The following is a 72089-nucleotide window of genomic DNA, read 5'->3' on the forward strand; positions in this document are numbered from 1 at the left end:
CTTTCAACCCTTCCCTCTCTCAAACGGTCCCTCGGACCGAGTGAGCTTCTCTTCTCAAATCACTTGGGAATCAAACTTCCCGCAAGGACCACCACACAATTGGTGTCTCTTGCCTCAATTACAAGTGAGTGTTTGATCACAAGAAAGAATGCCAAAGAAAAGAAGCGATCCAAGTGCAAGAGCTCAAATGAACACTACAAATCACTCTCTCTAGTCACTAAAGCTTTGTGTGGAGTTGGGAGAGGATTTGATCTCTTTTGGTGTGCTTTGCAATGAATGCTAGCTCTTGTATAGTGGTTGGAAGCTGGAAAACTTGGATGCCATGAATGTGGGGGTGGTTGGGGTATTTATAGCCCCAACCACCAAACATGACCGTTGGTGGAGGCTGTCTGTCGTATGGTGCACCGGACATGTCCGGTGCGCCAGCCACGTCACCAATGCCGTTGGATTCCGACCGTTGAAGCTTCTGTCTTCTGGGCCCGCCTGGATGTCCGGTGCACACCGGACATGTACTGTTCAATGTCCGGTGCGCCAGTATGGGCGTGCCTGACTTCTGCGCGCTTCTGGCGCGCATTGAATGCGCCTGCAGGTGACCGTTGGCGCGAAGTAGCCGTTGCTCTGCTGGTTCACCGGACAGTCCGGTGTACACCGGACATGTCCGGTGAATTATAGCGGAGCAGCCGCTGCGTTTTCCCGAGGCAGGCGAGTTCCGGAGGCCGCTCTTCCTTGGAGCACCGGACACTGTCCGGTGAACACCGGACAGTCCGGTGAATTATAGCGGAGTGCCTCTGGAAATTCCCGAAGGTGGCAAGTTTGAGTTGGAGTCCTCTGGTGCACCGGACACTGTCCGGTGTACACGGACAGTCCGATGCCCCAGATCAGAGGTGCCTTCGGTTGTCGCTTTGCTCCTTTGTTGAATCCAATATTTGATCTTTTTATTGGCTAAGTGTGAACCTTTTACACCTGTATAACTTATACACTAGAGCAAACTAGTTAGTCCAATTATTTGTGTTGGGCAATTCAACCACCAAAATTATTTAGGAACTAGGTGTAAGCCTAATTCCCTTTCACTAGGGTTTCAGTTTTCTTCTTTTTTTTCTTTTCTTTTCTTTTCTACTTTAAAAAATATAAATAAATATATTTTTTAAAAAAAATCTAAAAGTCACAATAATTATACCAAAATTATTTATTACTAAAATATTTTTTTGACCAATATTTCTGTATTATTTATTTGGATTTTCAATATAAAAGAAATTCTATTTATCATCCAAAAATCAAATATGAGCAAACAAAATTATTCTAAATGTAAACAAAAATCAAACACTAGAAAGAAATTTTATTACCATAATTACCATTAATAAACTAAATGCTTTATTTTTAGTTGATGGTTTTGGTAGTGTTACAAACCTAGTACCCCCTTAAAAGAATCTTGTCCTCGAGATTAAGGAACTTCTTAGAATAATTGGGGGAATTCTACTATGAGTTCATCTTCTCTTTCCCAAGTGGCCTCATCTTCTAAATGATGACTCCACTGAACTTTACACATGTTGATAACTTTACTCCATGTAATTCTGCGAGATGTTTCCAAAAGTCTGATAGGGTATTCCGAATAAGTCAAATCTTCCTTAACATTGAGTTCTTCCATAGGTAATTGTTCTTCCAGTACTCTTAAGCATTTCTTAAGTTGTGAAACATGAAATACGTCATGCACATCTGACAAACTATCGGGTAGCTCTAACTGGTATGCTACTTCACCTTTTCTTTCCAAAATTTTGAACGAGCCAATATAGCGAGGAGATAATTTACCCTTAACCTTAAATCTTTTCATGCCTCTCATCAGTGAAACTTTAAGGTATACGAAGTCTCCTACTTCGAATATCAACTCTCTTCTTCTATTGTCAGCATAGCTTTTCTGTCTCGGTTGTGTTGTCTTCAAATCCTGCTGGTCTTTGATGTTCGGCTTTAACTCGCTGACATACGTCACATAGTGCAACATGAGTAGCCATATCTCTTTTCAAACCATACCACCAATACTTTTCCTTAAGATCCTGGTACATCTTAGTACTTCCAGGGTGAATAGAATAAGCTGAATCATGGGCTTCTCTTAAGATAAGTTGGCGTAGGTGCTCGATTTCTGGCACACAGATTCTCTTTTTAAACCATATCGTGCCTTGATCATCTTCTGTGAAATCTGGGCTTTTCCCAAACTAATTTGTGTCTTAATTTCTTTGATTTTCTTATCAGACTCTTGTCCTTTACGAATATCTTCTTCCAAAGTATATTCAACTTCCATGACTGTTGCTTCCATATTATTGGGCATTCCAAGATTGAGTTGTTCAATCTCCCAGCACAATTCGTGTGCCATCAAATGAGCAGTGATGGTGTTCACTTGACCTTTATGGCTCAAAGCATCTGCCACTACATTTGCTTTTCCTGGGTGATATTGTATTTCCAAATCATAGTCTTTGATTAACTCAAGCCATCTTCTCTGTCTTAGGTTGAGTTCTTTCTGCGTAAAGATATATTTCAAGCTTTTGTGATCCGTGAAGTTTTTACACTTGTCTCCAATCATGTAGTGCCTCCAAATCTTCAAAGCATGCACTACGGCAGCTAATTCCAAGTCATGTGTAGGATAATTCTTTTCATGCTTTCGTAACTGCCTTGAAGCATAGGCAACCACTTTCCCTTCTTGCATTAACACACATCCAAGTCCTAGATGTGATGCATCGCAATACACATCAAATCCTTTATGAATATCAGGCATAATTAACACTAGTGCAGTGGTTAGCCTTTCCTTTAATTCCTCGAAACATTTCTAACATGCTTCATCCCACTTGAACACCTTTCTCCAATAGTGAAGTAAGAGGTTTCACTATTTTGGAGAAGCCTTCGATAAATCTTCTGTAGTATCCTACTAATCCAAGAAAACTCCTAATCTTGGACACATCTGTGGGTTGTTTCCAATTTAGTATTTCACTTATTTTACTAGGGTCTACTTTGATTCCTCCATTGGTGATAATATGACCTAGGAAAGCAACTTCCTTCAGCCAAAAATCACACTTCGAAAATTTCACATACAACTGATTATCACGAAGCTTCTGTAGAACCAATCTGAGATGATCTTCATGTGCTTCTTCATTCTAAGAGTATACTAGTATGTCGTCAATGAATACCACTACAAACGGGTCAAGGTATTCCATGAATACTTTGTTCATCAAGTTCATAAAGTAAGCTGGTGCATTAGTTAGTCCAAAAGACATGACTAAAAACTCATATAGTCCATATCTTGTAGTGAAAGCTGTTTTAGGTATATCTTCAGTCTGAATCTTCAACTGATGATAGCCTGATCTTAGATCTATCTTTGAGAATACTGTAGCTCCTCTCATCTGATCAAATAGATCTTCAATCCGAGGTAACGGGTACTTATTCTTGATCGTTACTTCGTTCAAACTTCTATAGTCCACACACATTCTTCTTGAACCATCTTTCTTGTTTACGAATAGAACTGGGGCTCCCCATGGTGATGAACTAGGGCGAATAAAACCTTTTTTAATAATCTTCTATTTGTTTCTTTAGTTCAATTAAATCTTTGACATCCATTCGGTAAGCTCTTTTTGAAATGGGTGCGGTTTCGGGTAATAGTTCAATAGAAAACTCTATATCACGATCAAGTTGCATACCTGGTAATTCTTTCAGAAATACATCTGGGTATTCGCACACTATCCTGATGTGCTCCAAAGATTTCTCTTCCAACTGATTTACCATTGTCCCGGCTGTTGCTGGCATACTGACATTGACTTCAATTCTTTCTCCTTGTGGACTGGTTAATGTAACCATCCTCTTGGCACAAGATATCACTCCATCATACTTGGTCAAGTAGTCTATTCCAAATATCAGATCGATTCCACTTGATTCCAAAATTATCAGCTCTACTAGAAAACTTAGGCCTCTAATTTCAATCTTAGTCTGAGGGCATGAGTGAGTAGCTCTAAGTTCACCTCCTGGTGATCGGATTAATAGTTTCTTCTTCAAGGGATAGTTTGGTATATTACGTTTTTCCATGAATGACTTTTTTACGAAGGAATGAGATGCTCCAGAATCAAATAAAACTGATGCAGGTATGGAGTTAATAAGAAACATACCATACACCACGTCGGCATCCTCAGGAACTGATTCTGCTGTCACATGGTTGACTCTTCCTGTACTATGGTTCTGCGGAGTTTTGTTCTGTGCAGATCCACGAGCAGGGGTGTTTTGGTCATTCCTCTGGTTGTTGCTCTTCTGGGGTGTCTGTGGGTTACGCCTGGGGTAGTTGTTGGCATAGTGGCCAAGTTTGCCACACTTGAAACAACCATTCGGTTGAACTAGGGTAGTTGCATTGTTATTCTTGGCTGGTGTGTTCACTGTGCTTCCCTGATGATTCTGTTGTTGCCCACTAGACCTTTGGCTGGTCTGAGTATTGCTTCTCTGCTGGTTCTGGTATTGATTGTTCCTCTGGCTTTGTTGTCCAGAGCGCTGTGCTTGATAGTTGTTGTTTCCACTCTGATTTCCGGAGCGAAACTGAGAACCTTGGGAGTTGTTTTGCCGGGTGTTTCTGCTGGTCTGCCCTTGGTACTTCCTTTTGTGGTCGGACAGTTCTTTCCTTTTGTTTTTAAGGCCAATTGCCTTGTTCAGCAAAGTCTGGAAATTGGGGAAACTGTGGCTCTGTAGTTGGTAGTTCAAGGGTCCAATCAAGACTTCTAAGAAACGTTCTTGGCGCTTCTCGTCGGTGTCAACTTCCTCTGAGGCGTATCGTGAAAGCTGGGTGAAGCGATCACGATACTCACTGACGGTCATGTTCCCTTGAGTGAGGGAAAGGAACTCCTTCTTCAGCTTCATAATTCCCGAGGGAATATGATGAGTGTGGAAGTTCACTTGGAACTCCTGCCAAGTTATGGCATCAGCATTGGCGTGTGTCGTAGTGAAGGCATCCCACTAATCGGACGTGGCTCCTTCAAGTCTTCCTGAAGCATACAAGACCTTTTCTCGGTCATTGCACTAGGTGATGTCTAACTTCTTCCCAATGACCTTAAGCTAGTCATCGACATCCAAAGGGTCTACTGCGTGCGAGAAAGCGGGTGGGTGATGACTCATGAAGTCTCGATGCTTGTCTCTAGCCTGGGGTGCGTGTTGCTGTTGTTGTTGGTATTGTTGGTTTTGCTGATTCTGCTGAATCTGCTACACTGACGCTGTAAGTCCTTGCAGAAGTTGCATCTGCGCGGCGATGAACTGATCCATTGTGGGATTGGGTGGTGGTGGTGGCAACTGTTGACCACGCTGGTTCTGGTGATTATTGGGACCTGATCGAGTGTTCACCATCTGTTCGGTTAGAAAGTGCACTCCCGGGGTATGTGAGGAGTAGAGAAGGTTCTAAGGGGAATAGCTTATTATTAATGTTAAGTTTGTTGATATTTTCTTTTATATGCTCTTATGGCCATCATATAAGACCATCACACTCAAGCAAAAATCCAAATCAAACATTTTAAACAACACCATCACATGGTTGTTATTATTAATATTGTAATAATATAAAAGATGTTTTTCGTCTATCGCGGAAACTAACTTATTACAATATAAACGAAAAATCTAAAGCAGTCTGGTGATGGATCCTGGTTCTCCATAGCGGATCCTTTTGCGGGGAGGGGATAACGCCATAGCGGGGACTTGAACTTCTGGGGGATTCCTTCCATCAAGCTGAGCTTCCAGGGCTGCGATCCTTGCATGTGCATCCTCTAGCTCCAAGTGTACCCTAGAGAGGTCCAGGGTAGCACTATCCAGGTCGGTGTTAAGACCTGCCACCACACCAGCTAAGGTGTTGAGGCGATCTTCATTTGCTCCACCCAGAACAATGATGGTCTGGTTCTCTCCACGAATACACAGAGGAAGATGCTTGTACTTCATGTTGTGCAGCTGCTGCCGGTAGGTGTGGCTGAGAGACCACAGCGTTCGCCTAGCAGCGTCGCTGACCGAAGCAGCGTAGGTGGATAGCGGTGTCAGAGACTCATGTGCTGACAAAGTCCTGAACCCTCTATCACCTACATCCATTACCCTGACATGAATGCGAGTGATGTAGTAGCAAGCCCGAGGAGGCTCGTACACTCGCCTTGTCTCATACAGGGGTCGGACGTAGGTTCCCAACACGTGCAGAACATCCTGCAGCAGGTTAGGGAAGTGCCCTGTCTCGAACATTGAGGTGTAATGTTCAGTGACAGGCCATAACCACACGTAGTGGTCCTGTTGTTCTTCGTTGGCTTCCTCGTTGAGGTTTTCCCCCATCTTCTTCTTCTTCGTCGTCTTCATCATCGTCACTAGAGTCGTCTAGGTCGTCGCCTCCGGGAGCAGGGGCTTGGACTGCTGGAGCTGGTGGTGCTGAAGCTGACGATCCAGCTGCGAAGGCTAGTGATTCTGCCAATGGGGTGGGTGTAGGCAGAAACTCCTCCGAGCTGTCCTCCAAAATGACTCTGTGCTCCACCCGAATGCGAGGGAGATCCACAGGAATTTCCTCGACTACCACTAGGTAGACAAGAACTTGCCATGGTGGAGGGATGAAGTTGGTGTTGATCCGAGTGGTTTGAATGGTACGGACCATCTATAAGAGAAAATGTCAATTTAGTTGATGTTTAAAGAGGTAAGATTAACAAAATAATTTTGTAAGAACAAAATTAGCATATTTTGAACAGACTAGGCTTTCCATTTCTAACTAATCTAACAACCTAGAGTCAACATTGCTTTGATACCACTTCTGTCACACCCGGTTCTGGGGACAAAACCGAATGCATAGCATATGTGGGCCAGGATCCATTTCCCACACATATGTTGATGTCACAAGTGCAATATATCAAAAGACAATGCAATAAAGGCGTAAAGAGAGTAGAGTACTTTATTACATCATCTGAATCATTGTATCTTTAACAAGTATCAACATCAAAGTAGGGCGGAATTTAAATATGGGCACTCTTCCACAGGAAGGTAAACTCATCATCGTCATCAGCGAAGTCCTCAGCATCACCCTCTGATCAAAATATTAGCAAGGGTGAGCTCACTTATGGTCGGGGCTCAGCAAGTGGGGGAAAATTAATGCAAGTTAACAAGGTAGACTATGGATGAGCGGTAAGAATTTTAGTTGGTCAATATTTTATTAGCAACACCTGTCTTACTAATAAGTGTGTATCCCAAGTATCCCAATTAAATAAAGGTATAAGAGTATATCAAAAGCACTTAAGTGAAACCACTTAAGCAAACCATTGGTAGATCATCAGATCTCGATTTATTGTCCATCTTTAAGTTCAATTATCATGTGAGGGTCCAGGTTGCTCTTAACCGTGAGCATGGCTAACATATCAGTTTTACACTTTGTAGAGGTGGTACAACTTTACCCACAAGCCATGTATCCCATCTAGCCTGGGTTGATCGGACCCGTAAACACTGCCGAGGTGAATGGCTAGGGATCCATTATGAGGCTTTCACAAAATATCCTTAGAACAAAGCCACCCGCTAAGGTTTCCACGTCAGTATTGATGGCCATCTAGGTGAGGTAACTTAGCCAAGACTACCACCCCATGTTAACATGAGCTGCCACCAAACCACTGTCGCCCCCTCTTGCCCATCTTTCAGGTAGGGTTGCTAAGCACTAAGTCTATAGAGCTAATTACCAAAGCCAGAGCCATGATAGCACTTGTGGTCGCATTGTTATCCTGGGTGGTCACTCCATGTTCCATTTAACACAAAATGTTCTTGTTTAACCATCGGGTTAACAACATAATAAAACTTTTCCAAAACATAGTATCATCAAAGAGTGACATCATATTCATCAAGTTGAGCAATAGCAAAAATTGCTAAGCATAGCATTTGTTGGTCCTTGTTCTCGAATGCTATACATCAAGAACAAAGCAACACCATCGTTCACGATTAAAGACCTTCATCCTTCGACGCATTATCTCCTTTCGGATATAATGATCTTCAGACGAAGGTCGTGAAGGACATACCTTCATCATCTCAGTAAACAAATATAAATGAAAGTACATGAAATACCAGAGAATATAAATAACGATTATATATCAGTAAATCATTTATATTCTCATTTCATAAACATGAACAAATATGCACAATATTTATATTACTTTGATACCTTTGGCTTGCCAGAAGGTGAGAATGCGAGAGTGACGCAAGAGCTATTACAATCCAGCGTGAACAGTACGGTGTTACTGTTCATCTATTTATAGGCACGAGACGCAGCCCGGACAAAATTACATCCATGTCGCTGACATTTACTCTTAATCATAAAGCAAACTATCAAGGGCTAAGTAGTCTTTTCCCCTTTAGGTCAGTTTCGTCTTCCACCTTCGTCATCATATTAAGCCGAAGCTCCTTTAACCACAGCTTCAACGACCGTCCGTTCTGCCTTCGGGTTGTATCTTCATATCACACATGCTTTCACCAGAAAGAGAACCTTCATCCCAAAGTCAAAGCCTCTTGTAACAGTCTATGTTATACTGAAAACATGTGGTTAGTCACGTTTTTTAGGATCTTCGAAAAAGGAAGGCCCCCAACAGTAGCCCCTTGCAGTATTAATTTGTTTCTTTGTAACAAATTCAGACTGCGACGTGAACGAAGGCCTTTAGCCAAAGGTCCGAAAAAACACCTTCCCTTCGCTAGAATAGCGAAAGACACTGACAAGTAGGGCCTACCAAGTTGTGAGGCGCTGGGCATATAAATAGAGACTCGAATTGATAGCATTTGTTGCGTCATTTCAGTTGCTTGCGTTATTTTTGCATTCTGAATTTTCTTGCTCTACCGAGTTTTGATTAGATTGTAAGCTTCGGCAATTGTACAACCGTTGAGTAAATGGCTGAAGAGTAGAAGATTGTTGACCCTGCATTGGCCGGGTTTTTATGAAGCTATGGAGAACACAAATACAGAGAAGATCACTAATGAAATGTTGGCTGGGTTATCTGAGGATTCTGGCAATAGTGAAAGTTTTGACTTAGAAAGTGGAAACGAAGGTGCCGAAGATCGACCCTAGCGGCCGAGTCATACCATCTTTGGGAAATCGACCATCAAGCAGAGTCAGATTGATGCAATGAAAGGAAGATACTTCCACGATATTTCTATCGTGAGGGCTGGAGGAGATAGCAATGCCCCTATGCCCGAAGCTGACAAAGTGGTTGTATACAGAAGCTTCATGAAGGCAGGGCTTCGGTTTCCCTTGAGTAAATTCTTAGTCGAAGTTCTGAAGACTTTTGAAATTTACCTTCATCAAATTACCCCCGAAGCTATCATCAGAATAGGGATTTTCATTTGGGCCATGAGGAGCCAGGGTTTGGAGCCGAATGCAAGATGCTTCTGCAACATGCATGAACTATCATATGAGACAAAGGCTACTGGCAAAGAGCAGTATCATAATAATTTTGGTTGTTACGGCTTCGTGCCTCGCTCTGATGTGAGTTATCTCGTCCCAACATTTCAGAAGAGGTGGCCAGGAGCCTGGATACAAGAGTGGTTTTATGTGAAGAACAACTTAGTTGAAAGAGAATATATAGAGGGGATCATTCAACGCCCCATCTGGAATCGCTTCGGCATTAGGAGGTCAGCCACTGTCCTTGGAGATGATATTCAAGCATGCCAGACGGCTTTTAACACTGTATGTACTTATATTGGCACTAGGGACTTAGTCCAGGAGCATATTGCTTACAGAGTGTGGCCTCTTGGGAGTGGCTGAGAGATGCCAAAGGAAACTGTTGTCGTGTCCAGTCCAGGCAGTTTAGTTTATCTGAAATACACCTTCAGATACAGAGATCAGTTCGATGAGCTGAATGATGGCTGGTTGGATTGTATTGAAGCAACTAGTGATGAATTACTTGGGGTCTACACAAGGGCCGAAGATGATGCCATGACATTGGCCTTCGGAGGACGAGGCAAGAAGAGATTGAACAGGGTTTTTGATGTAATTGGCTTCGTATACCCAAACTATTGTTATCCCTCGCGAAAGCAGGGAAAGAAAAGAAAAGCTGCTACTTTGGCCATCTCTGCTACGCTAAAGGAGAGAAAGGTTAAAGTTTTGACACACCGGCCTAGGTACATTGAAACGGCCAAGGTGCCGAAGCTTGCCGAGGGGCCTTCTTCTGCTGCTGAGCCAGAGTTCCTCGCTCCTACTGAAGCCACAGCAGGATCAGCCGAAGAGCCAATTCCGAAGATAGCAGCGGAGCAGCCAAAAGCCAAAATAGCCGATGTGCCGAAGTGTCCTGCCGATCTAGGGCAAAAACGGTCGAAGAGCCAGAATTGAGGAAATCGGCACAGGTATCAAAAATTCCTGCAGTAACCCCAAAGAGGAGGAGAATGGCCAGCGTACTAGACGTTGTCATGGAGTCGACAAAGGTACCAACTCCTGCCTCTACAGAAGTGCCCAGTATGAGTGAGAAAAATATAAAGGAGACCACCGAAGCTGTTATACGGGTTGAGGCTGAAACTGGGCCCTCAGTTCCCACAAAAACAGGGCATGTGGAACTTGTTGAAAAGGATACTGAACAAGGGCCCTCGAATGCTGCAAAAGCTCCGTTACCGTTAGAAGAAGAGAGAACCAGCAAAGAATCTAAATTCTCTGCCACCGAAGCTTCTACTGGGGGATTGGAATTTATAGTGCATCACGCGGCAGGGAAAAAACTATCAGAGGAGCAGGTTGCCGAAGCTGTGCAATATGCTAAAGATCTGAAGTATCCCCTAGGATCCCTTGTGTTTAATGGCACTGACGAAGATGATTTTTTGTACTGCCTCCCGGACAACAAGGAAATATCTGTTTGCCAGGAGATGGCAGAAAATATAGTATTCCCAAAGCTAGAACTTGGTATGTCTGTAATGTTGAAGGACGACCTTGCAGACAGCCTTGCCTATAACAATCTGAAGGTGGAGATGTTTTAGCTTATAAGCAGATTACTTTTGTGTCTTTTCTTATTATTGTGTGCTGATCCTTTATTTTTGTAGGGCTTAATCCTAAGTAAGGCTTTAAGGGCACAAAAGAATGCAGAAGATGAAAGTTGCCAAATTGTCCTTGGGAACCTTCGGTCAGAGGTTATCACGCTAAGGAACAAGGCGCTTGAAAAAGTTAAAATACTGCTTTCCTTAGTAGATAGGCTAAAGAGCAACAAAGCAAATCTTAATGCACAATCCGAAGCTCATAAAGCCGAAGTTGAAGACCTTCGGAAAAAGCTTGTCGAAGCTAATGAAATTTTTGAACTCGCAAAGGCAAAGCAAGAGATAAGTGAATGGACAAGTGTGAGGCTAGAAAAGAATGTGAAGGAGCTTCGTGAGTCCAAGGATAGATGCTATGAGAAATCCTTGGATTGCGCCAAGAAACTGAAAGACAGCTTTGCCAAGGTGGGTGCATACTCATCGGAGCAAAAGTTTATTCGAGGCGATCCCGAAGGAGTCATTGAATGGATCGGCGAAGAGGGTGAAGCTTTTGAAGAAATTCTTAGAAACCGTGGGGATTTTTGTGCCTTTGCCGGTGCTCGAGGGGTTGCAGCGATTCTGGAGAAAACTGGTTGTGAACACATTAAAGATGCAACCCAGGCAGAAGTCGTCTTTTCCATAGACAACGTGAAGGAGCCTTCGGCCGAAGCTACTTTGATAGGTGGGAAATTTTATTCCGATGTTTGGATGAGGGGCGGCCGCAAGATTGCTGACGAAGCTATAAACAAAAATGAAAAAGAATCCCATGATGCCCGAGTAGAAGCCAAACGAGCCGAAGAGGCTGCTGAGCGCGCAAGGCGTATAGGTATTATTACTGAATCTTAGCTTCGGTGTTTGTTTTTGGCTTCGGATTAACAACTTGCTCTTTACTACGGCTGAACTTTCACCGCCACCTGAGCCATATGATCCCGAGGCCGATCCGGCCATGAAGGCAGCATTAGAAACGATAAGGATTGTCGAGGAAGCCATTGATGAAGCTGTCAACAAACTTCTGAATGAAGCTGCCGAGAAAATATTAAAAGAAGATTGAATTCTTGTGTACTAAGAAATGTAATATACAAAACGAACATCGAACATATGTATGTATATGAATGTAATATATTTCTTTGCGATGTATGAAATCTATGTACATACCTATTTTTGAGCCTTAGGCAAAAAAACACCTTCCGTTATTTTCATGCTTCGCAAAGAAAAAGTCACCCCTTCTTCTGTCGCAGCTATTATATAATATTGTTGTCGACAAAGATTCTCTTAACATGTAAAATAATAATTGTCGAAGGTACACTTCGTGCTTCAGCACATTGTTCCATTCATCGCATATTTTGAAAGAAGCATCTTTCCTTCTCCACAATTGTGTTGTTGATGCGACATGATATATGATGTAATGCTATGTGAAATGATGCGATGATATGATGCAGTATGATGTTTATGCCGAAGACACATACCCACATGAAAACACACCCAGGCTCTGCATTCCCTTAGGAACGACTTTTGAGTCTCTTCACCTTCTATTTCGGTGGCATTTAAGCTCTGCATCCCCTTAGGAACGACTTTTGAGCTTCTTCACCTTCTATTCGGTGGTATTTAAGCTCTGTATTCCCTTAGGAATGACTTTTGAGCTTCTTCACCTTTTATTTCGGTGGTATTTAAGCTCTGCATACCCTTAGGAACGACTTTTGAGCTTCGAAACTTACTCTGCGCTCCCTTAGGAACGACTTTGTAGCTTCGGAAGCATTGTTAAGGGAATGTGTTCCACACTCGATGGTGTGTCCACAATAATATTACATCAAATTGGAGATTAAACCTTCGTGAATTGTTTTTCATGCAAGAAAATAAAATGATAGACAAAACTAAGATACACCAGATTAGGATATTCCTTAATCGAGTCGCTGTGGCACCTTTAGTAGGTGTGCTTCGACTCAGGCACAGTGTTGTTGACTGTGCAAGCTTCGAACTCCTCCAGAAGGTCGCGCTGTTGCAGAGCGTGGTGATGCCCTTCTGACTGTTGACTGTGAACCAGGGCAGATGCTAGCGGTGGTGGTGGCGGCAACTGGGCCTAGGAAGCTTGAGAATGGCTTGCCGAAGCGACAGAGGCCACAGTCTGTTGATTGCCTACATACTCCGAGATATAGGGAGAGTAGCACGAAGCGGTATGCAGAACCTGCTTCAGCTGATTCTGCCATGCTTCAGCTCCGGCAATTTCTTTCTGCTTCTGAATCGTGACTTGGCACGTCCTTGTGGTATGCCCTTTGTCTTCGCCGCAGAACAAACAAAACAATTTCCTGGGCTGATCTCCATATCTTCCTCCGAAGCTTGTGCCCCCTCTGCCTCTTGGAGCTGGTGGTCTAAAAGAACTTTGTTGCACCCCTGATGATTGAGAGCTATGTTGTTGTGTTTGGGTATGATTCCCCCTGTTGTCATTTGTACTGGAATTATGAATCGACCTGACATGCCTAGGGTGGAATCTTCCTCCGAAGCCCCTGGCCAACTCAGTGTATCTGAAGGCTTCTTCCCTTCTTTGCTGAAAATCATTGTCGGCTCTGATGTACTCATCCATTTTCTAGAGAAGCTTCTCTAAGGTTTGCGGTGGCTTCCTTGTGAAGTATTGCGTCATAGGTCCTGGCCGGAGCCCCTTGATCATGGCCTCAGTGACGATCTCATTGGGCATTGTAGGTGCTTGAGCTCTCAGCCGCAAGAACCTTCGGACATATGCCTACAAGTACTCCTCCTGGTCCTACGTACACTGAAAGCTTCTGCCATGACGTAATTGTCCCTGGCCGAAGAGAGGAGTACCAAGTTTGAGCTACGCTTTTGACTGCCATGACGAAGGATTTTGCCATGACTGCAGTATTGCCCCCATATGAGGATATGGTTGCTTCGTAGCTCATTAGGAATTGCTTTGGGTCTGAGTGCCCGTCATACATGGGGAGCTGAGGTGGCTTGTATGACGGCGGCCATGGGGTAGCCTGCAATTCTGCTGCCAAAGGAGAAGCATCATCAAAAGCAAAATTGCCCCGATGAAAGTCACCGTACCATTCATCATCATTGAATAGGCTTTCTTGGCGAGGCTCCCTGCGTTGGGGCCTTCGGTCATGGTCATCCTGAGTGAGGTGACGCATTGCTTCAGCAGCTTCGTTGATCTTTTTCTGAAGGTCGGCGAGCCGAAACATCTTTTCCCTCTTCCTTTGCACCTATTCGTGGATAGCCTCCAAATCCCTGATCTCTTGATCTAGCTCCTCCTCCTGAGGTGTTGGGCTAGTAGCCTTCCTCTTCTGGCTCGTAGCTCCCCGCAGCGTCTCCTCACTAGTGTCCAGTGGCTGTAGGGCAGCTCCTGGCACTGTTGTCTTCTTCGGCGGCATTGCAAAAGTCGATGCTTGCCGAAGGTGGTCGATTGAGTTCACCGGAGGTGTGCGCCAATGTTAGTCCTTATTCTCGAATGCTATACATCAAGAACAAAGCAACACCATCGTTAACGATTAAAGACCTTTGTCCTTCGACGCATTATCTCCTTTCAGATATAATGATCTTCAGACGAAGGTCATGAAGGACATACCTTCATCATCTCAGTAAACAAATATAAACGAAAGTACATGAAATACCAAAGAATATAAATAACGATTATATATTAGTAAATCATTTATATTCTCATTTCATAAACATGAACAAATATCCACAATATTTATATTACTTTGATACCTTCGGCTTGCCAGAAGGTGAGAATGCGAGATTGACGTAACCGTGATTACAATCCAGCTATCTATTTATAGGCACGGGACGCAGCCTGGACAAAAATTACATCCATGTCCCTGACATTTACTCTTAATCATAAAGCATACTATCAAGGGCTAAGTAGTCTTTTCCCCTTTAGGTCAGTTTCGTCTTCCACCTTCGTCATCATATTAAGCCGAAGCTCCTTTAACCACAGCTTCAGCGTCCCTCTGTTCTGCCTTCGGGTTGTATCTTCATATCACACATGCTTTCACTAGAAAGAGAACCTTCATCCCAAAGCCAAAGCCTCCTGTAACAGTCTATGTTATACTGAAAACATGTGGTTAGTCACGTTTTTGAGGACCTTCAGAAAAGGAAGGCCCCCAACAGCATTTATCCCAGGGTAATTCAAGGAATAGGGTTGGTAATTCTAGGAAATCCTTATTTAGGCAAATCCCATCAAATTATGCAATATATATCCAAAAAGTAAACATTATTATATGCATTACTTGGGTACAAATAGAATATGCAGAGGGAGAATCCACTTGCCTTACTCAAAAGTGTCCAGTGGGTCGTCCTCGAACGAGTTTGGTTCGTCTACCTCACGGTCAACTTCTAGCATCGATTTGTGTATCGTACATACAAAAAGAATACGTACGCCAAATAAATAAACATACACCATTATAGGGATAATCATTTACCATTGCATACACATTCATACATCACACATTTATACTCATAAATACGTCTTAAAGTGTAAATACTTATTGATTCATTATGACTATTACTGCAAGTCATTATTGGTGAAATTATGAGTTAGTGATTATGACACTAGTTTTATCTAGCAAAATGTAGATAAACATATATTAACAATCTTTGCTAATTATTTTCTTTATTACTAATAATAGACTTTTTGAGTTTTATCCTATTATTTCTACATAGAAATTATACGTATAGCTAAAAATTGTTTATTTATAATTCCTCTAACATTAATATTCTAAGAATTAATGTACATTACTAATTGGACTTTTAATAACATAATCATGATTATTATGACATAAATAAGTGTTTTACCAATTCTAAGTAATTAAGTGCTATACTTATGAATACATTTATTCTGACTAATAAAAATCTATTTTTCATCTGATCGAAAATATGTGGTCTAGTATTTTCTTCTACTTCCTTATTTCGATAAAGTTATACTTAAAACACTACTAACAATTATTGTTCATGTGCTAAAGCGAAAGTAATCGTAAACGTCTATAAAAATCACCAAGTTAGTGATTAGTGACATAATTTTTTTTTGAAATATAAATTCATACACCTGTCAAAATATCGTTGTGAGGCTTGTTTACGATTACACGTATACATCGGAGTCTCTTTTCGATAATTTCTAAACTAAAAATCTCAGAATTGTTTTTATACAAAACCAGGGGCTAAAACGCAAAAAATGTTTCTTCTACCTTGGGCTAGAGCTTGTGCATAGGGGAGCTCTCGGCGAGCAGGGAGCAGGGCGCGGCCGGGACGGCGAGGTGCGGGCGGGATGCGAAGCGTGGCTCCTGCGAAGCTCCGGCGACGGCGGGCTCGACGAATGGCGAGAGAGAGAGAATGAGGGAAGGAGAGCGAGCTCGGGTGAAGGGAGAGAGGAGAGCTCATCCGGTTTTTACAGGGAGGGAGAGGGAGAGGGAGAGGCGCCGAGGGGAGGGTGAATGGGGCGTCGGCGGCCATTAATGGCGTCATTAAGGAGAACGTGGGGAGGGAGAGAGGGAAACGACCGGGCGGTTTCGGGCGCGCGAGGGAGAGGAGGGGACGCGGGGTCGGGCTCGACCGGGGGCGCTCGGCGTGGACGCAGAGGGGCGCGGGTCAGGACGGCGGCGCGGCGGCTTGGCCAGGCGCGAGCGGGTTTGGCGGCGTAGCCAGGGAGGAAGACGAGGGGGCCCTGACGGGTGGGCCCCACGCGTCATAGGGAGAGAGGGAGGAGGGGGATGGGGCGCGTCCGGTTGGGCCTATTGGGCCGAAATAGCCGGTTTGGCTAGGGTTTCGGTTTTCTTCTTTTTTTCTTTTCTTTTCTATTTTTAAAAAAGTATGAATAAATATATTTTTAAAAAATTCTAAAAATCATAATAATTATACCAAAATTATTTATAACTAAAATATTTATTTTTTGACTAATATTTCTATATTATTTAATTGGATTTTCAATATAAAAGAAATTTTATTAAACATCCAAAAATCAAATATGAGCAAACAAAATTATTCTAAATATAAATAAAAATCAAACACTAGAAAGAAAATTTATTACCATAATTACCATTAATAAACTAAATGCTTTATTTTTAGTTGATAGTTTTGGTAGTGTTACATCAACTCCATCCGATTTCACCCCAGCGCCTTCTGGTCTCCTCCACTTGTCATGCTAGGATGGACCATTCTTCCTTGGATCTTCTCATCGCGTCGGCCGCCTGATCAGCCTGGTTCTGTAGCCGCTGTTGCCCCGTCTCCACCGCCTCTAAACGCTGATCAACCCTCTCGAGCACCAGCATCATCTTCTCTATCCTCACCTCCAGCGTTTGTTCCCCGGTCGACATGACGTCCAGAAGGATGTGTGTCTGCACCGACGGCTTCACGGGTGGCGCTGTCTTGTTGCCGTCCAAAGATCGAAGGGTCTAATACCACTTGTCACGCATGTGGTCAACGGTGCTTCGCTGCCGGCGTGAGTAGTGACAGTGTTCGTCGGCATGAATTCGCAAGACACAGGTATGGGTGGAATTTTGTTTCTATTCTGTTCATAGAGAATCTCAGTTTGTTACAAGTTGGCTCATATATGCCCGCGCCACTTGCTCAACACATACACAGCCCATCATGCCTCACGGCCCATAACATCCCACCATTACAACTCATTTGAATTGAACAAAAAAAGAAACCCACACCCGCTCTACTCCTCACCACCCGACACAGCAACATCCACTACATCTTAGGGACTGGCATCACCTCACTTGTCCCTATCGCGTCAACCAGGCCGACGGCGCCTGAGAGCCCGAGCGTGACATGCACATGCGTCGATTCGCGGTCGTGCCTTTTGTGGTTGGTAATAGGGGTGGTCGTGGCGGTGAAATGCCCAGCTACGACAGCGACAGCGCGGGCATCCACATGGCAAACGTCGGTCACGACAACTTCGACGTGGCCGTGTCAGGAGAGTCAGCCTTGGCCTCGCGGTGTGCGGCGAGGGTCCTCGGCCACGGAACGGTTCTGCACACCGCAGCGGCTCACGGTCGCGCACGTCGTCCCGGCTCAGGTGCGTACCTCTGCCACCTCCTGTCTTGGGTTCCCGTCTCGCCTTCTTCACAAGTTGCGCCGCAGCTAGCGACAGCTATGTTATCGTGGCGACCATGGCCGACAGGGATAGGGCTGGAAAATAAGCTCGAGGCTCGTGAGCCGGCTCAAGCTCGGAGCAGCTCGCGAGCCTCGAGCGAGCCGAGCCTGTCTTTTGGGCTCGTTGTGGTAGCGAGCCGAGCCGAGCCGGCTCGTTCTGGCTCGCGAGCTTTGCCAAATTACTAAATATGTAGAATAATGATGGGTATTGACTAATTTTATAGATAGTCAGTTTGTTCCTCATCGTTTTATGATAGATATATGACAATTAATAATTTAGATTACTCATAATGATGAATGATATCTATATATTTTATATTTATATACTAATAATTCACTATATAATGCAATTATATATATCAGGGTGTGGCTCGCGACCCGGCTCGCGAGCCACCTTCGAGCCGAGCCGAGCCTGTCTCCCTAGCTCGTGAAATGGACGAGCCGAGCCAAGCTCGGTCAGCCACCGAGCTGCACCGAGCCGACCTCGGCTCGGTTCGGCTCGTTTCCAGCCCTAGACAGGACCACTAGAGGAACGCCCCGCTGGAGCCAAAGCTAAATCCCTCTCCCCCCCCCCCGTGGGGGCAGACGCCGGTGGTAGCCTCTGGCGTTCGCTGTAGGCAACATCCAGCCCTTCAGTTTTGGAGGACTGTCTCTCATCTTCTTCCTATTCATCCCGATCACCGGCATCCCTTGGAGAACTGCCTCTCATCTTCCTGTTCATCCCGATCACCTGCATCCCTTGAACGTGAACGCTGCCTGTCCAACATGGCAGTATACTACTCACTCCCCAAATTAAAATTTGTTCTAGGTAATTAAATGTATGTGTTTTAATAAATGTGTCTAGAATTATCATCTATTTAAATATAAACATTAAAATAAAGAGCTAAAACGATCAGTATTTTAGAACGGAGAAAGTATTATATTTGAATCACATGCCCGGTTCGAAGTAATCTACTCGCATCGATGACATAATGCTAGTGTATGTATGCACGCCAAAACAGCAGCCAATAATTCAAAAGATTGTATTCTCCTCTTCCTAGAGAGTAAAGAGCGCAGCTACGTTTCATTATTATATTACAAATGTAAACACCGAAGATGGGCAACAACTTCCTGGTCCTAGGTGAGGGGGGCAGCAGAACAAACTATTGGCTGGTCCAGGTTTCGCCTGCTCAAATTGGTAATGGAAAACACACACTTGAAACACAGCATCTTTACTGCTCCTGCTCCACAACATGCGCTAACTTCTCTGGCTTTGACACGGTTAAAATATTAAAAATCCTTCGACTTCAATCAGACAGATCAAAATCCAATTTGAACCCAGACGCCAAGTTTGGCTTAAGCAGCCTATCCTCAAAGTTTTCACACTTCCAAATGAATTTCGCAATAAATTGCAGCAATGGTGTTTACAGTAGGTGATACAACATGAAAATATAGCCTTAAGCATGGCGTGAATTCACACCGCATCAGCATTATGCCAACCTTTTGTGCATGGAGGTATCTCCATAAACTCATCAAATTCCTTGACATGAATATCACAGCATTTCCACTGCAAGAACAGACCTAGGATTTAGTGATGGCGGGAATAGTTATTTACAGAAGCAGAAACTAACATATAACTTTGATAGATACATACCCCTCTCATCCTGTCATGGAAAACGGCAGGACCTGGATGGTAGTCACATGCAGAATCATGGTTATCCTTCTCCTTGTAGGATTTACCACATCCTTTATTTTTACATGTCCTCAGTTCATTTATATCGATCCTTTTCTTGGGTGGCGGAACAGAAGATTCCTCAGCAGGTTCCTTGTTTGTAACTTCCATAGCAGCTTGTTTTTGTGGCTTGGGCTGTGATCCTGAAAACTTACGAGTGCCAGCTCCATTTAACAAATTTTTAATATAGGTAGTGCTCTTTATCAAATTACTGTAACATGTGTGGCCAAACATATGTGCTAATACTTATAAATAGGAATCAATCAGTTTTCCAAAACAAGATCCCTGCAAACACAAACTCACCATGATCAGAGCAAAAGAAACCTTGACGACACCTTGCACACGCATCAACTCCCACACCCTGCTTAGAAGACTGGATTGGTGTTGCCTTTGTACGGTTAGTTGAAACAGCTTTTGTGATTGGTTTTTCGGTTGTATGCTTCCCTGTTGTGCATCTAAACCAAAATAGAGCATGTGATAAGTTACTTCTCGCTCTGCTGATATAAGAAGGTGCCTGAATGATATTGGTCTATAATGATAAAACACCATGATCAAAACCTGAACGTTGACCAGCTTGAAAACACTTATTTCATAACGAATAATTCTACAAAGATATCATTTTTTTAATATTTATTCACGAGTTAAATGCATCGGTGACCCCTAAACTTGTCTAGGTCATTAGACTTGTTTAAGTGAGGTACCACACATCCCTAAACTTATAAAAATGGTGCATTGCAGGTTCATTTCTGGACCATACCCACCAGTGTAGTGTGCCAATTAACAAGTTCAAGGACCTAGAAATGTATTTTTAAACTTCGTGACATTGCTTGTCAAGTTCAGGGGCCGCTGTTATGAATCCTGTTGTGGTATGCAGGACGGGGAGGCGTACACCACGAAGGGTGGGCTAGTAGGGTGGATTGAGTGGAGGAGCGCAGGGAATAGGGCACACAGCGTGGCAGCTGAGGAACACGATCACCAAGGGGCGTGAGGGTCGCCACCGTGATCAAGGAGCCGCCCACGCAGGTGCAACTTCTTTGATAAAAAACCCTATTACAATCTGAGGCACCCTTATAGCTCCGGGGCCTAACAACTCAGGAGATTATTAAGGAGATAAGCTCCAGGGAACAACTCAGGAGATTATCAAGTGTTGGAAACTGTACCCATACCCTAAACAGGGTTGGGAGTGATATTAATAGAGTAGGTAACTGGGCCAGGCCCATTACACTGGGGGTATGACGGTCATTACATGGGGAATAACACAAACCCTAGACGGGTAGTCTAACACCCCCGCAGTCACAACTCTATCCTGTACAGATGTTGAGACTGGATCGAAAGTCTAAAAAGACACTCGACGGTAACCCCTTGGTGAAGATGTCGGCGAACTGAAGCGTGGTGGGGACGCTGAGAACACGGACGTCACCGGCAGCGACACGCTCGCGGACGAAGTGCAGGTCGATCTCCACATGCTTCGTGCGCTGATGCTGCACGGGGTTGGTGGAGAGGTAGACCACGCTGACGTTGTCGCAGTAGACGAGGGTGGCGCGCTGGAGGGGACTGTGGAGCTCGTGGAGGAGCTGGCGCAGCCAGGAGGCCTCGGCCACGCCGTTGGCCACGGCACAGTACTCGGCCTCAGCGCTGGAGCGAGAGACGACGGGCTGACGCTTAGCGGCCCAAGAGACTAGGTTGGCGCCCAGGAACACGGCGTAACCGGAGGTGGACCGGCGCGTGTCGGGACAGCCAGCCCAGTCAGCGTCGGTGTAGACCACGAGCTCCGACGTCGGGGACGGTCGGAGGAGGAGGCCGTAGTCGAGGGAGCCACGAAGGTAGCGCAGAATGCGCTTGAGCGCGGTGAGATGGGGCTCCCGCGGAGTGTGCATATGCAGGCACACCTGCTGGACGGCATATGCGATGTCGGGCCTGGAGAAGGTGAGGTACTGGAGTGCGCCGGTCAGGCTCCGGTAGGACGTCGCGTCGGCGACCGGAGGCCCGTCGTCCTCAGAGAGCTTTGCCTGAGTGTCGACAGGCGTGGAGCAGGGCTTGCAGTCAGACATGCCAGCCCGCTCCAGGATGTCGATGGCGTACTGGCGCTGGTGGAGGAAGAGACCCTGGGGCCGACGCTCGGCGGTGATGCCGAGGAAGTGGTGGAGGGGCCTCAGGTCCTTCATCGCGAACTCCCGCTGAAGGGCGACGATCGTGCGGTGTAGAAGGTCGGCGGTGGATGCCGTGAGCACAATGTCGTCGACGTAGAGCAGGAGGTAGACGGTGTCGTCGCCGCGCCGGTAGATGAACAGGGACGTGTCCGACTTGGCCTCAACGAAGCCGATGGAGGCCAGGTAGGAGGCAAAGCGACTGTACCAAGCCCGTGGCGCCTGCTTGAGGCCGTACAGGGACCTGTTCAGCCGGCAGACCAGATCCGGACGGTCGGCGTCAACGAAGCCGGTGGGCTGGCTGTAGTAGACAGTCTCTGTCAGAGTGCCATGGAGGAAGGCATTCTTGACATCGAGCTGATGAATCGCCCAGTCGCGGGAGAGGGCGAGGGAGAGGACGGCGCGAACAGTGGCGAACTTGACGACGGGGCTGAAGGTCTCGTCGTAGTCCACTCTGGGGCGTTGTGTGAAGCCCCGAAGGACCCAACGGGCCTTGTAGCGGTCGAGGGAGCCATCCGAGGTCAGCTTGTGGCGAAATAGCCACTTGCCGGTGACCACATTGGTGCCTGGTGGACGCGGCACCAGGTCCCAGGTGTGGTTGGCCAAGAGGGCCGCGTACTCCTCCTCCATAGCCCGACGCCAATGTGGGTCGGCGAGGGCAGTGCGAACGGAGGAGGGCACCGGGGAAGCGTCGGGGGGGTGCTGGACGTAGTAGCTGCCAGGATCAGTCGGTCGACGGGGCGGAGAACGCCAGCAGCGCGCCGAGTCACCATCGGGTGGACGTGCCCAGGGTCGCGGTGGATGGCGACCGGGTGGTAAACGGACGACTCGGATTGAACCGCCGGAACGTCGGGAGCGGCTGGTGGGGCCGGCTCGCGGCGGTGATAGACGACGGCGGGGTCGGCGAATCGGGCCGCGCTCGGCGACGGGTACGAGTCGGGGGGCGCCGAGGTAGTGGCGTGGCCGCGGCAATGGTAGACGAGGGCGGGGTTGGCGTATCGAGCCGGAGTCGACGGGGCCGCGCGTGGCGCAGGCGGGGTCGACGGGGCCGCGCGTGGCGCAGGCAGGGTCGACGGGGCCGCGCGTGGTGCAGGCAGGATCGACGGGGCCGCGCGTGGCGCAGGCGGGGTCGACGGGGCCGCGCGTGGCGCGGAAGAGGTCGTGGTGGCCGCACGAGGAGCAGGTAACGGCGCAAGACGGGGAGCCGACGGTGGGGGAGGAATCGGATCGGACTCGAGGAGGGAGTCAAGATCGGTGGGTGGGGTGGAGCCAGCAAGGGGAAACACATCTTCGTCAAAGATGACATGACGAGAGATGATGATGCGGTGGGAGGTGAGGTCCAGACACCGGTACCCCTTGTGGTCAGGGGAGTAGCCAAGGAATAGACAGCGGGTGGAGCGAGGAGAAAGCTTATGTGGAGCGGTGGCGGAAGTGTTGGGGTAGCAGGCACAGCCGAACACGCGAAGGTGGTCATAGGAAGGAGTTGTGCCGTATAGGGCGAAGTGAGGGGTAGGGTGGCGTACCGCCTTCGAGGGAAGACGGTTCAGGAGGTGGGTGGCAGTGTGCAGAGCCTCTGCCCAGTAACTGGCAGGGAGAGACGCCTGGAAGAGGAGGCAGCGGAGCATATTAGTGGTGGTGCGGATCATGCGTTCGGCTCGGCCGTTCTGTGCAGAGGTGTAGGGGCACGAGAGACGCAACTGGACGCCATGAGTGAGGAGGAAAGAGCGAGAGGCGTTGTTATCGAACTCGCGGCCATTGTCACACTGCAGAGCACGGACCGGGCGACGAAACTGAGTGGATACCCAGGTGAAGAAGTGTGTGAGGGTGGTGAATGTGTCCGACTTCAACCGAAGCGGGAAAGTCCAGAGAAAATGGGAAAAATCATCCAAAATCACCAAATAGTATTTATAGCCAGAAAGACTGAGTACAGGGGAGGTCCAAAGATCACAGTGAACCAGGTCAAAAGCCTGCTCAGCCCGAGAAGTAGTAAATGGGAGACGAGTATGTCGGCCTAACTGACAAGCATGACAGAGACCCTCAAAATGTCCCCTACTACATGAAGGATCTAGACTACTGGTGATCTTGGTCATGACGTCGGGTCCAGGGTGGCCGAGACGTCGATGCCATGTGGTGGAGGAGGTGGTGGAGACCAGGGCAGGAGGTGGAGACACGCCGGCGGTGGAGGGCTGGAGCGTGTAGAGTGGCCCCGAGCTGTCACAGCGGGCGAGAAGGGTCCTGGTGGCCAGATCCTTCACAGAAAAACCAGAGGGGTCAAACTCAATGGAACAGGAGTTGTCAGTGGTGAATCGACGAACAGAAAGAAGGTTGTGAGTGATGTGGGGAGCTACGAGAACATCGTTGAGGTAAAACGGCCCAGGGAGAACCGAGGCACCTACTGAGGTGACAGGCAGAGTGGAATCGTTTCCAACGACGATCGAGGATGGGTGAGAGGGGAGGGGGAATGAGAGCGAGAGAGCGTGCCTGCCGTGGGAGTGGTGTGGTACGAGGCACCGGAGTCGATCACCCAGTCGGAGGGGGGTGGGGTCATCGCCATGGTGCTGAATGCAGCAGCGAGGGAGGCGCTGTCCCAACCACTGGCCGGCGGGGACCAAGGCGTCGAGGTGTGGGTCCCCGGAGGCAGGAGCGCGGGCGAAGCCTGGGGCACGACGGGGACACCGTAAGGAGGTGCGCCGTAGTGAGGGGCAGTCAAGAGGGCTGGCGCCGGAGGACGGGAGGTACTCGGTGCCTGGCCCGGCCACATGGCGATGGTCCCGGTCCAGGGGTTGTAGAATGACGGCCACGCGTGGCCGCCACCCCGGCCGGAGGGACCACCACGAGAGGAGCCGCCGCTCCCACGGCCGCCCTTGCGGGAGCGACGACCCCCGTCGGTCGTGGAAGTCGGACGAGGGGCTGCCGGGACGGCAGGTGGAGGGCGGGTGGGAGCCCCGGTCGTCGGAGGACGGGCGGCCTGGCCCCCTGAAGGCGGCTGACCACTGGTAGGAGCGCTGTAGAGGGCCAAGGCAGGAGTGGATGCCTCATTCGCCATGGTGAGCTCCTCGAGGAGAAGCTCATTCCGCACGGCGTGGAAGGTGGGGAAGGGCACGCTCCTCTTGATGAGAGCCTTCAGGTGGCCGTAGCGGGGGCTGAGGCCACGCAGGAGGTTCAGCACCAGGGTACCATCGGCAACTGGCTCGCCGAGATCGTGGAGAGAGTCAGCCAGACCCTTCATCTGGCGGCAGTATTCTCCCACGGAGAGGTCCCCCTGAGAGAACAGGTGGAACTGGGCGTCGAGGTGGAGCGCCCGCGCATCCCGATTCCCGAGGAACTGGTCCTCGAGAGGGAGCCACGCCTGGCGTGCAGTGTCCGCCTGATCTCGGATGATGTCCTGCAGCTCAACGGTGATGGTACCGTGGAGCCACGAGAGGACAACGTTGTCCATGAGGCACCAGGAGCGAGGCGGTGGAGCGTCGTGGTCGACGAGGATGTGATCGTCGAGGACGAACCGCCGCAGCGTGAGAAGGACCTGTCCTCGCCAGCGGGGGTAGTGGGGAGACGCCGGATCCAACACCACGGACACGAGGGCCCGGATGTTGTGCAGACCTGCGGCCTGAGCGTGGAGAGGAGCGATGAGGTCAGCGTCGATGTCGGAGGCGAGGGGGTCCTCCGGGGGTTCCGCAGGGGCGGTCGGCGGGCGCCCGAGGAGGCGCTGCGTGGTGGCCATCTGGGTGGTCAGAGCGGCGCCCAGGGCACGCTCTCTCTCCAGGGCGAGGGAGGCGACGCGCTCGGGCTCTCGCGAAGCCGTCACTGCGGCCTGGATCGTTGCGAGGGTGTCGACGAGCGGAACGTCGGCGGCGGGGAGTGCGGAGGGTGCGACGATGGGGTTCCAAGTGGGTGAAGCGAGAGCGGGAAACCCCGGCGGGGAGCCACGACGTAGAGGCAGTGGGGGAGCGACGTGGAGCGGCCCGAGGCCGGTGATGTAGGGGGCCCATCCATGGGCGAGCTCGCTGCTGATCGCAGCAAGGGTGGTGAGGCCGGTGGTGACGGTGGCGGTGTCGTCCATGGCGACGACGGCGGGCAGCGGCACCGGCGTGGGGAGAGGGCGCGGTCGGGGTGGTGCGCAGCCCTGTTGGCCGCCAGAGGGCGTCGAAAGCCCGGAGACGGGGCTCCGGCGGCGGGTGTACGACTGCTCGGCACGGACGTCGCGGACGTCGGGGCGGCGCTCGCAGCAGGGCACGGGCGCGGACGTCGGGGCGGCGCACGCAGCAGGGCGCGGGCGCGGACGTCGAGGCGGCCGCGGCAGCACGGCGCGGAACGGGCGCGATGCCCAGCTCGGCGCGGACTAGCGCGGGCGGGCGCGGCAGCACAGCGCGGACGGGCGTGGCAGCCCGGCGGCGCTCCTGGCGACAGCCGCGCAGGAGCTGCGGGGAGAGGGAGCCCCCGGCGGCTGTAGGACAGGAAACGGGAAACCTAAACCTAGACTGATGATACCATGTTGGATACTGTACCCATACCCTAAACAGGGTTGGGAGTGATATTAATAGAGTAGGTAACTGGGCCAGGCCCATTACACTGGGGGTATGACGGTCATTACATGGGGAATAACACAAACCCTAGACGGGTAGTCTAACATCAAGGAGATAAGCTCCAGAGAGGATAAGCCTCCTTAAACTTTTGTAACACCCTGCCGCCATCTAACAAATGGCTGGCCTAATTACCTTGGTGCCTGGCATATTGTCGGCCCACAAAGGGTCTATAACACTCCCCCCCCCCTCCTCGACAAAGAGCTCGTCCGCGAGCGCGAAAGTTGGATGCTGCTGTTTGAAATCTTCCACCTGCTCCCATGAAGTATCTGCATCTAAACGCCCAATCCATTTGACCAACACTTCCCAGACTCCTCTGTTGAGTCTGGCCATCAGAACCTTTTCTGGCGCTGGGATAACAAGCCCATGTAGAAGAGGTGGCAGTGGAACCAACTGGGATGGAGCAAGTCCTTCAAATTTCTTCAGGAGAGAGACGTGAAACACATCATGAATTCTTGCATTTGGTGGTAACTGAAGCCTATATGAAACAGCCCCTATCATCTGAATGACTTGATATGGACCAAAGAATTTGGGCCCCAATTTGGATGGTGTAGCTGAGGTGACGCCCACAGCAGTCCTTTGTTGCAATCATAGCCATACCCAATCACCAATGTTGAATTCCACCACTCGACGCCGTTTATCCTGATAACTCTTCATAGTTACTTGGGCTTGCACTAGTCGGTCCTTGATTTCAGCAAGAAATTCATCCCTGTCCTGCAACTGGGCGTCAATCGCAGCCACCTTTGAGTCCCCTGCTTGATAGGAGACCATTGGAGGAGGGTCCCGTCCGTAGACAATCTTTAATGGAGAACATTTCAGTGTCGATTGATATGATGAATTATAACAAAATTCTACCCATGGTAACCATTTCAGCCATGATTTAGGACGGTCCCCAGCTAGACAGCGCAGATACATGGTGATTATTCTGTTAACAACTTCTGACTGACCATCGGTTTATGGGTGGAATGCCGAGCTCATTTGTAACTTCACTCCAGCCATGGTAAACAGTTCAGGCCAGAACTGGTTAGTGAAAATTGTGTCCCGATCACTGACTATCGAGCATGGCAGACCATGAAGTTTGACAATTTCGTCAAAGAAGGCCTTTGCAACTGATGCCGCTGAATATGATGCCCCAAAGCAATAAAATGACCATACTTAGAGAACCGATCAACCACTGTTAGAACTACTGACTTGCCACCAACCTTTGGAAATCCTTCAATAAAGTCTGTTGACACCATAGAGGGAATTGGCAAGGGTAGGCCGGCTGGGTGAAGATGTTGAGTCTTATGTTGTTGGCAAACTGCACAGCTGCGCACAAACTCCCTGACACGTTGGAGAGCTTTAGAATTGTAAAATGATGTGCGCCACCTGTGAGCTGTCTTCTGCACGCCTTCATGACCAGACTCATGTGCTTGGGCAAGAAGTACAGGCCACAAAGTGGATGCATCCGGGATGAACACCTTGCCTTCGAAACGTAGTAAGCCATCTGCCATTGTCCAGTCAGGACTTGCTTTTCCCTCTGCTAGCTGAGCGCGGACTGCAGCCACTTGAGGGTCCGAGTCAACCTCCGTTTCCAAAGTAGAGAAGAGATCAAAGGAAGGGGAAGAAAGGGTATACACAATTCCTGTATCTTCCTCTCGGCGAGACAAGACATTTGTTGCGCCATTCAACTTGTCGGGCCTGTATTCCACTGTTATATCATACCCAAATAGTTTGCTAACCCAAGTATGCTGAGGGATTGTTGACAGCCGTTGATCGAGCAAGAATTTTAAGCTATAGTGATCAGTGCGGACTGTAAAGGGTCGGCCCCAGACATATGGCCGCCAGTGTCGAACTGCCTTTACCAATCCAATCAACTCCCGCTCATATGCTGGCAATTTTTGGTGATGAAGGGACACCGGCCTGCTGAAGAAGGCTATGGCACCATCGCCTTGGTGCAGGACTGCTCCAAATCCGGAGCCGGAGGCATCACAGTCAATGAAAAACCTTTTGTCGAAATCTGATAACTGGAGAAGTGGTGCTGTCAGCAAGGCTTGTTTGAGTTGACAGAAAGAATCAGTTGTTTCTTATGTCAAGTGGAATGCATCTCTTTTCAGGAGGGCTGTAAGAGGAGCTGCCACTGACCCATATCCTGCTATAAACTTGCGGTAATACCCTGTGAGTCCTAGGAAACTGCGGAGTACTCGGATGATCCTAGGTATGGCCCATGATTCAACTGCGCCACCTTGGAAGGGTCCATGGCGACCCCCTGCGCAGAGACAATGTGTCCAAGGTAAGTGACTGCAGATTTACCAAATGAGCACTTAGACTTCTTAAGAACAAGGTTGTTGTCCCGCAGTAATTGGAACACATGCTTCACATGTTGCAAGTGCTCTGTCCAGGACGAGCTATATATCAGAATGTCATCAAAGAATACCAGGGTGAACTTCCAGATGAACGGCTTCAGTATATCATTCATCAGAGCTTGGAATGTGGATGGTGCATTAGTCAAGCCAAACGCCATGACTAGAAATTCAAAGTGACCACAATGTGTACGCAAGGCTGTTTTGTGGATGTCATTCGGGTGCATCCTGACTTGATGATAACCACTCCGGAGATCCAGCTTTGTGAAGAAACTTGCACCTCGGAGTTCATCAAGTAGCTCGTCCACCACTAGAATTGGAAATTTGTCCTTGATTGTTTTTTCATTCAATTCACGGTAATCAATGCAAAATCTCCATGTGTTATCTGCCTTCTTGACCAATAGTACAGGTGACGAGAATGCTGATGTGCACTCTCGAATGATGCCTTGTGCCAACATCTGATCGCACTGGCGCTCAATCTCGTCTTTAAGCAGTTGAGGGTACCGGTAGGGTCGTACAGCCATTGGTTCTGTACCAGCTAGCAACCGTATGTGATGGTCTTGGCGACGTGATGGTGGCAGTCCCTGAGGATCCTAAAACAAATCAGGGAAAGAGGACAACAGTTCTTCCAGACATTCCCTGTTCTTGTCCATGGATGCAAATCCCAACACTGAGTCCCCAACTCCTGTCAAGTGTACCAACCTTCCCTTCCTCCAGAATGCCATTGTGTGTGTCAAAGTTGCAGACCACCGATCCTAGAGATCGCAGCCACTGAACTCCTAATACGAGATCGAACCCATCAAGAGGCAAGGAATAGCATGTTGTGGTGAATTTCTCCTGACCGATGGTGAGGGTTGTTGTGACTTGACCCTTGCTTGAGATGCGTTCTCCATTGGCAACTTTTACCGATAGACCTGGCTAGGACAGCACTTGTAATCCGAGACGTGCCACTGTAGCTTCACTGAGGAATGTGAGTGGATCCTGAATCCACTAGTGCAGTTAAGTTGATGTCGTTGATTGTGACTGGGAGCCTGAGAGTATCTGTGATGCCTATCCCAGTCATGGCCTGAAGAGAAATTCTCAAGTTGACTGGTAATGGAGGCTATGTGGTTGTATCCTCTTCTTCCAGTTCAAGCAAGAATATACCACGACCTGAACACTTGTGCTCTGGTGAATATTTTTCCTTACAATGGGTAGCATTCTCCACTGGCGTGTTTGGCGGTTATCTCATCCGGAGACAGGCGCCTGAGACGTGGTCAGTTGGTCGTAGTTGCTGCAAGTCGTGCCATTGTTGGTGCTGAAGGTTTGGAGGGTACTACCAGAGCTGCTGTTGACTGTTCAGTGGAGCTGCCCGTGAGCATCAAACGCCGTTCATACACCCTGGCCAGATGCATAGCACGCTGCAGCGTCTCTGGAGTTTGTAATTCCACATCAGTTCAGAGAGGTTCGCTTAAGCCTGTTGTGTACATGTTGGACTGTTGTCGATGAAACATGTCGTCACAACGGCATAGCAGGGTCAAGAATTGGCGTGAATACTCTTCCACAGTGCTTGTGCGCTTCAATTCCTTTAAATCAGCCATGCCATTGAACCTGAGTGGTGGCTCGAAGCGCATCTGGATGAACTCAATGAAGCGTGTCCAAGTCAGCACGCCACCTAGATCGCGCTCCAAGGCATAGAACCACTCCGCAGCCACGCCTTCCAAGTGAAGCGATGCTTGCCAGACCCTCTCGTCTTGATGAACTCACATGCCGCGGAAATATGCATCACTTTTGTTCAGCCATGGCAAGGGATCAGAATCACCATCATAATGAGGAAAAGAAAAATTGGGCATGTGTGGTTGTAACACCCCGTCCAATCCCTGGAACGGCGGTACTTACTCCTAGCAGCTCTCTAGGATCATATATCGTCCCCATAGACCAACACGAGTCTTTTGTGCGCACTTTGTCCTCACTCATGCGCACCCGAGAAAACTTCCCGGTCGGTCACCCATCCCAAATTGCTTCAAGCCAAGCAAACTTAACTTGGAGGTTCTTTCGAGATAGGCTTCCGAAAAAGAAGGTGCACCTTGTTGATATGAGTACTTTATTAATTCTATTAAGCCTTGGGCCAGGATATCACCATCCCAAGGGCCAGGATATCACAATCCACCCCCCTTAGAAGACCGACGTCCTCGTCGGTCAACCCCAATCCAGAAACCTCCCCTCTTAGCCACGTCTGTGTCTAGTGTCGTCATATGCCATGCCATGTGACCACTCCAGGCCCACATGCGCCATATACCCGAACCCCCTAGCCCACACACGCCCGTGAAACCTCGAGGGTCGGCTCTGATACCACTTGTAACACCCCGTCCAATCCCTGGATCGGCGATACTTACTCCTGGCAGCTCTCTAGGATCATATATCGTCCCCACAGACCAACACGAGTCTTTTGTGCGCACTGTGTCCTCACTCATGCGCACCCGAGAAAACTTCCCGGTCGGTCACCCATCCCAAATTGCTTCAAGCCAAGCACACTTAACTTGGAGGTTCTTTCGAGATAGGCTTCCGAAAAAGAAGATGCACCTTGTTGATATGAGTACTCTATTAATTCTATTAAGCCTTGGGCCAGGATATCACCATCCCAAGGGCTAGGATATCACAGTGGTCCTCCGTCGTCGTGGCGATCACGGTGTCCGCCCAGAAAGCCCCGGCGACCACTTCCATATCTGTCGTCGCTACCCCCAGAGGCAGTGTGCCCTGCGCCAACATGGCTCTCGAGTGCAGGACCCGTAGGCAGGGTCGTCGAGGGCGAAGGTTGTACCCGCAGCGAGCCCGTATGGGTGGGGGTTCCTGCTCCATGAGAGTGATACGCTGCGCATGAGTGTCCAGTCGATGATTCATGGTGGCGAGTTGCCCTAGAATGCGATCAAGCTTCTCGGAGTCCGTCATCTTCCCAGTCTCGTCGCCGCCTGACATTGATGTTGATGCGGCGGTTGAATCTGATACCAGATTGTTATGAATCCTGCTACGGTGCGCAGGACGGGGAGGCGTACACCACGAAGGGTGGGCTAGTAGGGTGGATTGAGTGGAGCGCAGGGAATAGGGCACACAGTGTGGCGGTTGAGGAACATGATCACCAAGGGGCGTGAGGGTCGCCACCGTGATCAAGGAGCCGCCCACGCAGGTGCAACTTCTTTGATAAAAAAACCCTATTACAATCTGAGGCACCCTTATAGCTCTGGGGCCTATCAACTCAGGAGATTATTAAGAAGATAAGCTCCAGGGAACAACTCAGGAGATTATTAAGGAGATAAGCTCCAGGGAGGATAAGCCTCCTTAAACTTCTCTAACACCTAGCCGCCATCTAACAAATGGGTGACCTAATTACCCTGGCGCCTAGCATATTGCCGGCCCATAAAGGAGTCTATAACAGTCGCTCGTGTATTTAACTCTATTCACTAGCAAACCTATAACCTACACGTGTATCTGGATCTACATGGAGAATACAATAACTATGTTGAGTTGAGCTCAGTCACGTTGATGTTATTAGAGAATTTGTCACATATTTCCACTAGTGTTCTGTCGCTTAACCATCAGTGTTAGAATTAATCGTACAACCATATTGGGCAATTGTAGTTAGGCTAGGCTCATCAAGAATTGTATACACGTCGATATGAATTGTAAAATATTACCTACTAACATATGGTGTTAGTTTTATGCACTGTATATAATCAAACCATAGGGCTCAACGCAGTGCAATCTAATTATGTGGCAATACCCCCTCTAACATGGTATCACGAGTTTAATCTCGCTTCCGCTCCTCCCCGGACCACCGCCTCTCCAGGGCAGTCGACCCTAGAGCCGTCATCTCCTCTCCCCTTGTGTCACGTCACCGCATCAACGCACAAGCATCTCCTCCCGCCTCCCATGGCAGGGACCTCATCCACTAAGGCCTTGTTCGGTTATTCCTATGCCTTATGGATTCGAAGGGATTATGAAGAAGTTTGACTTGCTATGGATTGAAACCCACCCAATCCCCTCAAATCCATATGGATTTTGATAGAACCGAACAAGCCCTAAAAGGGAGCACACGTCCGCTCTAAGGAGGCCATGGCCTTCCGCAGGAAGGTAAACGTCATGCTCGCCACAGCCTGAGGAGGGAGGCTGCCAACACATGCACTCGCGTTCAACCAGCCACCCTTCTCCTCGAGCAGAAGGCCACCGCCCGGCAGGGTTTGGGCTGCTTGCTCTGGTTGAGTCTTCCATTTGCCAATTCATGATGTTGACATACATTTGCACTATATATACATGGGTGAAACCATCTAGGCACCTCGACGACTAATGACCGACTAACTGGCCCTAATTGACAATTAACCTGTCAGATCGGTGGTCTTATGACTAGTCTCGACTAGACGATCTGATAACATTGGTCCAAAGCAACAAAAATCTTGATGTCACATGAAATCCAAAACAACACGACAGAAGTGAAACCAAATAAGTGCAAACAGATATTTCGCCCCTTCCAAACAGGAGAGCCTTACAGAAACTGTCATAGAATATCTTTGTAAATGAGTTCTCTTGTGTTACTATCATGTATTAAAAAAAACTCCAATTACTCCAGGAGTAAATAAAAGAACAAAATGAGTACAAAATACAAAGGAGGAGTTGTTACTCAGTGATAAAGTTAGGTTCGGATACAATGTTTGCTCTAACGTAAAATAGCAAAAATAGAGCATAAATCTAACTTATGAATATCAATGATGTAATAGTAGCTGCATTTTTTTCTAAAACGCGCAGGAGAACTGCGCATTAGATATATTAAGATAGAAGAAACACCAATGGTCTAAAGAAGACCAGAGTACATAGAAACAACAAAAAATAAAATAAAATAAAAATAAACATTCATCTAGAAGACAGCCAAAGCTGCCCCTAAACTAAGGCCAGATGGTGCCCAGATCTTTGGCACCCGCGAGACACCACCTCTGAGCGTCATCTTTGATGTTCTGAATAATCTGGTTGCCACTAGGAGCATCCCCCTCAAACACACATTTATTCCGCTGCTTCCAAAGCCACCATGCCACCAACATCACAAGGGAGTTAATCCCTTTGCGCAGCGCATAAGGGACCTTGGCCTCCAAATTAGCCCACCAATCTTGGAAAACCAAATCAGCCCTTGCGGGGGAGAACTGCCGCAGATTAACCAGGGAGAAAATCCTAAACCACACTTCCCTAGAGAAGACACAAGAAATTAAAAGATGATGCACCGTTTCATCCTCTTGATCACAAAGGGGGCATTGAACAGGATGGTCCAAACCCCTCTTCGCCAAACGATCTGCAGTCCAGCACCTATCTCGAGTCGCGAGCCAAAGAAAGAACTTGCATCTTGGAGGGGCCCAGTTTCTCCAAATAAGCTCAGCAGGCGCAAAACCCACCCTTCCCATCATAAAGCGATCATACGCCGATTTGGACGAGTAAGAGCCTGAGGAGGAAGGTGTCCATATGTGCTGATCTGGAACATCTGATAACAGTTGAACCTCCCGAACAAGATCCCAGATCTGGAAGAATTCGGAGAAAGCCATAGAGGAGAAATTTCCCCTAATGTCAAGAACCCAACTGCTACCATTAATTGCTTCCTGGACTGTTCTTGACCTCACAGCCTTCTTGTTAAAAGCAGCAAACAGCGAAGGAGCCCAATCTGCAATTTTGCCGTGCAGCCAGCGATCAGTCCAAATTTTGGTGTCAGTTCCACTGCCCACTACTGACTGAACCGATGCAGCAAAAAGGGCAGCAGCATTGGGATGAACTTGGACATCCAAGAAAGCCCACGGCCGCTCAGGTTGTGTTTTCTTCAACCATAACCATCTCAAATTGAGGGACCAGCCCATAACTTCAAGATTTAGAACACCTAAACCACCCAAAGTCAATGGTAAACACACCTTCTGCCAACCCACTAAACAGTGCCCACCTTTGATATTTTTGCGGCCTTTCCAGAGGAAACCTCTCCTAATCTTGTCAATGGCTTTGATGACCCATTTGTGGCATTGAAGTGCAATAAGGTGGTAAACTGGAATAGCTGAGAGGACAGATTTGACAAGAGTAGCCCTACCAGCCGGGTGAATAAGAGCAGCTTTCCAACCAGGCAATCGATCTGCAACCTTCTCAACTAGAGGGAGAAGGTCCCTCCTGGAGAGCTTTCTAATAGACAAAGGCAGGCCCAAGTACTTGCAAGGAAAATTCACCAAATTACAAGATAGCGTCTCTTGGATTGCCAAAACCTCGTGGTCATTGCAGCAAATCGGAGTAAACGAGCTCTTTGCTAAATTAGTAACAAGTCCTGAGGCTTCACCGAAAGCCTTCAAAACTTGTTTGATTGTCTCCAAGTCACTCCTCACCGGATGCATAAAAAGAACCACATCATCGGCGTATAAGGAAATTCTCTGTCCAATTCCCCGACGAAGCAGCGGCTGTAACAAACCATAGCTCTCAGCCTTCAAGATTATTGAATTTAGAACGTCCATAACACACACAAAGAGCATAGGAGATAAAGGGTCTCCCTGACGGAGACCCCTTTGATGGTAAATCAACTCTCCCGGTTCACCGTTAACCAAAACTCTAGTAGAAGAAGAGCGTAGCAACTTTGCCAACAAATTACACCACCAAAACCAAGATGTTGTAAGACCTCCAAAAGGAAAGGCCATGAAACTGAATCAAAGGCCTTGGTGATGTCAAGCTTTAGGAGCACTCTCGGTTCCTTTTGCCTGTGCAAAACTCGGGCCATCTGTTGCACAAGAACAAAGTTATCCAAAATGTATCTACCTTTCACGAACGCACTTTGATTAGGTGACACAAGCTGCAATAATTTCCCTGATAACCGATTAGCCAGCAGCTTAGTGATGATCTTGGCGAAACTATAGATCAGACTTATAGGGCGAAAATCTTTTACCTCCTCCACATCAACTTTCTTGGGCAGCAGGGTAATATATGCAGAATTGAGGAGAAAAAGTCTACTATCATCCCCCTGAAACAGTCTATTCACAGCAGCCATAAAATCTACTTTGATAATTTGCCAAGCCATCTTGTAGAATCTACCTGTAAAGCCATCTGGCCCGGGAGCTTTATCTGAAGGCATGGATTTGATGGTGTTCCAAATTTCTTCCTCATCAATAATCCGGTCTAACTCGGTAAGATCAACAGCTGATCGATGAAAGGATTGAAGATCAAGAGTGAAGTTACGCTGTCCCGCAGATCCCAACAAATTGCTGTAAAAATCCCAGACCACCTCAATCTTATCCTTCTGATCAGTGAACACCCTGTCCTCGTTCTTCAAACTGGCAATAAAGTTTTTCTTCTTCCTGTATCTGGCATGGTGCTGGAAATAAGCAGTATTGGCATCCCCCTCTTTGAGCCATCTCAGACCAGAACGCAGCCTTGCCCTGGTTCTCTCAAAGGAAGACAAGCCCAAAATATGATGCTTAAGCTGTCTCCGAAGCCAAATTTCCAGTGAGGACAGCAATCTTGAATCCTGGGCAGATTCCAGTTGATGAATAATCTCCCTTGCAAGAAGAAGTTGTCGCTTGATATTGCCTGTCTTCCTATGACTCCAAGATTGCAGATTTTTGGCAAGCCTCCGCAGCTTGTCTGCGAGCCTCTGTAAAGGGCAAACAGCCATAATCGGCTGCTCCCAGGACTGCTGCACAACCTCCATAAAGCCATCAAGTTTTGGCCAAAAACTTTCGAAATGAAAGCGACGTTTACCCATGAAGGAGTCCCTCAAGCCCAGCAATAAAGGGCAATGATCTAAAATGGAAGAAGCCAAAGCTTGCAGAATGCAATCTAGGAACAGCTGGTCCCAATCAGTAGTCACAAAAACACGATCTAATCTGACAAGGGTTGGCGCTTCCCGCTCATTAGACCAAGTAAATTGTCTACCCAAAAGATCAATTTCCACCAACTCAAGCTCATTAAGAAGACGACGAAAACGGCCCATCATTGCCCTGTCAACATTTTGATTATTTTTGTCTTCCACTTTATAAATGAGGTTGAAATCCCCTCCAACAGCCCACGGTCCAACACACGTAAGGCGAATGCTACGAAGTTCTTGCAGAAATTGCACCTTCAGGACGTCCGATTGTGGGCCATAAACTCCAGTGAACCACCAAGGGGGGCCCTCACTCTGCTGGAACTGAACAGAAACAGAAAAAACATCCACCCTTGATGCAATAGCCTTGCACACATTGCCCTTCCAAGCCACCAGGATGCCACCCCGAGAACCATCTGCTGGGAGGAACACGAATTCATCAAAATCAGCCCCAAGGGTCGACATGACTGTCCACATAGAAATATTTTCCTTTTTTGTTTCTTGCAAACAAACCACTTCCGGCTTCACAGAATCAATCAAACTACGAACGGAATCCCACCGAGACTTATTATTGAGTCCCCTTACATTCCAAATCAACAATTTTGAGATATCCATTGAAACAAAAGACAGGAGTACGACTAAGGAAAAAACTCTTCCCAACCCAAGAAAAGGGGGAACTACACAATAATGGGACTCTGTCCCAACAATGAATCTGCAGCATCGGCATTCTCCGGAATTGCCCAACCGAACAATGCAGCTAAGGCAGCGACATGGTCCTGAGATAGAGGCTTAGAAAACAGCCGCCCATATTCATCAAGAGCTTCTTGTGCCAATCCCTCCTGGTCAGCCAATATCCCCAAAGTTCTAGCAATATCCACTCTGATTTTTCTGACAGCTGTGGAAGGCGCCCCCCTACCATCCTTCTTCAGTCTATTACTTCTTCTAGGTATAAAGTCTTTTGGCGTCTGCTTACGTCGCCGCTTTTGGGTAGCTGGTCTGGCCAAGATGCAGTCAACTGGCTTAGTGATGGTGGCCAAAAAATCCTGCACCAGCGAATGGTCAACATCCGATGTCGTGGTATCCAAAACCGATGCCGAAATACAGTCAGCGGAGCAATCATCCCCCGCTTGTCCCTCTAGTAGCTCTTGCCTTCCCGTCGGAGAACTAAGCTCGAGATCATCCACCCGGTCTGCTGTCCCAGAAACAGAGTCCGCCCCAACATCTGCGAGAATGGGGCGTCTTCTAGAATAGACAAGCAGAGCCCGCGGGGAAACAGTCCCAGCAACCGACAACGCCCCCCCTCTGACAGAAATGGGATCCAACATCCCATGAGAGCGCCCTAGAGCCGAAACACCCAAGGAAGGGGCCTCGAGGCCCGCACGGTGATCGCAGTTCAGAGTTTCTGCCGCAGTAGCTCCATCAATTGGTGACGTTGCAGCCATGTACACCGGAGCCGAGACACCCAAGGAAGGGGTCTCGAGGCCCGCACGATGATCATAGACTAGATGTTCTCCCTCCTTGTCTGCTCTTGCCATTAATGGAACCAGTGGCACCGGAGCCAAGGCAGTCACAAAAGACGCCTCGAGGCCCGCACGGCTAACCAAGTTCGAAATGCCTTCATCAATATCACCCAAGTCTGTAGCCAAAGGCACCAGAGCCGAAGCACCCAAAGGAAATGTCTCGATGCCCGAGCAGCGCTTGTTGCTAGCACTGGAACGCCGCCCTTCAAGATTACTTTGACCATCATTAATTTGTGGGCCTAACCTCTCCATGACTGAACGTCGAGGTCGGCTACTCTGCCCTCTGCCATTTCCCGGAGGAGAACGTGATCTGGGACTCCGGCGAGCCCTATCTCTGGCGCCCGAATCGCCCAGTGATGGAGGGGGCCCATGCTCAGCAGATGACGAAGGGAAGGACCAATGAATTCTGACTTGATAAATTAGAGTTCTGAACCCTTGACCAGCATTCTCTGGCGACTGCAGGGGTTCTGTAATCCATAACTCCCTTGAATCCGGAATCAATGCGGGATCAACACACCATGCAGAACATCGAAAAGAGGTGAGGTCATCCAGGTCCGACTGAACGCAGAACACCGAAGCAAAGGTTTTGAGCAGTCGTTCCACCGTGGCAGCCTCCCAAGCATGCACAGGAATGCCATCCAAATGAAAATTCACCAAGAAAGGAAGGATCCCTCCTGAGGAATTTGCGAACCTTGACCATTGTTGGCAGAGCACCGAAAAGGACGGCGCTTTCAATAATGATTTTTTCTCCTCCAAGAGCTGGATCAGCCTCACAGAAGGAAGGAACAGCAGAAAACTGGACACAGATAGTCGAAGAAGACTAAGCGATCCTTCCTCAACCTCTAACCAAGGCGCGAGCAGGGCTGCCACCTCCTCCCCTGGAACAGAAGAACGCTCGCTGATCACCGAGATCACCACCGCCTTCTTTAGGTCTTCCTCAGCAGATGACATAGCATGGCTCCAACCCAGGATACAAGGAGAAACCGAATGAACAGCAGCACCCGGAGAGGGCGAAACCTGGGTAGTGCGCTCCAAACGATGGGGAACCAGGTGACCCTCCTCCAAAGGAGGGGCAAGTCTCTTACGAGAATGACGACGACGAGTCCGGCCCCTCGGAGAGCCAGAGGCACCATTGACAGAAGGTTGCGAATGGTGTTGATCATCTTCCCCCAAAGCTGGCAGAAATTTTCTTCACATCCTCTTAGGAGCAAGAGTCAGCCGCTGCCTCTCCGCGTCCGAGCGATCCATGGGAGGGGAAATCCTTCCCCAGACCGAGTTGGGGCGCCTCGGGCCCTTTGTGCCACCAAGCCGCGACCAAACGGAGGATCCGGCCGCCTCTGAGCCGCCAAGCCTCGCCCAGACAGGGTGCACAGCGGTGGTGGTATGAACTCGTGCCTTAGGCTCCGGAGAGGTGGCAGGGCTCCCGGGACAGGACGCAGCCTTATGGCCCAGCGCAAGGCAACTGAAACACCTTGTTTCCAAGCGGCATTGGCGGGCCAGGTGTCGAGGTGAAAGGCAGTTGAAGCAAACGCCATTGAAGACAGAGGGGGAGGGCCCATGACGACGGACCCGAAGCGCCCTAAGACGCAGCCTCTTCGCCCTCCTCGACTCCACCAACTCCCACCCCTCGACATCCGCCCCCCCAGGGAGTCGAGGCGTCGTACGGAAGGTGGAACGCCGAACATGGGGAGACGGACGGGACTCCGGCTGAAGACGAACCGCAGCGGTGGCCGGAGGTCTGGAAGAAAGCACGACGTCGCAAAGGGGAGCCCAGAGGATGGCACGCTGCCCGGGCTATCTCCTCCCCATCGCTCGAACTTAGTCCTCCCGCCTGACTTCAATGGAGCAGCACCCCGGAAAAGAGGAGAAGACGAAGGTCGTCGTGGGGGGAACACGGCCGCAACGGAGGTTTGAGTGGTGGTCGCCGCCCCAGGCGAAGGGAACGGCGAGGAAGTGGTCGCCGGCCTCGGAGTGGGCACCGGCGCAGAGGAGTCGCTCTCTCTCATCTCCCCCTCTGGTCAGTCCCGTAGCTGCATTTTCACAAAGCACAAATTTTGCTTTTTTGGATAATGTCCCTACAGACCAAAGTATCTTTTTTAAGCAAAGCTAACTTATTGGTGGAACCTAACTTTGATAATTACTGCATCATTTGGATAGTGGACAACCTGCAGCAGCAGGAACACCAATTTAGCTGATTCTCGAGTGAAGTAGCAAGCAAGTGATTTGATCACCCAAGGATTTCCCACACACGATGCTAGATCTTGTTTCTGCCATTATCAGTTTTTGTTGGCACTACCACTTATTGGTTTCGTTTGCATCAATTCTCAACTGGACAACCATACTTACAATGTCATATTACATCATACACACTAATATTGAAGTCAAAATATTGTCAATGGATCATTGCATACAAAGGGAGGAAGAGAGGGTCCTTACCCAGGTATCTGCAAAAATAAACTGAAATCATGGCTTCTTTGCTTGCAACAGCTCCATTCTTTCATGCCGTCATGAAACATAGGCTGAAAAAACATATATCTTATGGACGCTGATGATGATTTCCTAAACAAAAATGCCTCTTAACAAAGGGAAAAACTTACTGCCCGCAAGAGAATAAAAACAATTAGGAGAGCAGTTAGAACTTCGAACAGTAGTGGTGAAACAAATGTGGAGAAAGCAACTATACTTTGAAACACACTTGATGAAACATTAAAGAGGTTTCGAATTCATCATGTAAGATAAGCATGAATGTGTGCATAATGTAGTGTCTTCTTATTTGTATGAGGTTCTACTATGTGGAAAATCCTATATGTGCCAGTAATACTCCATAGACACATTCAGTGGCAGTATCCAGTATTTACAATCACCTCGAATATAGTGTTTGTGGTTGTCTGATTGGTCAATTTAATCCGAATAAAGAAAGACAATAGTTCCTTGTGGAACAGGTAGCCATTCTTTTCCCAGCCTTGAAGTCATTTACTTTTAAGTACAGTTATTATTAACTTCACCCTTCTTTACAAATTATAAGTCATTCCTACGTTTGATCTCATTCGGCTCGGTCCATGAGCCGAGTCCACACACCTCCCACGCCTTGATTGGGCAGGTAACAACTTCTGGTTGCGGACCCCTCTCACCGTGTATAAAAACAAGGGAATAGGATCAGCACGCGAACCCACGTTCTTCATGCCTCCTCTCCAAAACACACACGTAAGCTCCAACCTATCTAAGCGGCTAGTGAAGGAAGATCGCCACCATCATCCTCATCACCATCGACATCGACAGTCATACTCCGACCGGTGACCAGCCTAATGGCCTCCTTCCAAAATTCAAAAGGTATACTATCTCTATTCTATCGTAGTGGCTAGGGTTTGCGAGCTGCTATAACAATAATAGAGTCTTTTAGTCCCAAGCAAGTTGGGGTATGCTAGAGTTAAAACCCAACAGAACCAACCATTGATAGTAGTTTTCCGTGCACTCCTATTCAAGGCTAAATCTTTGGCGTTAGACAGCCTATTTCCTGCCATGTTTAGGAGGTTTCCTTCCCTATTAGGTGTTGGTTGATTGCCCCTAGTTAGGCGATACCATTCCCTATCAGGCGTTGGCTAATTGCCCCTGATTAGGTGCTAATTGGCGATTCTTTCCTATATGGTTGGTTTCCTATTTAATGTGAGATCTCCTTGATTGACTCCCTGGTCATTGTTTCTATAAATCAGGTGGAGCACAATCTGGTAGAGGTCTATATATTGTAATCCTGCTACTCAGTGCAATACAACACACAATATTCCACGCTATCATGGTATCACAAGACAGTCACAATCATGTGAGCTATCGCTTCCGCTAAACTCTTCCCTGCCTACACTGCCTGTGCTGCGCCACCATGGCCTCTCAAGAACCTCCACCCGTCGCTGACGCCGACGCTGTGCAGGAGACAGCTCGCCAGGCCCTGGTCGCCGCCGCCCAAGATCGGGTCCGCACCGCTCAGGACGCCCTCGCCAGGGAATGCCAGGCCGCCTCCGACCCTGAGCGTGTTGCGGCCGTCGCCCACAACGTCACCTTCCCACCACCCCACGGCGGCGTTCCAAACAACGACGCCGATGTTGTTGAAGGCCCCAATTACGAGGTTGTCCTCATCGTCAACCTTCACGCGCGAGTATCCAGAACATACGTGCCCTTGTGCCCATGGTTTTGGATCCCCTTTCTCCCCACTACAATCATTGGTGTGATCTCGTTCTACTCGCCCTCGAGCGGTAAGCCCAAACCGACCATGTCCTCTCCGACGCCTGCCCCGCCATGCCATCCTGGCGGCGCATGAATGTCGTCGTGTTGTCCTGGGTGTTGGGCACATTCTCCCCCGAGCTGATGGAGTCTGCTCGCACCTCTGGTGGCACTGTGTGTCGTGCCTGGCTAGCCATCGAGGAGCAATTCCTCGGCAATTGCGAAGCTCGTGCACTTCGCCTCGACGCCGAGCTTCGTGTTTTCATATAGGGCGATCTCTCCGTCGGCGACTATTGTCGCAAGATGAAGGGGATGGTCGAGGCCCTTGGTGATCTTGGTGAGGTCATCCACGACCGTACCCTCGTCCTGGACATGTTGTGTGGCCTGAATGAGAAGTTCGCCCACATGAAGGTCCACTTCAAGCGCTCAAAGTCGTTCCCCTCCTTCGCCAATGTCCGCAATGATCTCATCCTCGAGGAGATCGACTCTAACACGCCACCTCCGCCTCCGGCCACCGCTCTTGTCGCCAGTACCACTGCTTTCTCCATCGCCCCTCCCCCTGGAGGTGTCACGGCGCCCGCTGGTGGTACCGGCCGACCGACTAGCAACACCCATGGCGGGGGCTCATCTGCTAGTGGTCGTTGACGACGTCGCCCCAACAACAGCGGAGGAGGCAAGGCTCAGTCGCCCTGGCCTTCGTTGTACAATCCATGGACCGGGCAAACCACGATGTGGCCCGACCCCACTGGACAACAGCGCGGCGGACGCCCGCCTGCACACCAGGGCGCCCCAGCAGGCGCTCATCGTTGCACCATAGCAGGCGCCCCAGCAGGCGCCCCAGCAGGCACTCTTCGCTACTCCGACCCAGTACACCCCTCTGGCGTGTCACTTTACCCAGCCCGTCGGCCGTCGGGCCGGTTCAGCTTCAACTCGGGACTCTACAGCAGCTCCTGCGGTTCCTGCCTCCTAACTGCGCCATGGACTCCGTGGACTGGATCCTGGGATCAGAAGTCCCTCGCCAGCAACTTCAGCACCATGACCCTCAGTCCTCCTAGCGCCATGGACTGGGTCATGGATTCCGGTGCTTCCAGACACATGACTCCCGACAGTGGTAACAACTCTTTATTCGCCTCCGCGCTCCACTACCATCATGGTTGGAAACGGATCTACTTTACCTGTCACAACTTCTGGCCACTCCATCATACCTGGTCCCTTTTATCTTAGTAACTTACTTGTTGCCCCCGATATTGTTCAAAACCTCATTTCAGTTCGCCAGTTTACTTCTGATAACAATTGTTCTATCGAATTTGACCCTCTTGGCCTTTCTGTGAAGGATCTTTATTCCAGGAGCATGATCGCTAGGTACAATAGCTCCGGGCCCCTCTAAACCCTTAGTGCTCCAACTTGTTCCCTGATGTCTCGTGCCCTTGTTGCCACTGTCTCCACTACTTCTGCCATCGATTGTAATAAAATTACTAGTGATTCCATATGTCATGCTTGTCAAGTTAGGCGACACACTCGCCTACCTTTTGCAAACTCTACTTCGTGAGCTCTCGAGAATTTTGATTTAATCCATTGTGATCTGTGGACTTCTCCCATTTATAGTGTGTCCGGTTACAAATATTATCTTCCTGGTCTTGATGACTGCTCGCATTTTCTTTGGACATTTCCTCTTCGCCTTAAATCTGAAACATTCACTACCTTGGCTATTTTTTTCTCTTATGTGAAGACACAGTTCGACTGCACCATCCGAAGCATTCAATGTGACAACGGTCATGAGTTCGACAACTCTTCCACTCGCACCTTCTTTCTCACTCCTGGTGTTTTGTCCGGATGTCATGCCCCTACACGTCCTCCCAAAACGGCAAAGCCGAGCATATGATTCGTTCCATTAACAACATCATTTGTTCCCTTTTATTTCAGGCCTCCCTCGCCCCATCCTATTGGGTCGAAGGTCTTCACACCGCTACATACCTCCTTAATCGGCTACCCACCAAAACCCTTAATTATGGCACCCCCTATTTCGCCCTCTTCGGCTCTCACCCTACCTATGACCACCTCCGTGTTTTCGGTTGTGCATGTTACACCAACATGTCCACCACCGCTCCTCACAAGCTTACCCCCCACTCTAGCCATTGCGTCTTTCTTGGCTAATCCAGCAATCACAAAGGCTATCGTTGTTTGGACCTTTCCACCAACAGAATTCTCACCTCGTGCCATGTGGTTTTTGATGAGGCATTGTTTCCTCATGCCAGCTCTCGAGCCTCAATCACTAACCTTGATTTTTTGTCTGAGCTTGAGGAGTTGATCTTGCCAATCGTGACCCCCCTGCAGGTACTCGCCTCGCCAGCGACCTCGCCCGCCGCGGTTGCTGCCCCAGTGCGCCTGCCGCTGAACAGGGCCCCGTGTTGTTGCCCCTACCATCAGTCACATCAATCGCAGTTGCATCACGTCCGGCTCTCGCTCGGCACTAGACATTCGTGTCTTAGCCCGCGCCACGCGTGGCCTCACCGCCTGCGCCAGCTGCAGCCGCAGCCCTAGCGGCCCTGGCGGCTGCACCTTTGAAGGTGTATCATCGACGACCACGCGCGGTCTTGGAGACGCCTGTGGTTCCTATGACCACTGGACTACCCAATGGTGTTGTTCCCATCACACCAATGGTCAACCAGCACGGGATGACCACTCGTGGCAAGGCTGGTTTTCGGGTGTCTGCTGCGTTCAATGCCACGACTCCCTCGCCCGTCCCGAAGACCTATCGCATCGCCCTTGCCGATCCCAATTGGTGCCACGCGATGCAAGAAGAGTACGACGCTCTGCTCTCCAACAACACCCGGGATCTCGTTCCCTAGCCCCCTAGCAGCAACATCGTCACCGGCAAGTGGATTTTCTGTCATAAATTCAATGTTGATTGTTCTCTCGACACATACAAGGCTCGTTGGGTCCTCTGTGGTTTTACTCAGCGTCCCGACGTGGATTATGATGAGACCTTTAGCCCAGTGGTCAAGCCGGCCACAGTCCGCACTATTTTGTCCTTGGCACCCTCTTAGCACTAGCCAGTTCATCAACTTGATGTCAAGAATGCATTCTTACATGGCGCTCTCACTGACACGGTCTACTTCTCTCAACCCACAGGTTTTGTTGAACCCACTCAGCCTCATGTCGTCTGTCGGCTCAATAAGTCTCTTTATGGTCTGAAGCAGGCGCCTCGTGCTTGGTATAGCTGCTTTGCTACTCACTCAGTCTGGGGTTTGTCGAAGCCAAGTCGAATACTTCGATGTTTATATATCATCATGGGACTGACATGGCTTGTTGCTTTATGTGGATGACATTGTTCTCACTGCTTCCAGCCAGGACCTTCCGCATCACATTATCACTGCTTTTCAGAAGGCATTCTCCATGAAGGATCTAGGTACTCTCCATCAATTCTTAGGTGTGGCTATTCAGCAACATTTAGAGGGCCTCTTTCACAGCAGCAGTATGCTCTCAATATTCTTGAGCATGCTAGTTTGTCTGATTGCAAGTCGTGCAGTACTCCTGTCGACACTCATGCTAAGGTCTCTGCCATGACCGGTACCACTGTCAGCGACCCCACTCAATGTTGGTGATCTACAATACTTGACTTTCACCCGGCCTGACATCTCCTGTGTTGTTCACCAAGTGTCTTCATATGCGTGATCCTCGAGATGTTCACCTCTCCATGCGTATCATGCGCTAACTTCATGGGGCGCTTAGTCATGGTCTCCTTCGTCCATCCACGACCTCTTCGTGGGGCGCTTAGTCATGGTCTCCTTCGTCCATCCATGACCTCTGCTCTGCTCGTCTACACAGATGTTGATTGGGTCGGATGCTCGGATACTCGTAGGTCTGCTTTAGGGTACATTGTTTTCCTTGGAGACAATCTCGTCTCATGGTCCTCCAAGTGGCAGCCTATGGTGTCTCGCTCCAGTGCAGAGGCCGAATATAGGGCAGTTGCTAACGTTGTCGTCAAAGCTTCATGGCTACGTCAGTTACTACAGGAGCTTCACGGTCCCTTGACCAAGAGTTCCTTAATTTATTGTGACAATGCAGTGTTGTCTACTTGTCCACTAACCCAGTTCAGCATCAGCGCACAAAGCATATCGAGATTGATCTCCACTTCGTTCGCGAGCGTGTTGCCATTGGTGATGTTCGTGTTCTTCATGTCCCAACGACGTCTCAGTTTGCAGACATCTTCACCAAGGAGCTGCCCACTTCTCTCTTCTCCGAGTTCCGCTCCAGTCTTAACGTCTGCGCCATCGACGTTTCGACTGCGGGAGGGTGTTAGACAGCCTATTTTCCTTCCATGTTTAGGAGGTTTTCTTCCCTATTAGGTGTTGGCTAATTGCCCCTAATTATGTGATATCCTTCCCTATCAGGCGTTCGCTGATTGCCCCTGATTAGGTGCTAACGGGTGATTCTTTCCTATATTGTTGTTTCCTATTTAGTGTGACATCTCCCAGATTGACTCCTTGATCATTGTTTCTATAAATCAGGTGGAGCACAATCTGGTAGAGGTCTATATATTGTAATCCTACTATTCGGTGCAATACAACACACAATACCACGCTATCATTTGGGTATGCTCCATCCTTTCAAGTCTCCTTGTTAGAGTACTCATCTAGGGTTTTGGGGTTAGCCCCTTGTAATTACCGTCGCACCCTTGTGTAATGGGCCAGGTCCAACTTCGTACCAGAGCCAGTCTTCTCTCCCCTCCTCCCACCCCTCAGCTGCCACCTCTGCTTCCTAGGCGACCTCCAACCACCGCTCACCCACCTGCCTTGGCTGCCGACCACCCCACCGCTGGCCAACCCCCTTCCCCGTCGGAAGCTCACTTCCCTGCCTGGGAGAAATCCTCACGCGGCCCCGCGCCTTGGTCTGCGCTGCTCGGACCCGTGCACGTGGTTCCTTGCGTTCGCGCGCCTGGCACCGCTAGGACACCCCGGGGTCCTCCCAAGGCTTGCCCCTTCCGTCAACATGCTCCTCTTCTCCGTCGTCGGGCTTCTCCAGCGTCGGGACGCTGCTCGCGGCCACCTCTGCCCGAACCCTCGTCGGGCCGCCCCATCTCCACCGGTTGCTTCCTACCAGGCCGCCGCCCCCTGGTCGCACAGCGCTGCCGTACTAGCCAGCCCGCCCTGCGTCGTCTCCTCGTTGTCGGTCTGCACCTCTGCCCGCGCCTCGACGTGCTCCCGGGGCTGCGCCTCCTCGCATGGACGTCCGTTTCGCGCGCTGTCGCATGCCCGTGCGACCTCTGCCCCGCCGTCGACTACCTGCTCGTCGCGGTCCAGCCCCCCTATGTCGCTCCCTCCCTGGCGGCCCCCATCTCCTACTCCTTCGACGCCGTCCCGTTTGGCCCGTCGCCGCCCGTATCGATCATTTGCTCGGCAGCCACCCTCCCCAGTAGCGCGACCGCACCCACTGGCGTTCTTGGCCCTGCTCCTATGGCCGCAGCCCCCTCAGTTCCCATGCCTTCCACTGCTCACGCGACTCCCGACTTCTCTGGCCCCGCCTTTGCACTGGCTACCGACACCCCCTCCTTCCTAACTCCGCCTAGTTCCGCTGAGATCGTTGTGTGCGTCCTCCTTCATGACGGCCAGCTTGTCCATGGCACTTTCGTGGCCTTCGATCAGACCATGAACCCTGTTCCCCGTGACTGTGTTGAGATCCACCATCAGGCGAACCGTCACATGCCTGGACTGCTTGTCTTCCCCACTGTTGCAGTTGCCTCCCTAATGATGGAGGCCTACAACCCCAGCTCCCATCCCGGTGTCCTTCTAGGGGCACCTCAGCACTCTCCACGCAACCCGCGCCTTCGCCACCCCCTCCCTCTCCCACAAATTGGGTGGTCGACTTCGGAGCCTCTTCCCACACCACTCCTACCACTACCTCGTTATCCCATCACCATCCTCCACACCCCTCGCATACTCCCTCTATCGTGGTGGGGATCGGTTCTATCGTCCCGGTCACCTCAGTAGGTGCATCGGTTCTTCTAGGACCATTCTACCTTAACGACGTCCTTGTTGCTCTCGATCTGACACATCCTCTTCTCTCGGTTCGTCGCTTCACTAATGACAACCACTGTTCTATGGAATTCGATCCCTGGGGGCTCACCATACGCCACCTTCCCACGTGTGTCGTGCTCGCTCGTTGTGATAGCTCCGGCCCCCTCTACTCTATTCACTTGCCCCCCACTTCCCCCACCAGCGTAGCCTCCCCCCATGCTCTTGCTACTACCACCACCCGTCGTTTGGCATCGTCATCTCGAGCACCCTAGACCTGACGCGATGTCCCAGCTTTCTAGTCGCTCAGATATCTCCTATACCCGGGGTTCCTCTGAGCGCCTCTGTCATGCTTATCAGCTCGGCCGTCACTCTCGTCTTCCTTTTTCCACTTCCACATCCAGGGTACTCAGGCCTTTGATCTTGTCCATTGTGACCTCTGGACTTCTCATGTCCTCAGCCTCTCTGGTTACAAATACTATCTGGTCATTGTGGGCAACTTACATTTGGTCGCGAGTTTGTGGAGACCCAGGCTGAAGTCCGACACGTTCACCACCCTCACCCACTTCTTCGCCTGGGTGGGGTCTTCACCTAGTTCCGTCGCCCGGTCCGTGCCCTCCAGTGTGATAATGGTCGCGAGTTCGACAACAACGCCTCTCGCTCCTTCTTCCTCACCCACAACGTTCAGTTGCCTCTCTCGTGCCCCTACACCTCTCCCCAAAACGGCCGGGCCGAATGCATCATTTGCACCACCACAAACATGATTCGTTGCCTCCTTTTTTAGGTGTCTCTTCCTGCCAACTACTGGGCAAAGGCCCTGAACACCGCCACACATCTCAACCGCCTCCCCTCGAAGGCGGTGAGCCACCCCACTCCCCACTTCACCCTGTATGGCACAGCCCCCTCTTACGACCACCTCTGTGTGTTCGGTTGTGCCTGCTATCCCAACACTTCCGCCACCACTCCCCATAAGCTATCTCCTTGCTTCACTCGTTGTCTCTTCATTGGATACTCCCCTGACCACAAGGGGTATTGTTGTCTTGACATCGTCTCCCATCGCATCATCTCTCGTCACGTTATTTTCGACGAAGATGCGTTTCCCCTTGCTAGCTCCTCCCCACCCACCGATCTCGACTCCCTCCTTGAGTCCGATCCGGTTCCCGCTCCACCCCAGGTGCCCCGCCTTGCGTCGTTGCCCGTGCCACGCGCGGCCTCGACGCCTCCGCTCGTGCCTCTACCCACGCCTCGTGCGGCCCCGTCGACCCCGCCTGCGCCACGTGTGGCCCCATCAACCACGCATGCGCCATGCGCGGCCACGTCACCCCTCTCGCGCCATGCGCGACCCCGTCAACGAGCTCGACCCGCTTCGCCGACCCCGCCCTCGTCTACCATCGCCGCGGGCAGGTCACACCCTCGGCTCCCGTTGTCCTGGCCCCGTCGACGAGCGCGGCTCGCTTCGCCAACCCTACTCTCGTCTACCACAACCGCGAGCGGGCCCCGCCCTCGGCTCCCGACGCCCTATCGACACGTACTGAGTCTCCTATGTACCACCCGGTCGCCATCCACCACGACCCCGAGCACGTCCACCCGATGTTGACTCGCTGCGCAACCGGCGTTCTCCACCCCGTCAATCGGCTGATCCTGGCGGCTGACACAGCTGCCCACTCCTTCGGATGCCTCCCCGGTCACCTCTGTTTGCACCGCCCTCGCCGACCCCCACCGGCATCGCACTATGGAGGAGTATACGGCCCTACTGGCCAACCACACCTGAGACCTGGTGCCGCGTCCACCAGGCACCAACGTGGTCATCGGCCAGTGGCTCTTTCGCCACAAGCTGACCTCGGACGGCTCCATAGACCGCTTCAAGGCCCGTTGGGTCCTTCGAGGCTTCACCCAGCGCCCCGGATTGGACTACAACAAAACCTTCAGCCCTGTCGTCAAGTTCGCCACCGTTCGAGTCGTCCTCTCCCTCACCCTCTCCCAGGTAGGGATGGCAACGGGGATTTCCCCGTCGGGGAATGGCTCCCCATCCCCGTCCCCGCGAACGCTCACGAGGGAGCTTTTTCTCCCATCCTCGTCCCCGTCGGGGAATTTATTCTCGTGGGGAAGCCCACGGGGAATCTATCCCCGCTAGAAGTATAATATTTAAAGATAAATTTAAATTGATTGTATCAAATTAATACAAATTTAACAAACAAGATTGAAAATTACAAGAGACATCTACTTTAGAGTTTAGTTTGCTATTTTATAATATGTCATGCACTGAGTTTTTACTATAATTTTAACAAGTAAATTGACTAACTTGAATAAAAAGTTTCGTGAGACGGGTACATGGGGAACGGGGACGGGGGATGGTTCTCCATCCCTGTCCCAGCGAACCCGACAGGGATTAAATTCTCCCCATTTAGATCCCCGTGGGGACTAAATTAGTCCTATACTCGTCCCCTAATAGAGGAATTTCCCACGGAGAATCGAGGATCGGGTCTCCATTGCCATCTCTACTCCAAGAACTGGACAATCCATCAGCTCAATGTCAAGAATGTCTTCCTCCACGGCATTCTGACGGAGACTGTCTACTGCAGCCAGCCCATCGGCTTCGTCGACGCCACTCCTCCGAATCTAGTCTACCGGCTGAACCGCTCCCTGTACGGCCTCAAGCAGGCGCCGCGGGCATGGTACAGTCGCTTCGCCTCCTACTTGGCCTCCATCGGCTTCGTCGAGGTCAAGTCGGGCACGTCCCTGTTCATCTACCGACGTGGCAACGACATTGTGCTCACAGCATCCACCGCCGACCTTCTACAGCGCACGATCGTCGCCCTTCAGCGGGAGTTCACGATGAAGGACCTAGGGTCTCTTCACCATTTCCAAGGCATCACTGCCGAGCGCCAGCCTCAGGGTCTCTTCCTCCACCAACGCCAGTATGCCCTCGACATCCTGTAGCGAGCTGGCATGCCCGATTGCAAGCCCTGCTCCACGCCTGCCGACACTCAGGCGAAGCTCTTTGAGGACGACGAGCCCCCAGTCGCAGACGCAACGTTCTACCGGAGCCTGACCAGCGTGTTCTAGTACCTGACCTTCTCCAGGCCCGACATCGCCTACACCATCCAGCAAGTGTGCCTGCATATGCACACCCTGGAGGAGCCTCATCTCACTGCTCTCAAGCGGATCATGCGCTACCTCTATGGCTCCCTCGACTACGGCCTTCTACTCCGACCCTCCCCGACGTCGAAGCTCGTGGTCTACACCGACACTGACTGGGCTGGCTATCCCGACACCAACGTCGTCTCCTAGGCCGCCAAGTGTCAACCTGTGGGGAGGGAAGAAACTTCATTACCCTTTTTTGTTATACTGATGAATTGTAATTTGACCCATGACCCATCTAGCATGGGACAAAAATATTCCCGGGCACATATAGCGCAAGCTCTCCTCAACAAAGAAGAAACGAGCGAGTAACTTATAAGCACGGGACCTCAAACTGAAGGTTCCCAATGTTATGTTTCGAATTAGCAACAACTGAGTTGAATCTAACTGCTAAATGTGTGCTTGCTTTACTGCAGGCTCTGGCCACACGGATAAACCCTATCACAAAGATTGAGAAATCCAGCGTAGTGGTAGGGGCCGGCGCACGTACTCGGGGCAAGCGAGCATATGCCAACCCTCGTCTATTGGGGATTTGAAGCAGTGATGTGACTCATATGTATCTTGTCGGGTACCAGGGTTTTGGGAGAAGAGGGGAGGTCAGATGAGGCGGAGGAGGAGCTTACGGAGGGGTGGTATTGGTAGGAGCCCTCGGGGTTGTCGTCGTCGCTGAATACGGCGTCGCAGCCGATCCGTTGGCACCGCACCGGTGCGGCTGTGCCGCTCTTCGCCGCCTCCGTCCTCGACATCGCCGGTGCCCTCTCTCTAAGTCCCCCGCCCGCTCTGGAAAGAAGTCGAAAGATCCTGCTAGCTCTAGAGCCCACGGAAGGAATAGAAAACCGGCAGGCGCGCAGGGTCGTCCGCCCAGAAACGGATCCAAACAAATACGTGTTCAAAGTATGTTCACTAGCACTGGGCATAAAACCCGAGCTCGAAGCCCTGTACCCGAAATACCCGAACCCGTACCCGTATAGCCCAAAACCCGTTACCCGAATAGCTCCAGCGGGTAACGAAACTAAATACCCGAATTAAGTTCGGGCCTAATCGGGTATTAACCTACGGTACCCGAACTACCCATATTACCCGAAGTACCCATATTACCAGGCGTCACCGTGTCAGGTGGCCAGCGCCCAGCGCTACAGCCATTAGGCGGCCAGCGCCCTCGGCCAGCGGCAGTGCCCACCGCCCAGCTTGACAGCGTCAGGCGGCCAGCGCCCTCAGGTACCTTGCTGCTTTTGGCCTTTTGCTGTTGAACTATGGAGACATGGAGTGGTGCTGTCTGTAGAGCTGTGCCTGTGCGGCTGCCTGCTGGATAATGTGTGTCGCCCATGCAGTGCTGTGCTGTGCGGTTTGTGCCTGTGCAGTGCTATGCTTCATGCTGGAATGTGTGTCGCCTACCTATGCAGTGCTGCCTGATGGAGAGTGGTCGAGTGCTGTGCTAGTGTGCTGTGCGGTTGTGCCTCTTGCTCTCTATTATGTGTGAGAGCGAGACTAATACTATGAGTTAATCTATGATAGTGTGCTCTATGCTATATGACTATGTGTGACATCTCAACTGGAATATTGTTTCACTGTTTCAATTTTTAAATATTGTTGCTAGACACTACATGTTGGAATATATCGGGTAGTTTGTTATTACCCGAACCCGTACCCGAAAGTACGGGTACCTAAAATTACGGGTACCCGATATTACGGGTACGAGTTTGGGCTTCGATGTTTAAAACCCGAAATATTAAAAACCCGAAAAACCCGACCCGAAATACCGGGTAAACCCGAACGCCCAGCTCTAATGTTCACTATTCGGATTTGTATGTACAAAAATTTATATTTTTCCTCACATTCGTATATATACTAGCAAGATGCAGATGCCCGTATATTGCTACAGTTTTAGCACTAATTGTATGGTAGATTTTGTTTTAATCTTTGTATCTACTATATTAAAGCAACAGTTTTCTCATGTTTTATGGTTCCACCGTCGTTAAGCTACCACACGTTTTAATAATAAAAAATGCTAAAATTATGCACAAATGCAGATTCAAAACATGGTGTTGGCTTTAAACTCGACATTCACACCCCTCTAACCAACAATGTTTTATATATTCTATACTAGTCCATTACCCATACGTTGCGACGGCTCACAATAATATCCACATAAACTATACACCAAAAAGATTTCAAGGTTTTTTATTGATTGTCTCGGCTCTTCGCATAATATTTTTTATAAACGCACGGGTATCATAGCAGCAAATCAGAGACTCCATTCCTCGTCTCCCCCACTTCCAAGGTTTCGTAGAGCAGGAGGGAAATGGAAGAGGCGGGCATACATGTTCGTTGCCGGAGAAGGACATGACGAAGACCTGGGCATCTGGAGGCGACATAGGTAATATACCGCTAGATACATATAACGAGAGAGCACGCAAACGGGAAAAGAAGCCCAGCCGGAGCAGCTCCAAACCGAGAGGCACCCGCACCAGGTGTCAGTCCGAGAAGGGCGAGAGAATGTGAGTGTCTTCCCAACCCTGGACCCGACGAAGCGACACAACAACACCACCAACTCCATGCATATGCCGACTGCTGTCACGCTACAGGTCTTGGTTGTCCAATATCTCAAACCTGGACTCCTCATCACCACGATAACCTATGTGTGGCAGGCGCCACCATGTCCTCCTCGACGGCACGCACAGAGAAAGGCCAGGAGCATGACCAACAAGCCCCGTATCCGCGTTGATGAGCGTCGGTCGGCTCGCGGCTGCGACCGTGGGCGAGTGCAACAGTTTGGGGAGGAAAAACAGGACAAAAGCCGGGAAGACGAATGGGACGTCCGACGACGACGAAAACGATGGTGCGTGCATGATGTGAAACGTCCTCGTAGACATACAATAGTCACTGCGCGAGTCGGTGTCGAGGCTGGTGTCGGATGAATACGGGTAGGAGGCACCTGCTCCTACGCCCTCTGCTGAGAATGGGGTGGTGCGAAGGTGGAGGCATGAGGGGAGAGAGAGAAAAGCAGGATGGTGAACAAGGTAGTGGCAATCGAGGCGATGACCATCATTATTGTGCGGAGGTATAGATGTTCAAATGGGTCGTGTCTAACGAGCCGGCCCAAGGCACAACCCATTTAATAGTGCCTGGACCAACCCGGCACGAGCGTCGTGCGGTGCTTGGGCCGTAGCCTTGGCCCGACACGATTATTTTTTTTTATTTTACAAAAAATCATATATACATATGTACAATTTATATTCAATATTATAAACACCTAAGCATGATGTTCTACTGGTTAGATAGCTTCGCCCAATGTCTCCCACCCTTCTTCTATCATAGTGTGGGTTCAAACCCCATCTCTTGCAGTGTTTTTTAACATTTTACATTTACTCTGATTTAACCAAATATCTCGACGGGCTGACCCTTAATTTTAAATAGACGTGAGGGGTTATTTGTAAAAAATGACGTGGGACGACCGTTGAAACTGGTGCTTTATGTATAAATATAGATATAGATATAGATTTAAGCATAAATAGAAATTGAACCATATTTTGGCTTTAAACCTCATATTCACACTCACATAGCCAATAGAACACACATGTCTGAGCATAAATTCATATTCAAACCTCCACATTCACACTCATCTAGCCAACAGAACACGCATATCTGTGTTTTATATTCTATACAACGTATTGGCACTTTGCTAGTAAAACATAAAATGTGTTCTGTTGGTTAGGTGGGTGTGAACGTAGAGCTAATAACTAAGGTTTGAACCACCACTTGTGGCTTTATATAATATAGTTATGTGCTCGTGCGTTGCGACGGCTTCTATTACATGGTTATGGCTAGCGCGTGCGAACATCAGCTAACATAGCGCTGCGGCATCCAATTTGACAAAATTATAAGCCCAAAGCAAGAAGATGATAAGAGTACAACTCAATAGTAGGCTAGAGTGCTTCTCATTATCTTATAATCAATTTATTTTGACACCATTCTGTTTACAGAAGAATTAAAGTAGTATACTAAATTGGAACAAGCCAACAACCATATCGGCGTGATTGGTTCCTGCACCATAAGAGCCGGGCTCGCGCCGGCCTGCACCACCAGGGAAGCCCTCTCCGTGCATCTCCACATGTGTAGGCGAGAGCAGAAAAAATTATCTACGTTGCATGCGTGTGTGCAGGTACGTTTCGTTCTACACAGGGAACCAATCACGGGCATGGCCCCAGTCAATGCTTCCTCTAAGCCTACACACAATTGGTCAGGCTACCAATCATGCGATATAAGTGTGAAACAACATCAACGTATTTTAGTCTCAATCTAAACAAGTTGGGATAGACTATATTTAAAACCCAACAGAAATCTAGGAAAAAACCTGGATGTTCCAAATATTCTTAGAAACTAATATATTCTTAGAAACAAAGAGAGTTGGGCTCTCAAGTAATACACTAATAGTTACTTGCCCGTGCGTTGCTACGAGAGTTAAAAAAAGAGTATAAAACATAGACACGGAACAATAAACATCACTATTACTATGATGTACAAAATACAAAATAATATTTTATTCTCGAATCTTAGACATGGACCAGAAGAAACTATAGCCTTTCACCATGGCAATTTTGATCAAAACATTAGGGACAAGGTCAATGACTGCAAGTCCTTGTACACATATATAAAGGCTGATTAGATATATACTATTTCTCAGCAATCAATCTACCAACAATGGCAATCTTGTTGTTGCTCGCGCATAAACAAAGACTAATTATATGTCTTTCGTAAGACTATAGCACTTATTTTTCTAGTTGAAGAAAGTAAACCACAAATTCAGTCAGCAAACTTCGGAAGATGCTCTTTCAACCATAACGAATATTATATTAAGCCCATAGCTTTAACAGACTAATCCAACTTCTTTGGCATGCTACTTCCATGAAGGGGAAAGGTCAAGGTAGTAGAGGCATTTTTCCCAACCGCAAAGCATTGGCACAAGACCATAACAATGTAGTTCAATAAAGGAATTGGACAGTACAACAAGTGTGTGTATGTACAGTTAAGCAGTTGTACATATATAAACATGCTTGTAAGAAATTGCAATAGGAGACACATGGTAGTCGGAGAAGGCACAACTATTATCATTCACATGAATGAAGACTATACAACTACTTGTATTAATAAAGAACTCCTAAGTGGTAGGAATGGCTCTTCTATAATAATTTTGAGGATTGTCGACCTTTTCTCTATTTCTATCAGTGTTCCTCCCATTTTCAGCAAAATCAACACATAATTGACGACCATTAATCTCGTAACCCTGAAGGTCTCAACATGCACTTAAAACAGTTTCCTCATCCTTGTACTCGCAAAAGCCATAACCTTTTGGCTTGCCAGTCTCTTTGTCAATCACGAATCACCAATCTGCAAGCAATCTGTATCAGTCAGTTACCAAAATCAAATTCAAATGTTGAAAAACTTAACAGTAGTAGTAAACATATTACCTAGTGTTACCAAATCAGAATCAATTTCAGCAAATATATTCCCTTAAGCAGAATCCAATCAACATGGTTTTTTACATTTATAGGTGTAATGTCAAAACCTGAACATATTCATTGTTTTTATTTTTAAATAAACAGAAAAAGCCAAAACATACATTTCGATAGTAAGGGACAATTTCAAACAAACCATGAGGTACACATATTCAAAATTCAAGTATTGTTGCATAAGATGTAAAAAAGATCTACGATGCCAACTATGCAAGTGATTATTTATTCTATTAGACAACTTAAGCACCACACAATCTAGCCATCTTAGAGAAAAGTCTACCGAGCAGCTTCATGTCTACAATACGCATCTCCAGTATCTTGAACTTGGTCTAAATATTATGGTACATTTAATAAATGAAACATTGCATCTAAAATATTACATTAACATTTCTTGCCTAAAGTTAATGTGTCTCATGAGGTGTATGTCATGTCCTCGCATCAAACAATATGCTCCACATGAATCGGTGGCAGACATCAGTTATGCGTTGTAGAATCTGACCGCACAGTTTCTTTGGTTCTGGTGTATAAAGTAAACTGCACAATAGATTTAAACTAAAATCACCACATATTTTTATATGCACAATTTAAATTCAAGCTTAAATTGTTCAAATTTCGAGGATATACTCAGTCAGACTGTAAGAAGAATGTTAAAACATGACCCCACCCCCCAAAAAGAGATGGCAGTGCCAGGATTTTGTTGGCAGTCACATGATTTTGTTTGGCCCATTTGAATCAAAGATTAAGCCTGGATGATGGCAAATTTGCAAGATACATGTTGTTTAACGCCTAAATACAATAATGTCTTTGGTAACATGTTTTATGTAAAAATATGGATGTAATGCTCTTTTGCAACTTTACTGATTTTATTTGGTCACTCAATTGTAGATGACCCAGTCGTTGAGCAAGCTCGACGAGAGTGAAAAAGCACAGGGCGCAGTGCACTGCCATTGTGGCTGTGTTGTTAGCGGGAGGTGGGTTGCCCGCTCTACAAACACACGGGATAAAACGATTTTGTCTAGCAAATAAAGGCATGTCACGACAGATTGATGTCAGTGTATTTGTGACCATGTGTTATGTGATTTTGCAAGAACAAACCACGAAGACAGTTTGAAAACACCAAATCAAGAGCCACAAGAAGGGGGAGGATGAGGGTACCTGTTGGTGAAGAGTAGCCCGATGCACAAGCTGCCTAGGCAAAGGAGGAAGGTCCATTTCTAGGAGATGGGGCCTGACCCTGGTAGCACCAAATCATCTCCTCGTCCTCCTCCCAGTCCCAATATGAGGTGCCTGGTTGAATACCCATGCATTGCAACAGAAAAAATAGTGCAATAATACCATATGTATGACCACGTGTTGTATTGTTAATCAAAATGTTAGTACACAACATGCCATGCCTAAAGCGTATAGGAAGAATATAAGCATGAAGGGAAAATTACATGATTACCAGCACCAGTGACCTCAGAGTGGGACATGAAACAGGAGTAAGAAAAGTAACAATGCCAAACCAGAATTTCCAACATCCAATTCTTGATCAATGTCATTGTTGCAAGATCCTCCTTGTTGGGAGATCCTATGGCTGCTGCACCTTAGAAACCAAATTATTAAATCCAACTAATCTGGCCCAGATTTGAAAACCCAAACTCCAACTAAAAATGGAACAAAAACATTCTTATTTTGATCAGACCTTGTTCTAGCCAAGAACAGGCAAAAGGGGATAACTTTTGAAGCAACATAGATTTGATTTTACCTGTGGATTCCGAGATATCGTGCACTGGCAGGGTGTTACCCATATTTACATCAGTGAACTCCGAGGTAGCTGTGAGTCCCAATAAATTCTAGCCGGATCAAGTAGGGAAAGCAGCAGAATTGATAGGAGGGCAAGGGGTTGGAAACTTGCTTGCCCATCCAGTAGATATTCACACTCAGTTCACGACGTCAGTTGCAAGAGTCACCTTCAAAACCTCACTCTACAATAGACAATAGTCAATGAGAAGGATTTTTTGTTCACAGATTAAAGAAGATTAGGTGCAGGCTGTCAATTGAAATAATACAGCCATAAAGAACAATGTGAACATAAGCATTTAAGATGGGACTAATGCTGACCTTAATCCCAAATTCTTCAGTGTGGCTTAGTACTCCATAAGAGTGCTAAAAAGGAATCCAAACAAAGGCTTGATGACAAACTGTCTGATATAGCCCGCAATAATAGCATCTAGCCTTTTTATTGCTTCAATAAAATCCTCGGCGCTTGAGTTTACACAAATAGGAAACATCAAGAACTCTAAAGCTTGTGCATAATACCTGCAGTGCAATAATAAGATTTGTTTCTTATGATTGGCAACTGATATAGAAATTCACCCCATGTTGTCATGGGGTCGTCGCCCTTCTCCACCACAACTTGCAACTGTTCCTCCTCATCCCTTTCTCTAGCCCTTTTCCACCACGACCTCTAGTTGCTCCTCGTTGTCAATTTCTCCGGACCCTCATAGCATGTAGTTTTGTACTACTAACTATATACAAGGAATCGGCTTGCCAGCCTCCCATGCCATCATGGCTGTAGGGGTCCAACAAAATCACCCAGAGAAAAGCATAGAGGCAGTTTAGTTTGGTAATCTAAAGCAAAAACAGATTGGTTTTTACAGAAAACATTCATAGATTATAGTGAAATAGTATCACGACCATACTTCTAATCTTAGATTAGAAAAAGATCCATAGCATTTCAATGGGTAAAAGAACAGAAGCACCCCATGTTTTGCGGGCCAACACTATAAGATCATTACTCAGTGCCACTGTTCAAATGTTCATCCAGCGGAAAGAGCAGCAACATGGTACTTAGAAAAATGGGGGCTAGAAATTAGAGTGAATTCGCTATTTAATGATTGATATCTTGTAATGATCATGATAATCACTACACCAAAATAGTAAACTTTCTAGAGCCTAAACCCTAGGAAGTTAGGCCTAAACTCTAGGAAGTTAGCTAAACTCTCGGAAGTTAAGCCATCCCGTCGGAAGTTTGGCTCTCGGAAATTTTTTGTCGGAAGTTAGGTTAACTTCCTAGAGCCCTCTAGGAAGTTAGCTAACTTCCTACAGCCAAAGAAGCCTCTCGGAAGTTAGTAGATTCTCGGAAGTTAGTAGCTTCACGCCTTCAGCGCCATCAGCTGACTAACTTCCTACGACTGACTGTAGACCCTAGGAAGTTAGCCAGCTAACTTCCTACGGCTTACTGTAGCCTTTAGGAAGTTAATTTGACTAGCATTACAAATGTTGTTTATTTTTATTTTACACCACATTACACAACATAACAAATATATCAACAGATATATAGCACAACATATTTTCACATAAAACATCTCACACACAATCACATAACAATATTTAAATCCTTAGTCTCATCAATTACATCATGAAAGTCTCATCCATAGTCATAATAATACACATCTCATCGTCCAGTACTAATAAGAGACAATATCTCATACAGTCATAAAAAAAGTCTCAATTATCATAACACAATAACATGGAAGCTCACGGTCACCGATCACCATCGGGTTACAATGACGAGTGATGGTCGATACCTCCACTAGCGAAGAGGGTTTCGACAAAGTCTAACTCGTCTTCTCGTTCATGCGTCGGCAAGGTAGCTGGAGGGGTCTAATATACATGTACAAATGACATTTACTGAGTTACATCATAATATAGTTAACAACAAGTAAATGATGATGAATTTGCATACCTGATGAATTTGCTGAGTTACATCATTAGAAGCTACACATGGTCGTGCTCCTCTGATTACTATTAAGCTAGTTCTGCCTAACAACAAATTCAGCAAGAATTTAAGCAGGTGCATGGTTATAGATCAAGAAAATGAAAGTGTGTAAACTATGTCGTGCAGACGACATACATGGATCCAGAGCTGCCGCAGGAGCGCATGCATAGCTGCAAGAAATGTTCTTAAGCCTTATTAAGAACATAGTTCGTTCACATAAGAACTTTTAGTTAGTCCCCGCTTTTTTGTGAGAAAATTATAGCTAGGCACTCTTTTTTCTTGCATGCACACACTTAGCTTTTAAAAAAACCCAATATATACTACTCTTTATCTTCGTCGCATGCGTAGCTGCAATAAATGTTCATGTTGTTACTGCTAAGGGCTAAGTTACAATGAGTGTGCATAGCCTAGCTAGCTAGATAACACACCACAATATAATGCATGCAAGGACTTAATACTACACAACGCCAAATAAATGTTTTCTGTGATTGGAAAATAATCATGTGTACTAGGATACTTGCACGTACTGCCACAGTCGGTATAGTACTACGGGCTAAGGCTACTCCCAACAGAGACAAAAAACAATTCAAGACGATTATTAACTCAGTTTAGTTAAACATAATCACCTAATAACGAGAATGCATCGATCTGGGCCTCCATGCTCCTGAAGAATTCGTCGGCTTCCTCGATTGGCCTTGTGAGCTCCTGTCTGTACCTCACCAACATGTGATAGTAGATCTCCTGCACGCGCGCACAGAAACACACGACATGTAGATCCATTGTCTCAGCCAGATATATGCACGATCAGAAAACCTAGAAATGAATCAGTTACTCATCACGTACTGATATATATAGATATATACGTTGTTATACCATGAACTGGTCGAGCTCTGGGTCTGCTGCTCGTCGCTGTTCTTGTATGTCGTCTGAATTCATTTCGACGTCATCAGCGAGGGCAGAAAGCCGACCGACAATCTCTGGCGGCACTCTGACCTCAAGTAACAAAAAACACACAAAAGAGAAATTCCTCATGAAAAATTGGAGAATAATATATAAGGACGGAGCTAGCACATTAAAAAAATCAAGAAGCCATGTTTTCGCTCTCTGGCAAAATTAGCTATAGAATTGTATGTCTCTGGGAAATCTGCTGCACGCATACCTTCCGGCAGTCTATGAAGGCTCTCAAGACAGCCGGATAGAGTGGGTGGGACATGATCTTTGCCTTGATTATTTCGGATCCCCTCTCGCTGTTGGCAGCACACGGCAGCGGTGGCGCCTCCGCCGGCGGTGGAGACGACGTGGCGGAAGCTCTGTGATCTAAGGCGAGGTAGAAGGGCGTCGTGGTTGCCGCCTGCTTTGAGCCACCGGTAAGATCAGCATCGGGCGCGTCGAATGTAGGCTTGGGCGACCGGTGGGCTGTCGCGGCGAGCGGGGGCGAGGGCAGGGGCGGCGCGCGGGGCCAGGGCGGAGCCGGGGGCGGCGAGCGGGGCCGGAGGATGCCGCGCCGGCAGGAGCGGCGGCCGGGGGCGAGACCGAGGGAGAGAGAAACGTGAGAGAGAGACGTGAGTGAGAAAGGTGAGAGAAGAGATAAGGTTGAGGAGAGGTTTAAAATAAAAAATATAACTTCCTAGAGTACAGCCGTAGGAAGTTACATAACTTCCTAGAGTTTGTACATTTACTCTAGGAAGTTAAGTAACTTCCTAGAGCTGGCCGTAGGAAGTTAGCTTTTCGTTTGACTGGTCAAAAGCTGAAATCTAACTTCCTAGAGGAGGTCATAGGAAGTTAGCTTTTCGTTTGACTGGTCAAAAGATGAAATCCAACTTCCTAGAGGAGGCCGTAGGAAGTTAGCTAGGCAGCTAACTTCCTAGAGCCGACCGTAGGAAGTTAGCTTTTCGTTTGACTGGTCAAAAGCTGAAATCTAACTTCCTAGAGGAGGCTGTAGGAAGTTAGCTGCCCATGCTAACTTCCTACGGCTGCCTCTAGGAAGTTAGCGGCTCGTTTGGTCGAACGCACTGGTCAGCCTGTGAAAGCTAACTTCCTACAACTTTTATAAAATACCGTAGGAAGTTATGTTTATTTCCTAGAGCTACCAGTTGCCTCTCGGAAGTTATTTATTTCCTACGGTTTGTTATAAAAGTTGTAGGAAGTTAAAAAACCGTAGGAAGTGTATGATTTTGGTGTAGTGAATAAAATCCTCTCCTAACAACAGCAAATAAAATTAAGACCAATGCTCACAACATTATAGGAGACAAATCCAAATTTTTATGTGTATTCTAACAAATCTGAAAAGAAAAAAATCACTAACTGTAACTGTCTGAAGCATCTACAAAGCTAGTAAAAACGCAGTACAAATTAAAACATTGCATCAAATTAAATCTTTGCATGCTAATAGGATTGTAATGAATTTGGAAGAGGGGATTGGATAATAGTGTTTAGTTTGACTGCTTGGGTGTCTCATCTCACATCTACAGAAGTCTAGAAGGGCAAATACCTAGGAGTTCTACACCACACAGGCAAGCATCATAGTCGTGGCTTCCTCCTCCCCTCCGTGGAGGGCTCATCTGATGCATGTACTGAGCCGTAGCCAGGATCACATCGTGCACCCCCCTCTCATAGGCATCGAACCACCACAGGATCATCGGTGCCCCTGTCTCCTCTTCCTCCTCGAGGCTATGGATCGTGAAGGTGGGGGTGGGGTTGATGAGGACATCACTATGAGTACGACTACACCAGCAGCACCTCCACTTCAAGCGCCACTTCCTTCATTAGCTGGGCCAATCACTCGGGCCCGTGCCAGAGATCTTAACTTCGTCATGCTACTGAAGAATGAGGGCCTAGAAGAATAGGCGACTAGCCCAACCGCGGCCCATAGTGGACGACCTAGGGTTGGCCGCCCCTAGGGGCTGCGCCCCCTCTCTATTTATCCAGGAGTTGCGCCTCCTTTGTTCTTCGAGTTTTGTTTTACGTTAGCTTTAGCTACTCTCGAACACGCGCAAATCAGCTGTCTTCGTGTATTCAGAACTCCACCCTCGAGTAATAGATTAGATTGCTCGCATCTTTTTCTTGTTCGTTCTTCGATTGCGCACAGGAAACGATCTTCGTGATCAGGTCGATCTCGCATCAGCAAGGTCGGTAACCACAGGGAGTTGGTTCAGTGATTGCATTGGCGCCTCGGGCTTGCTCATTGTAGTCGGATCGCAAGGGTCATCTTCCGCCAAATCGGAATTATCTCCACTCGCCGAAAGATTGGGCACCTGAGCTATACAAAGTGGTATCAGATTTCCAGGTTGATCGGTGAGTTTATCGAGTGTTTTTTTCTCCTACAGTCCACAAAACCACATAAAAATTCAGGTTAGACCTTATCCCCACTTTCTTTCAATAATCTGCATTGTTGAATTTGTGTGCTTTCGCGTCATTTGTTGCTGGTCGCATTGTGTTTTCCACCATTCAAACCCTAGCGCGCCACCACCATCTCCCGTTTGATTAGGCCACAAACCGAGTCAACGTCGTTTCCTTGTTTTTCTCCTTCGGTAACATAAAAAACAGAAACAAAAAAAGAGAAAAGAAAAAAAGAAAACGAAAGAGAAAGGATAGAACCAGAGAACAAACAAAAAATAGGGAAAGGAAATAAAGCGGTTGTCTCATCTCGGTCGTTTTTAACCATAACTTGAGGTACCTTTCTTAAACGGGGCATAACTTTTCGCTCGGTTGTTCAAAAAACTGAAATTTTTACAGGAGCTTGTTGACACCATTCTGAAATTTTCGCTCAGTTTGTTTGGTTTCGATAAAATTGTCAAAAAAATTCAGGAAAATAAAGAAAAAAATTCGTCAAAGTTCTTGCACGCTTTTCAGAGAACTTGCTCTTTTTCTGTAGACCACATCTGATCTCTGTTTTAGGTGAAACTTGGTGTAGCTCCTATTTTGTTGCTTCTTGTGCTGAGAAAAATATCAAAAAAATCATACAAAAAAGAAAAAGAAAATCACCTGTGATTCCCACTAGTGCCTTTTTGGCCTCGCTAGTACAATATTTACGGTACTGCCATTCTGCTAGTTCCATCCGTCCTTTGCACTTGTGGCCAGCAATATAGTTTTGTGTTTTGCACTATAATTCAACTTTGCATTATTGTTTGATCGTGCTAATCCTTGACTTGAGTGCAGCCTACCCAGAACTCCACATATTTCTACGACGAGCAGGTTTCTGTTTCTCTAGGCAATCGCTCATCCAATCTTTCACCGGTTCCACCTGTTGGTTGCAGTTCACCACTGTGGCTTGGTAAAAACAGATAAGAACTTGATAACAACATTCCATTGAGCGAGTTGTCACCACCATTCCCCTGTTGTCGTCGGTTTTTCTCCTTTTGGTCTTTGCGCTAACTATGGCAGGAGCACACGACACGGTGGATGCCCAGTTGCAGGAAGTAAGGGGACAAGTTGATGGACTTGCTACTGACATTAGGACGATGCATGAACAGCTTGATTCAACGGTCACTTCGACGACCGCGCGTTTCAACCAGCTTAACCTTGCTCAAACGGCGACTCGCACCACACTCGACACCATCCTGGCACACCTTGATGCGTTGACCACAAGGATGGAGCAGGACTACGGCGGTGACACTGAGCAGGAAGATGGAGATCGCCGTGGTCGTGCACGCCGTGTGGTTCGTCATCCCCCTAATGAGTTATTTGCTAAGATTAAATTTAAAATTCCATCTTTTAATGGTAAATATGATCCTGCTGCATATCTTGATTGGGAATTGGTGGTAGAACAGAAATTTTCATGCCATGATATTCCTGCTAATAGCCAAGTGAAGGCTGCCATTAGTGAATTTACTGATTTTGCTTTAATTTGGTGGCGTGAGTATAAACAAAAACTTCCCATTAACAATGTCACTACTTGGACCCAATTAAAAACTGCCATGTGCCACAGATTTGTTCCTTCCTATTATGCCCGTGATTTGCTTAACAAAATGCAGCGTTTTCAACAAGGTTCACAATCTGTTGAGGAATATTACCAGGAGTTACAAAAGGGTATGCTTCGTTGTGGTTTGGTTGAATCGGATGACGCTGCTATGGCGCGTTTTCGTGGTGGTTTGAACAGGGAAATTCAGGATATACTTGATTATAAGGATTATTTTGATATAACCACATCGTTTGAATATGCTTGCAAAGCTAAATGTGAAGTGCAGGGACGACGATCAAAGACATATACTAACTCTTTTGCAGGCCAGGGTTCGACACACAGATCAACTCCTTCCAGCCCTGCACCTTCTACGCCTAGCACTGCACCGCGCACAGGGACGGCCAAGCCAGCGGCGCCCCCTGCCAAAGGCACCGTTTCTTCCACAGGACATGCACGAGATATTCAGTGCCATCGTTGCAGATGGTTTGGGCACAAGATTCGAGACTGCCCAAACAAGCGTACCTTGCTTATACGTGACAATGGTGAGTACTCTTCAGCCAGTGATTCCGAGGAAACTAGTCATGCTATGATTGCCACTAACCATGCAGAAAATGAGGAAGTCCACGTTGATCCCATCGACGCCGATAGGTATGAGAGTCTTGTTGTGCAGCGTGTTCTCAGCACACAGGTTGCCCAGGCCAAAAAAAATCAGCGACACACTCTATTCCATACCAAGGGCGTTGTGCACGAACGGTCGATTCGCATCATCATCGATAGTGGCAGCTGCAACAATTTGGCAAGTACAGCTTTGGTACAGAAATTATCCTTGCCCACTCGCGCACACCCACGTCCGTATCACATTCAATGGCTTAATGACGGTGGTAAAATAAAGGTAACACGTTCGATACGTGTCCCCTTTTTGCTGGGTTCTTATTCTGATTATGCTGATTGCGATGTTATTCCTATGGAAGCATGCTCTTTGTTATTGGGTCGACCTTGGCAATATGATACTAATAGTTTACATCATGGTCGTTCAAATCATTATTCTTTCATGTTTAAAGGCCAGTAAATAATTATACATCCAATGACCCCTGACCAAATTTTGAAAGATGATCTTACTAGGGCTGCTAAAACTGCACAACAAGTCAAATCGACATCAGCCGCACCTATTAAATCTGAAATCAAGTTGCACTCTCCAGTTTTACTTGCTACATGTGCTGATTTTGATGATCTCCATGAAGCTCATATGCCCTGTTATGCACTTGTATGCTTGCACATGCTTGTTCCGCTTGATGATGCACCGTCTTTGGATATACCCCCTGCTGTTGTTAGCCTTTTGCAGTAGTATGCTGATGTTTTTTCTACGGACTTACCACCGGGTCTTCCTCCGCTCCGTGGCATTGAGCATCATATCGATCTCATCCCCGGCGCTTCTCTTCCAAACCACGCCCCATACCATACAAATCCAGATGAGACGAAGGAGATCTAGCACCAGGTGGAGACGCTGCTTGATAAAGGTTACATTCGTGAGTCTCTTAGCCCTTGCTCGGTTCCTGTTTTACTCGTTCCAAAGAAAGATGGGTCATGGCGTATATGCGTAGATTGTCGTGCTATTAATAACATCACAGTTCGTTATCGATATCCTATTCCACGCCTTGATGATATGTTAGATGAGCTTAATGGTGCCGTTATTTTCTCTAAGGTTGATTTGCGTAGCGGTTACCATCAGATTAGAATGAAACTCGGTGATGAATGGAAAACAACTTTTAAAATAAAATTTGGTTTATATGAATGGTTGGTTATGCCATTTGGATTGACTAATGCTCCCAGCACCTTTATGCGTTTAATGAACGAAGTTCTACGGGCCTTCATAGGTTTGTTTGTTGTTGTTTATTTTGATGATATCCTTATTTACAGCAAGTCTATAGAGGAGCATTTAGAACATTTGCGTGCTATTTTTGATGCTTTGTGTGCTGCTCGCTTGTTTGGTAACATGGAAAAGTGCGCATTTTGCACGCAACGTGTCTCGTTTCTTGGTTATGTGGTTACTCCGCAGGGCATTGAGGTGGATAGCAACAAGGTTGAAGCCATTCAGGACTGGCCTACACCAACGACGGTCACCCAAATTCGGAGTTTTCTTGGACTTGCAGGATTTTACCGCCGTTTTGTGCGTGATTTTAGCTCCATCGCTGCCCCTTTGCACGAACTCACGAAGAAAGGTGTGTCTTTTGCTTGGGACCCCCCACAAGAAGAGGCGTTCAACACTTTGAAATATAAGTTAACCCATGCTCCACACTTACAATTGCCCGACTTTCAGAAAGTGTTTGAACTTGAATGTGATGCTAGTGGTATTGGGTTAGGTGTTGTTTTGTTACAAGAAGGAAAACCGGTTGCTTATTTCAGTGAAAAATTAAGCGGTGCTAGCTTGAGATATTCTACTTATGATAAGGAACTTTATGCTTTAGTTCGCACTTTGCAAACATGGCAGCACTACCTTTGGCCTCATGAGTTTATAATTCATTCTGATCATGAGGCTTTAATACATATTCGTACCCAAACAAATCTGAACCGTCGTCATGCTAGTTGGGTAGAATTCATCGAGTCCTTTCCTTACATCATTAAACACAAGAACGGGGAGGAAAACGTCATTGCTGATGCGTTGTCCCGTAGATATACCATGCTTTCACAGTTAGAATTTAGAATCTTTGGCTTGCAAACTGTGAAAGATCAATATGTGGATGATGCTGATTTTAAAGATTTCTATGTACATTGTAAGGATGACAAACCCTGGGGAAAATTTCACATACAGGATGGATTTTTGTTCCGCGCTAACAAGTTGTGTATTCCAGCAAGCTCGGTTCGTCTTTTGTTGTTGCAGGAAGCTCATGGAGGCGGTCTCATGGGGGCACTTTGGCATTTACAAGACACATGAGGTGCTGGCCGCACACTTCTTTTGGCCTCGGATGCGCCGTGATGTTGAGCGTTTTGTTGCACGTTGCACTACTTGCCAGAAAGCTAAGTCACGTCTGAGAAACCATGGTTTGTATATGCCTTTGCCTGTCCCTTCTTCTCCTTGGCTTGATATTTCTATGGACTTTGTTTTGGCCTTGCCTAGAACTAAGAAGGGGAGGGATAGTATTTTTGTGGTTGTTGATAGATTCTCTAAAATGGCTCACTTTATAACTTGTCATAAAACTGATGATGCTAGCATTGTTGCTGAATTGTTCTTTAGAGAAATTATTCGTTTACATGGTATTCCAAAAACAATAGTCTCTGATCGCGATGCTAAGTTTCTAAGCCATTTTTGGAGATCTCTTTGGAATAAATTGGTAACTAAATTGCTGTTTAGCACTACTTGTCACCCTCAGACTGATGGAGAAACTGAGGTAGTAAATAGAACTTTATCTACCATGCTTAGGGCTATTTTAGACAAGAATTTGAGACGTTGGGAGGATTGCTTGCCATATGTTGAATTTGCTTACAATCATGCCACACATTCTTCTACAAAGATGTGCCCTTTCCAGATTGTTTATGGTTACATCCCTAGGGCACCTATTGATTTGATTTCACTTAATGCTGTGAACGCCCCACATGTAGATGCTGCTGCACATGTTGAACAAATGATTACCATACATGAACAAACGAAACAGAACATTGCTGCTACTAATGCAAAAAATCAGGTTGCTGGTAGTAAAGGAAGAAAACTTGTTACTTTTGAGCCAGGTGATATGGTTTGGTTGCACTTGAGAAAGGATCGGTTTCCTACTTTACGCCGTTCTAAATTAATGCCTCGTGCTGCTGGTCCTTTTAAGGTGCTAACAAAGATTAATGATAATGCTTATATCCTTGACCTGCCTACGGAATTTGGTGTTTCCACTAGTTTTAATGTTGCAGATTTGAAACCATATATGGCCGAAGATGAGGAGTTGCCGTCGAGGACGACTTGACTTCAAGAAGGGGAGGATGATGAGGACATCACTATGAGTACGACTACACCAGCAGCACCTCCACATCAAGCGCCACTTCCTTCATTAGCTAGGCCAATCACTCGGGCCCGTGCCAGAGATCTTAACTTCGTCATGCTACTGAAGAATGAGGGCCTAGAAGAATAGGCAAGCAGCCCAACTGCGGCCCATAGTGGATGACCTAGGGTTGGCCGCCCCTAGGGGCTGCACCCCCTCTCTATTTATCCAGGAGCTGCGCCTCCTTTTTTTTCAAGTTTTGTTTTACGTTAGCTTTAGCTACTCTCGAACACGCGCAAATCAGCGTTGTCTTCGTGTATTCAGAACTCCACCCTCGAGTAATAGATTAGATTGCTCGCATCTTTTTCTTGTTCGTTCTTTGATTGCGCACAGGAAACGATCTTTGTGATCAGGCCGATCTCGCATCAGCAAGGTCGGTAACCACAGGGAGTTGGTTCAGCGATTGCATTGGTGCCTCGGGCTTGCTCGTCGTAGTCGGATCGCAAGGGTCATCTTCCGCCAAATCGAAATTATCTCCACTCACCGAAAGATCGGGCACCTCAACTATATCAGGGGTGAAGTCCGAGCATTGGCTCAATGGCTGCTAGCATACCTTATGATTTTGTAGTCACTGGCTCAGGAGTGTCAGCGGAGCAGGTCCTGCATGTGCTCGGCCTCGATAGACAGGAAGAGGTGCGGAGTAGGTCCAGTGGAGGTCCTCCCTCGCCATCCGCGCACCATCCTCGACGTCTGATGGATAAACCATGTCTCCATATTGTGAACTCCAAATGCATGGCTAGGCGGGGTCGGCAGCGAAGGGGCGTGCTGCAGAGGCGGCAACACATCCATCGGGTGGGATAGCGCATGCGCGGCGGTGCTGCACTGGGAGTAGAGGGGGAGGACGGAGGGGTCAACGTTGGGGCGGTGCAGAAGCCACAAATGGCAAGACGGAGGCGGTAGAGGGGGCCATGCTCATTGCCGTCGCTGTCGTGGCCGAGGGAATGGCTTGGGGAGGGGGCATCGGATTTGAGGTGCTGAGGACGGGGAGGCCACACGGTTGCCGTTCCCTTGCATCGCGCTGTAGGGATCTAGGGCGGAGGCGAATGCGGATCTGGGAGCTAGGGTCGGCGTGCGAGGGGGGCGATTTCTAGCATCGATGACAGGGGTGGGGGGCTACGGAGGAGGGGGCATGGGCATGCATGCAATGATGGCCTGCGGGGATGGCGAGCAGCGCACAGACGCCGAGAATGGTGGGGGGCGAGGGCGGAGCATGTGGGCCGCAGACGTGATGATGGCGTGCGGTGAGGGCGCAGGCGCGACCTCTATGGGGATGGGGCAGGGGCGTGGTGACGCTGGGTGAACGCCCTCGCTACATACATATGGTGTAGTAGAGATATAGAGAATAGAGATTCACAAATTGTATTAGTATTGATATTGTATATGTATACTAGTTAGGGCTCGTGCATTGTTATGGTTTCTATATAGATCGTTGGTAAACCTTGCTTTAATGAGATAACTGTTGAAACATGTTCAAATGAGCCGGACCTCACCTCCCAAGTCAAACAACTACAATCGAATGTAACTTATACCAAATTTACTAAATTAAAAACATGTGTATCTTGGTTGATAGTCTGCCAGTTCTGTGACGCTGACACCTGATCGATAAACTAAATATGTGGCCAAATAGCAAGTAGGTAAAAGGCCATCAATACACAAAATCGTCTAAGACTAAGTCGATCAGTTCTTCAAAATCATAGAACGGACGCGCCTGGGGAAAACAAAAATACTCTAAGTCAGTTGATTCCAGAGTCAATAGTAGCTCCATCTTAAGAAATGATAGCTTAAGACTATCTCACATCACAAAACTAAATACTCTGTATTAAGGATTGGGTCACATACCGTGGGTCGAGGCTTTACAGCTTCGAAGCTATGGAAAACAGGGTCATCAAAAATAAGGTGGATTCAGGATGATATATGCGCCTCAATTGTTGTACCGCTCCTCTGAAGCTTATATATACTTATGTTTGCTTGTGTCTCCTTTATCCATTCCTAAGAGATCGTGTCGCTTGTCTCTTGTGTATGGACCTTCGTGTGACCTAATTATCAGCTTAGTTAGAAGAGAAGGTGAAGTAACCATGTGAACTTAAAGCAAATATAGTTCTACTACCATGATGCTAACTTTCAGACATTATTATGGAGTTAAATGTTCAACGGGCTACAAGGCAAAACATATGAACTAAGTTCAAAGATGACCATATGCCAGACAAATCATTAAAAACACTAAAGAAAGTAGAATCATGGAACTCAATTCAAGTATGTTAATAAGTAGTACCTCACATTCACTTATTAGTACCCTAGCCATA

General features: G+C 48.0%; 2 protein-coding genes across 2 annotated transcripts; both read right to left on the reverse strand.

Moving 5' to 3' along the window:
* Positions 1–19537: 19537 nt before the first annotated feature.
* Positions 19538–52334, reverse strand: LOC103653593 (cysteine and histidine-rich domain-containing protein RAR1). The gene is made up of 6 exons (XM_020552137.1): positions 52212–52334; positions 51577–51579; positions 40658–40740; positions 20099–20250; positions 19718–19938; positions 19538–19630 (listed from the first exon to the last, which is right to left on the reverse strand). Exons 1-6 carry the CDS (start codon positions 52332–52334, stop codon positions 19538–19540), a joined length of 675 nt encoding a protein of 224 aa, XP_020407726.1.
* An 8421-nt stretch (positions 52335–60755) lies between these two features.
* Positions 60756–63503, reverse strand: LOC118477069 (uncharacterized). Its single transcript, XM_035967606.1, has 5 exons — positions 63356–63503; positions 62024–62487; positions 61738–61857; positions 61491–61605; positions 60756–60908 (listed from the first exon to the last, which is right to left on the reverse strand). The coding sequence occupies exons 1-5, from the start codon at positions 63501–63503 to the stop codon at positions 60787–60789; spliced, it is 969 nt and encodes a 322-aa protein (XP_035823499.1). The 3' UTR covers positions 60756–60786.
* Positions 63504–72089: the final 8586 nt, after the last annotated feature.

The sequence above is a fragment of the Zea mays genome, chromosome 4, assembly GCF_902167145.1.
Source record: "Zea mays cultivar B73 chromosome 4, Zm-B73-REFERENCE-NAM-5.0, whole genome shotgun sequence".
NCBI classification, from domain to species: domain Eukaryota; kingdom Viridiplantae; phylum Streptophyta; class Magnoliopsida; order Poales; family Poaceae; genus Zea; species Zea mays.

What these genes read in the sequence shown, in the direction of transcription:
- LOC103653593 (XM_020552137.1), bottom strand. Translation starts at nt 52,334, where the DNA reads ATGTCGAGGACGGAGGCGGCGAAGAGCGGCACAGCCGCACCGGTGCGG. An exon ending in TTATTTTTGCAGATACCTGG is followed by an intron (nt 20,251 to 40,657) that starts GTAAGGACCCTC and finishes ATTTTGGTTTAG; the next exon opens with ATGCACAACAGGGAAGCATA. An exon ending in TTTCTTTTGCTCTGATCATG is followed by an intron (nt 19,939 to 20,098) that starts GTGAGTTTGTGT and finishes GTAAGTTTTCAG; the next exon opens with GATCACAGCCCAAGCCACAA.
- LOC118477069 (XM_035967606.1), bottom strand. Translation starts at nt 63,503, where the DNA reads ATGATCCTGTGGTGGTTCGATGCCTATGAGAGGGGGGTGCACGATGTG. An exon ending in CAGAGCTCGACCAGTTCATG is followed by an intron (nt 61,606 to 61,737) that starts GTATAACAACGT and finishes GCGCGCGTGCAG; the next exon opens with GAGATCTACTATCACATGTT. An exon ending in CGATGCATTCTCGTTATTAG is followed by an intron (nt 60,909 to 61,490) that starts GTGATTATGTTT and finishes ATTTGTTGTTAG; the next exon opens with GCAGAACTAGCTTAATAGTA.